General features: G+C 42.2%; 2 protein-coding genes across 2 annotated transcripts in view; both read right to left on the bottom strand.

Annotated features, from left to right (window-relative positions):
- The window catches only part of LOC138796491 (vomeronasal type-2 receptor 26-like), a 25000-nt gene extending 3728 nt beyond the window's left edge, over positions 1–21272 (bottom strand). Inside the window, exons 1-6 of the mRNA XM_069976097.1 lie at positions 21073–21272; positions 18596–18887; positions 9459–10337; positions 7880–8179; positions 7508–7762; positions 843–1064 (exon numbers count right to left, since the gene is read on the bottom strand). Coding sequence (XP_069832198.1) covers positions 843–1064; positions 7508–7762; positions 7880–8179; positions 9459–10337; positions 18596–18887; positions 21073–21272 — 2148 coding nt within the window. The remainder of the gene's footprint in view (positions 1–842; positions 1065–7507; positions 7763–7879; positions 8180–9458; positions 10338–18595; positions 18888–21072) is intronic.
- Positions 21273–25005: 3733 nt separating this feature from the next.
- LOC138796490 (vomeronasal type-2 receptor 26-like) lies at positions 25006–63290 on the bottom strand. Its single transcript, XM_069976096.1, has 6 exons — positions 63127–63290; positions 59413–59704; positions 54080–54877; positions 49051–49668; positions 31096–31219; positions 25006–25910 (listed from the first exon to the last, which is right to left on the bottom strand). Exons 1-6 carry the CDS (start codon positions 63288–63290, stop codon positions 25006–25008), a joined length of 2901 nt encoding a protein of 966 aa, XP_069832197.1.
- Between the last annotated feature and the right edge of the window lie 8799 nt (positions 63291–72089).

Here is a 72089-nt window from a genome sequence, read left to right as displayed (position 1 = left end):
GCAAAAAAATTCCTAAGTGCAAAATTGCGCATTTCTGGTCGCATGAAATCTAGAAAAATTGTAATAAAAACGATCAAAAAGTAACATATGAGCACTCAAAGAAAGAAAGAACACATCATGGAGCAAAAAATGACACATCACACAGCCCCATAGACTAAAGGATAAAAGCGTTATAGGCATGGGAATAGAGCAATGTTATACAAGTTACACATTGTTGTAATCGTACTAACTTGAGCAACATGTATAGCAACTCAGTTTTACCCTAGGGTGAACGGCGTACCCCTCACCCTAAAAAAAAATAAAAATAAAAAAAATAGCATTTTTTTCCCCCCAATTTCCCCACACACACAATTGTTTTCTGGTTTAACGCCAAGTCATTGCGCATATACACATGAGTGAATTTGCTATTACATTTTTTTTTCGCTTTGCACCTGATAATCTGTACACATGGGCACATTTTTCGATTTTTGGGATCCGAACTGAACATTGGGATGTTTTCTCATAACTATTCATCACTATACATTAGCACTAAAGTAGCATGCTCTACTTGCTCGAATATTGAGTACTTTCGAGAAGCCCAATACTCAGTCAGTCATCATAATTAACTGTTTTGCTTTGTTTTTCCCCCTTTAACTTCAATAAAGCAAATTGTTAAAATTTAAAAACAGGACACCAAGGTATAGTCTACCACTCTTTTGTGTATTTCCAGGGTCTTAAAGCCCACATATATATGTCATGTCGAAGCAAAGATAAAAAGTTTGGAAGATAAAAGACAACATATTTATGTCGGGAGCTTTCATGAATTATTGAATTATTTCTGATCTGCTTTGACCTTTTCTTACCTTGTTATTCTTCCAGAATATCCTGCTACTATTGATGAAAAGCTGCTTATCTGGTGGAGCCCAGGGTGTAAAGGAGCCCACAAATATATAATTGGCATATTTATTTTCTATTAATTTCCAGTTATAAATTTTAAATATTGAATTAAATTCTCCTCTTTCATCATAATATTTGATCATCTCGGACTGATCCATGTATTCTAATTCTTTTAAATATTTGTTTAGCTTTTGATAAAAATAAATACATAAATAAGAAACATGAGCTATTGTTTATATTATTATTGTAATTAATATTATTATTCAGTTTTTTTTTAGATGAGCAAATTTACAGTGTTTGTAAGGCAAAATGCTTCTCTACACTCTGCTCTGGGTGCCTGGCAAAGCTTGATGCCGTCCTGGGAGCAGTTTCCCAGGTCTGCATCCAGCTTTGCCAGGCACCAAAGCGGAGAAGAGATCAAAGGCAGCCGGCTGACAAGCCGATTGCCGAGTGTAGAGAAGCACTTTTCTGCATTAAGTCTATGTTCACTCTACGTATTGGACTGGTCGTTCCGTGACCCGGCCGGGTGACAGAACGACCGGTCTCTACAAAAGATCATCCGGATGATCTTTCCGGCCACAGTGTTCTGATGCGGGCGCATCAGCACGAGCCCGCATCAGAACTCTAACAGCAGACATTGAAGCAAGTGGTCGGAGCCGCTCGCTTCATTGTGTGAACTGACAGGTCTTTCTGCGGCCGCAGGAAACTGACGTCAGTTGTTTGCGGTGCCGCATGGGATCCTGGCCGGAGTGTATACGATGTGTATACGCTCCGGCCGGGATCCCATAGAGAAATAGGCAATGTTCCACTCCGCACAAAGTACAGCTGTACTTTTACGTAAACATAGCCTGAGGCTGTGTTCACACTACGTATATGTCCGGCCATAGTTTTTACGTGGCTGGACATGTGCGGCTGAAACTACGGCCGTGTGAAAATAGACATGTGGCCGAATTAGACATGCGGTCAAATCTTTAGAAAGTGAGGCAAACAGCTCTTGAATGCATCTGGGAAAGCAGAGAAACAGTATTACAGGAATCGGCATTATGGGGTTAGCGATCCTCTGCAGTAATGCCGATGCCTCTAATGGTTAATATATTAAATTAATAAAACACATTTTCGTTGTAATAAAGTCACTTTTGTTGTTCAATAATTTAATTCTAACGAACCCATCATTGTGCAATTAAATATACTGTTAAAATAAATATATATATATATATATATATATATATATATATATATATATATATATTTATATATATATATATATATGTATATTTCTATATATATTTATTTATTGACAGTATATTTAATTGAACAAGTATGGATTCGTTTAAATTAAATTATTGAACAACTAAATTAATTTTATTACAACAAAAATGTGTTTTATTAATTAAATATTAATTAGCACAGGAAGCTCCATTAAGCCGTTAATTCATATTCCCGGTAAATAGAGCATTCTGTACTAGTCAATACTTTAATTAAAACATCAAATGTTTCTTCTAATTATGCTATCATAATAGCATTATTAGAAGAAACATTTTGAATCATATGTGCGATCAGCTGATCGCACATATAAAAGAGCCGTTTGCAGCACAGTGACTTCATTGTGCCAGCGTACGGCAAAGAGACAAGATGGAAGAGAGAAGAGTGAAGAGTAAGACATCGGAGAGTGAGTATAAAGCTCTCCCCACCCCCGCCCCAGCACTGCACCCATCCCAGCAAGGAAGGGGGGTCACTTAACCCCTTCCTTGCTGGTATGGGTGCAGTCTGACATCAGTCTGGCCCCCAAGGGGTTAAGGAGGATGCAATACATCCTCCCTTAACCCCTTGGGGGCCAGACTGTAAGCAGCAATCTGTAAAGATGCTGCATACTGTAAGGTGCACAACACCGCTCACAATGATGGGTGTTGTGCTCCTGTTTGTGTGTTTTTTGTGTGTTTCTCCCTTTTTCATTTTTCAGATATCGGTATGCTGTGGATTACGTCGGATTCGATGGACTACGATGATGACCAGCAGTTTTTTTTTTTTTTATAAAATGGTCAATGAGGGGTGTGGGGGTGTTTTTTTTTGAATAAAATTTTTTTTTTTAACTTGTGTCTTGTCTTTATTTCTTTACTTTATAGACTTAGTAGTGGAAGCCGTCTAATAGACGGAATCCATTACTAAGTTGGGGCCTAGTGTTAGCCGGTATAAAATGGCTAACACTAACCCCCCATTATTACCCCAGTACCCAATGCCACCAGGGGTACTGGAAAGAGTCGGGTGTCAGTGGTCCCGGAGCGTCAAAATTGGCGCTCCTGGACTGAGGCGGCAGCAGGCTGGTAAGATTTAGGCTGGGGAGGGCCTAAATTAATGGCTCTTCCCACCCTGGTGTTACCAGGCTGCTGTTGCTTGGTTTTTAACCCGGCTGGTTACAAAATCAGGGGGGACTCTATGCATTTTTTTTTTATTATTATTATTATTTTTTTATTTAAAAAAAAACGCATAGGGTCCCCCCCTATTTTTATAACCAGCCAGGTTAAAAACCAAGCAACAGCAGCCTGGTAACACCAGGGTGGGAAGAGCCATTGGTTTAGGCCCTCCCCAGCCTAAATCTTACCAGCCTGCTGCTGCCCCAGTCCAGCAGCGCCAGGGACCACTGGCACCCGGCTCTTCCCAGTACCCCTGGTGGCATTGGGTACTGGGGTAATAATGAGGGGTTAGTGTTAGCCATTTTATACCGGCTAACACTAGGCCCCGACTGCAAGGAAGACGTTAAGTGACCCCCCCCCCCTTCCTTGCTGGGATGGGTGCAGTGCTGGGGAGGGGGTGGGGGAGAGCTTTATACTCACTCTCCAATGTCTTGCTCTTCTCTCTTCTCTCTTCCATCTTGTCTCTTCGCCGTCCGCCGGCACAATGAAGTCACTGTGCTGCGGACGGCTCTTTTATATGTGCGATCAGCTGATCAGCTGATCGCACATATGATTCAAAATGTTTCTTCTAATAATGCTATTGTGATAGCATAATTAGAAGAAACATTTGATGTTTTAATTAAAGTAAAGTGATGATTATTACAGTGAGCTCTTTTACCGGGAATATGAATTAACGGCTTAATGGAGCTTCATGTAATAATTAATATTTAATTAATAAAACACATTTTTGTTGTAATAAAATCAGTTTCATTGTTCAATAATTTAATTTAAACGAATCCATATTTTAACAGTATATTTAATTGCACAATGATGGATTCGTTAGAATTAAATTATTGAACAACGAAAGGGACTTTATTACAAAGAAAATGTGTTTTATTAATTTAATATATTAACTATTAGAGGCATCGGCATTCGGCATTATTGCCGGCTATTTTTTAAGTACTCCGTTCGGACCGCCTGTAAATCCACAGCCGTGAATTTGCACAGTTCCCGCCGCAAACAATGGTCTTGTTCATTTTTTACGGGTCCGTTTACGATCGGGCCGTAGGCTCATACGTAGTGTGCACTGTGCAGCCGTATATCGTATACTTTCCAGCGTACGCATCAACCTCAAAACTACGGGCGAATATTCACGGTTTGCACTATGGCCGTACATATACGTAGTGTGAACATAGCCTAACACTGTAAATTTGCTCTTCTGGAATTATTATTATTATTATTATTAGCACCATAATATTATTATTAGCACTATTTATTTTAAAATAGAGAATGTTCTCAATACTACTCTAATAAACATGATTTTGATGGAACTTCAGAACTATACAGTGATCTTTAAACCACTGTGCTTTTTCTCTTTCCATCTAACCTGCTGTAAGCATTGTAATGGCTAGAGTTGTGGATCCACTTTATCGCTGCTTGCGATGACAAGACGCATCCGGGAGCAAAGTTTATGGGGCCATTCGTGATCACCAGTGCCCACTGCAAGGTGGGATGGACTTGCTGCGGCAGAGGTCCCCCAGGTCGCTACCAATGACTTGGCTTGCTAGCGGTGGCCGTTGAGGTGCTGCTGGTGACACGTGGGCTGGAAATCAGGCAAGAACACAGCAGGATTTATGGCTTGTATCAGGATAGCAGTCATAGGCTGGAACTACAGGACGCAGGAACCAGGAACAGCAGACACAGGTCAGGAACCATGGGCAGGAACCACAGGCAGGAATCACAGACAGGAAAGCTGGGACCACAGACCTATGAGAAGCATGTAGAGGCTCCAAAAAAGGGGGTCAGGGAGGTGCAGGGATTTATAGCGGAGTGTTTGGGTGCAGCCTCCAATTAGGGACATACTCTCTGTTTAAATCTGTCGAGGTAGGGTTACTTGCCGGCCAGAAGGACACCATACGGGAGCATAGAGCAGTGAGGTACCCCAGGGGTCCGAAGAGGAATTGGCGCTTGGACAGGGCACGTGGGCTCCAACATCCGCTGGGGGGAGAGGAGCTGCGAGAGCGGGTGTGGCCGCAGTCCAGAGCATGGCAAGCCACTGGAGCCCTAACAATAACCCCCTTTGGCCTCCCCCTCTTTCTTGCCTGCAGGATTTTTTAATGAGATCCTGATCCAAGATGATGGCTTCAGGCTCCGTCTTCCAGACTAAACCCTTCCAGTCGATCATAAAGAACAACCTCCCTCAAACCGTCTTTTTGGCCAAGATGTCCTTAACAGTATAGATGTCAGTTGATACTGCTGGTGGAGGCTTCCTGTGAAAATGGTTAAGGACTAGTGATGATCACACAGTAAAATGTTCAAGTTCGAGTCGAACCTTGAACAGTAGTGGTGTTTGGTTCGAGATTCGACTTGAACCCCAATAAAGTCAATGGGAGATGTTCGGGTAAATATTTATACCAATACAGGTAAGGAGGAGCTTAGTGAAGAAAATTTGGCTCTAAGAATGACAGAAAAAAAATTAGAGTAAAACTCTTCATTCCTTTCAATGGATAACTGAGGTAGCAGAGTTGAGATAGTGACATAGCAGAGCTGAGGTAGTAAAGTAGTGATGTGGCAGAGTTGAGGTAGCAAAGTAGTAACATGACAGAGTTGAGGTAGTAAGGTAGTGACATAGCAGAGATGAGGCAGTAAGGAAGTGACGTAGCGGAGCTGAGGCGGCAGTAACATTGCATAGTTGTAGCAGTAAGGCAGCAACGTAGCAGAGTTGAGGTAGTAAGGTAAAGATGTAGCAGAGTTGAGGCGGCAGTGACATAGAGTTGAGACGGCAGTAATGCAGCAGAATTTAGGCGGCAGTGACGTAGCACAGTTGAGGTAGTAAGGTTGTAACATGGCAGAGTTGAGGTAGTAAGGTAGTAACATAGCAGAGTTGAGGTAGTAAGGTAGTGACATAGCAGAGTTAAGGCTTCAGTGACTTAGCAGAGTTGAGGCAGTAAGGTAGTGACGTAGCAGAGTTGAGGTAGTAACGTAGTGACGTAGCAGAGTTGAAGCGGTAGTGACGTAGCAGAGTTGAGGCGGCAATGATGTCAGTTGTAGATCACTCAGCTTTCCTTGCATCTTGTATTGGAGTCAGTATAATGGTGGTCACCCAGCCTTCCTAGCATGTTATATAGTAGTAAGTGTAATGGCGGTCACCCAGCTTTCCTAGCATCTTGTATAGTAGTCAGTATAATGGCAGTTACCCAGCTTTCCTAGCATCTTGTTTAGTAGTCAGTATAATGGAGGTCACCCAGCTTTCCTAGCATCTTATATAGTAGTCAGTATAAGGAAGGTCACCAGCATTCCTAGCTTCTTGTATAGTTGTCAGTTTAAGGAATGTCACCAACTTTCCTAGCGTCTTGTATGGTAGTCAGTATAATAGAAGTCAACCAGATTTCTCTTCATCTTGTACAATAGTCAGTATAATGTCATTCACCCAGCTATCCTAGCATCTTGTATAGAAGTCAGTATAATGGAGGTCACCAGCTTTACCAGCATCCTGTATAGTAGTCAGCATGATGGAGGTCACCCAGCTTTCCTAGCATCTTGTATAGTATTCAGTATAATTAAGATTACCCAGCTTTGATATTGGAAAGATTGAAAGCTATTAATGGAAAAAATGATTTTTGGGGGATACCCCTGTGAAAATTACACACAGTATATTTGAACTTTATTTCACCCACAAAATTGACAAAAATGAACTTTTCTCAAAAAGTTTGATCAACGCTATTAAGGACCACTGGTTTTAGGAGGGAGACTAGAAAAAAGTTTGGGATCCGCATGGTGAGGGTTAAACAGAACTTATAAGGACTGGATTGATGCGCTTCAGTACTGTGAATCGCTAAGGAACTGTGAGTCCATCTTGTAACTTGGGATTTTTAATCGTACATACTTGGCAGGCAACCACACCATGTCACCGGGGGAGAAGGTTATTGCGGGTCTCCTCTTCTTGTCAGTCTGGGTCTTCATTTGATCGGAGGCATGCACCAGGCATTGGTCCTCCAATTGTGGTCCTCCATCGCAGACAATATGTTGAGGCAGGCCATGCTGACAAATGACATGTTGGAGGAAAAGGCTGGCCAAACAAAGAGCGTAAGGTATATCGGGAAGAGGCACAAAATGGAACATCTTTGAAAACCGATCAGTGTCCACATAGATGACAGTGTTATGTGCAGAAGGAGGTGGTAAGGGCCACAATCAGTGCGACCAGGGAGGAGAAGTGGGGAATAAACTTGGTGTACACGGACCATATGGGTCTGAAAATCAGGGGAATAGATCAGGATCTCATCTAAGAACATCATAATAAGCATGTACAGCAGGTCATGGAAGATATTGTTGACAAACTCCTGGAAGACCACCAGGGCATTGCATAATTCAAAGGGCAGATATTTGAAGTGCCCATCTCTGGTGTTAAAAGCGGTCTTCCATTCTTCGCCATCACAAATCCTAATTAAGTTGTAAGCACCCCTTAGATCGAGCTTCACAAAGCTGATCAAACAGCTCTGAGATCAATGGCAATGGATACCAATTCTTGACAGTCAATTTATTGAGACCCCTTTATCCATGCATGGATGAAGGGGGATGTCCTTCTTTTGGACAAAGAAGAACCCAGTGCCTACTGGTGACTTGGACTTATGGATAAAGCCCTTCTGCAGGTTCTCTTTAATATAAGCAGAAATGGCTTCTATTTCTGAGACCGAAAGGGGATACACCTTACCCTGAGGAGGAGTAGCACCAGGAATAAGGTCTATAGGGCAGTTGTAGGGCTGATGAGGTGGTAGCATGTCATCCTCCTTTTCAGAAAAGACATCCGCCAAATCTTGATATTGAGCCGAAAGGCCAGGTAACGGCTTGGAGGAATCTTGCGGTGATGAGGAAAACTGAGTCTGAGGGGTCTTTAAACAACGATCAGGGCAATCCTGTCCCCAAAGCAAGATCTCCCCACAAACAAGAAAGACCCAACAAAACAGCCGAGCAGGAACGAGACAAGACGTAGAAGGCAATCTTCTCCATTTGTATTGCCCCCACCAGAAGGATTACTGGTTCAGACTGGAACCATACTAGTTTACTCAGGGACTTGCCGATGACTTAAGAGATAGACAACGGTTTGGCTAGCTAGACCATTGGGAGTTTCCACTTCTGGAGCAGGGATGCCGAGATTAAGTTGTCTGTGGAAACAAATTCCAGAAAGGCATCAAACTGGAAACATTGTCCAGAAGGAGTTGAGAATGTGACGGGCAAAGACAAACATGGAGGTGTCACATTTACATCTAAGGAGGCCTCTCCTACCCGACCTAGCTGCGAGAGTTTCCCGGCCGCTGTGGACCCTGAGGGCAGTTCAGGCGGAAGTGGTCAGGGCTGGCAAAATACAGAAAAGCATAGATTCTGCTCCTGAGGGCAAGTTCTCTCCCCAGGCATCAGGCGAACTCTTTCCACCAGCATGGGGTTCCTCAGACGGTGGTGGACTGGAGTGGCAAGCTTCTGGAATGCTGGCGTTTCTGAAAACCGATGCTGCACCGGTTCTTGTCGTATCTCCTCTCGGAGAACCAGTCGTCGATCCAAGTGGCCACATTTTAACCAGGATAGCAGTCACAGGATCAGGGCGACAGTTAGAGTCTGAGCGGTGTCAGTGATGAGAAATGGTCGGATTCTGGATATGTTTTTGAGTCTAGCATAACCCCCAGACATTGAGCTTGACGCACAGGAGTGATGCTAGTACCACAGACTGAGAGTGAAATGTCGGGTTTAGGTTTGTTAGAGGGAGAGAGTACAAGAAGTTCAGTTTTAGAAAGGTTGAGTTTGAGGAACCGAGAGGTAATAGTGTTAGAGATAGCATATAGCCAGTCACTTGTATTTTGAAGGAAGGCAGGGGAGATGTCACTGGAAGAATTGTATAACTGGGTATCATCAGCATAGAGATGGTATTGCAGGCCAAACCTGCTGATGGTCTGTCCGATGAGGGCTTTACAGAGGGAGAAGAGGAGGGGACCCAGGACTGATCCCTGGGGGAACCCCAACAGAGAGAGGTAAGGGAGAAGAAGTAGAGCTCAAGAAGGATACATTGAAAGAGTGGCCAGAGAGGTAGGAAGAGAACCAAGAGAGAACAGAGTCCTTAAGACTAAGAGAGCTGAGCATGGAGAGGAGGAGCTGGTGGTCCACAGTGTCAAACATGGCCTTCTACTGCAAATTGAGTTGTACCTTATGTCTATATGTAGACTTTTTCATATAATTGACAAACAATTCTTTTCCAAGAAATATATGCAAAGCATGAAGGGCATAAGCCATGGACATTAATGCATTGTAAGCAACAGTAGACCCATCAGGGATTAGAAGAAGAGGTATTTCTGTGACATTCTCTTTTCCTGAACAATTCTGCAATTTACCATGCATTAAAAACCGATAAAAGCCTTTGTTTTTATCCTTTGTTGGCAAGCACTTAAAATGTAAAATCCAAATATTTTCAAGCCATTTATCATCCGGATAATTAGAAGGATGGATGCTTAGTAGAAATTGCTTCATGTTGCCCCTATTGTATCCATCCTTCAAATGTTTTTTATTATTGTTATACACTCGATCATCATTCAAAAGAAACAGAAAACCCAAAGAACAGTTAAACGCTCTGAAAGAACGGTATAAAATGTCAGTGTTTGTGAACCAGTTAGGGGGCAAGAGGAAAGTCTTTGTGTTCAGAACATCATCAGGCAGCTGAAGAACTTGTATCATAAAGTAAGAAAATGTTCCACAAACTATAATGATTCTGGAGAAGGAGCAGGAAATAATTTTCTTGCTTTTTTCATTTAAAGTATTTATTTTGTGGACATGAGATTCAGATCCTGTAAAGACTTTCACTGTAAACTCTATACAGACACTTTGACTATTAAAAAACGAGGAGACAACTTGGCTTTCTTTGTCTCCACTGTCATCAGCACTAGTAATAATCCCAACCCAGTTCCATGAAAAATGCTTCAGTACTGATAACACAGCAGAAACGTAGACATGGTCACTACGTGCTGTACGGAACAGATATGGATACAAGACTCGGTCACTGAGCATCGGATCGGTAGCTCCATAACTGATCTACGGTGAAAGTTATATCTGTGTTTAAATTAAATAAAATTTTTAATCCATACACTTTAAAAAAAATCTTACTTACACTACCGTTCAAAAGTTTGGGGTGAGCCAAAAATTTTGTGTTTTCCATGAAAAGTCACACTTCTTCACCACCATACATTGTGAAATGAATAGAAAATAGAGTCAAGACATTGACAAGGTTAGAAATAATGATTTGTATTTGAAATAACATTGTTTTTACATCACACTTTGCTTTCGTCAAAGAATCCACCTTTTGCAGCAATGACAGCATTGCACTCCTTTGGCATTCTAGCTGTTAATCTGTTGAGGTAAGCTAGAGAAATTGCACCCCACAAGTTTCATTGGTTGGATGGGCACTTCTGGCGTACCATACGGTCAAGCTGCTCCCACAACAGCGCAATGGGGTTCAGATCTGGTGACTGCGCTGGCCACTCCATTACCTATAGAATACCAGCTGCCTGCTTCTGCTGTAAATAGTTCTTGCACAATTTGGAGGTGTTTAGGGTCATTGTCCTGTTGTCGGATGAAATTGGCTCCAATCAAGCGCTGTCCACTGGGTATGGCATGGCGTTGCAGAGTGATAGCCTTCCTTATTCGGAATCCCTTTTACCCTGTACAAATCTCCCACCTTACCAGCACCAAAGCAACCCCAGACCATCACATTACCTCCACCATGCTTAACAGATGGCGTCAGGCATTCTTCCAGCATCTTTTCATTTTTTCTGCATCTCACAAACGTTCTTCTTTGTGATCCAAACACCTCAAACTTGGATTCATCCGTCCACAACACTTTTTTCCAGTCTTCCTCTGTCCAATGTCTGTCTTATTTTGCCCATGTTAATCTTTTACTTTTATTGGCCAGTCTCAGATATGGCTTTTTCTTTGCCACTCTTCCCTGAAGCCCAAAATCCCGCAGCCACCTCTTCACTGTAGATGTTGACACTGGTGTTTTGCAGGTACTATTTACTGAAGATGCCAGTTGGGGACCTGTGAGGCGTCTGTTTCTCAAACTAGAGACTCTAATGTGTTTATCTTCTTGCTTAGTTGTGCAACTCGGCCTCCCACTTCTTTTTCTACTCTGGATAGAGCCTGTTTGTGCTGTCCTCTGAAGGGAGTAGTACACACCGTTGTAGGAAATCTTCAATTTCTTAGCAATTTCTCGCATGGAATAGCCTTCATTTCTAAGAACAAGAATAGACTGTCGAGTTTCAGATGAAAGTTCTCTTTTTCTGCCCATTTTAAGCGTTTAATTGACCCCACAAATGTGATGCTCCAGAAACACAATCTGCTCAAATGAAGGTCAGTTTTGTAGCTTCTGTAACGAGCTAGACTGTTTTCAGATGTGTGAACATGATTGCACAAGGGTTTTCTAATCATCAATTAGCCTTCTGAGCCAATGAGCAAACACATTGTACCATTAGAACACTGGAGTGATAGTTGCCGGGAATGGGCCTCTATACACCTATGTAGATATTGCACCAAAAACCAGACATTTGCAGCTAGAATAGTCATTTACCACATTAGCAATGTATAGAGTGTATTTTTTTAAAGTTAAGGCTAGTTTAAAGTTATCTTCATTGAAAAGTACAGTGCTTTTTCTTCAAAAATAAGGACATTTCAATGTGACCCCAAACCTTTGAACGGTAGTGTATATTATAAGCGTTCATGGCCATTTAAAACGTTTTCATTATCATGCCAATATATTCACATTCAAAGTATTTTAGTATTGAGAATAGAACGGAGTGCACTCACCAAAGTAGTCTTCATAACTTACGGTACGTAGAAGCGCGGTCACGCGCGAAACAGTCTGTCACCACCTTGTTTGTTTCCTACCGTCCACCATGTCCGTGTCTGCACTGTGTCCTATCTTTTTTGATATGAAGAAATAAAGTTATGAAGACTACTTTGGGGAGTGCACTCCATTCTATTCTCCTCCACATTCTATTTACAATTAACTGTTTGTTGCTTCTGAGGGAGTTTGCACCATCTGTTTGAGTCTACCCATGTAACAGACTGTGTATCCTGATTGCGCATTCTGCACACCGCTTTTGTGTATCTTTAGTGCCGCCCTCTTCTATTTTTTGTTGTATTTTAGTATTGAATTTACTAATCAATAATTCAAGGGAATATATAAACCTTTTTAATACAGTATATCTTATCAGACAAAATTACTTCCTTACTACTACTTAATAAATAAATAATAAACATATTTGGTATTGTGGCATTGGTTAATTGTCCAATGTATAAAACTATTCAGTGAACAGCGTAAATGAAAAGAGAAAACACACACACGCACACACTAGGATTGCAATTTATTTTTATCATCTATCAAAAGAAAAAATATTAAAAAGCCATAAAATATTCTCATGTACACCAATGTGGTGCCAATAAAAACTGTAGATCATGCAAAAAAAAAAAAAAAAAAAAACTCCCAACAAATTCTATAGGTGAAAAAATGGAATGAATATTATTTTGATGGCAACCAAGAACCAAGGATGTTATTAATACACTTTGGGGGAGATATACCAAACATGGTGTATAGTAGAATTGGCCCATTTGCCCCTAGCAACCAAGGAGATTCTACCTTTCATTTTCAAGAGAATCTGTTAGTAATAAAAAGTGGAATCTGATTGGTTGCTAGGGACAACTGAGCCAGATGTACTTTACACCAGCTTGATAAATCTTCCCCTATGTGCGTTGGGCGTCTGTCATCCCATTGACTTCAATACATTCCATGCAATAATAATTTGGTAATGACAGACTTTTTTTGTTTGTTTATTTAAGAACCTTTTCTATTAGCCCCCACTATTCTATTTAGGAACTAGGCCCCTTATTGCTAGTTATCCCCCTGTGTAATAAGCTACTTTTTAGTACTTAGGTTCCTCTTTAGTAGTTTGACCCATTTTTCCACTCAGCCCCCACTTCCATATTATAGGTAGGGCCCTATTTATTAGTTAGGTTCCCTTATAGTAGTTAGCTCCCCAAAGAAAAAACATACCTCTCTCCACTCGCAGCTCTTACGACCACAAATAATGATCATGATAGCTAGAAAACTGTGCGAAACTAGTGGTCTCCGGTCAAGGAAACCACCTTCTAATAAGCTACAGTCAAACATGACATGACCTGGGAAATACCCCAAGGTATCCATCCACATTGACTATGGATTGTTGAAAAGTGGCTTCCTTGACTGGAGAACTCCCTTAGCTTGGTGGTTCCTTCCTGGGAGAAGGTCTGGCTAGTTGAATGATGTTGAGAAACACATGATGGTGTCTCCACAGTTTTATTTTTGCATATTTGTCTTCCCAGGGGGCAATGTTCCTAAATACACTGATGTTGAAAAACACCTGATGGTGCCTTCAATGTGTTTGGTTGATCTCCCATCATTCCTTTGAATGCACTTATTAGACTTTGTTCTTACTAGTCAGAATGCTACTAAACACTGATGAGGGGCAAATACCCTGAAACAGCTGTCTGTGGATGGATACCTTGCCATGATATTTACCAGGTCATGCAATGTTTGACTGTGGTTTGTTGGTTCCTTGACTGGGGACCCCCTTGGCTTGGTTGTTCCTTCCCGCAAGAAGGTCTGGTTGTTCATTGATGTTGAAAAATGTGATGGCAGGGTTTTTTTTTGTATTTTTGTCTTCCCAGGGGGGCAATGTTGGTACATTCACAGATGTTGAGAAACAAATAAAGGTGTCTATGTGGTGTTTTGGTTGATCTCCCTGAGATCAACAATCATTCCAGCTGGCAAACTTTAGACTGAGGGGCAAGCTTACAGCACTGACCCAACTGTTTAACAACGGTAAGACAATCATTCTTACCTGATACCTCTAGATATATTTCATACAGAAAGCCAATATTATCACCATACCTATTACTCCTGTATTGTTACTGAACAAATCCTGTATACCATGACCACCAATACCAATAATACCAGTAGACAATGGAAATATAGTACTTCCACACCCTTACTACTACCATTACTGACACATATTGAAAAATACCACTAGACTGGTACTGAACAAAATCTACTATACAGTACAAATTCCAATCTACAGTACACAGGCTTTGTAGACTGTATAAGTGGTTACATACAGTCGCGTCTTCTTTGATTAGAGTTGTTAATATTTACTTTTTGTCTCCTTCTGGCCCAAACCCTGATTAAGACTTTTACCTGCCAAGACTCATCTCCACAAAATCTGCTAGACAAACACTTTAGGCTCTTTGCTACAGCTCCATCTTCACCTCTAGGCAAACTCTTCATCTGTATTGCTTCAAGTAAAAGTGTACAGTTTGTGCCCACATAGATTAGTTAGGCTCCACCATACAGTAGTTAAACCTGCCTCAGTATCCTTTCATGGACACATCTATGTCATTAAATAATATTGGAGCCCTCCCTATGTCCTCATTAAAAATTAGGCCCGACCTCCATGAAGTATTAGGCCCAATTTGTGCCCACATTTATAATCAGGCCCCTTGATGTGTTCCCCTATTGTACTTCAGCCCATTTCTATGCCTTCAATATATTATTAGTAGGGATGGAGCGAACTTTTGAAAAGTTCGGTTCGATCCAGCGAACTTTCGTGAAGTTTGGATTCGTACGAACCGAACCTCAAACGAACCTTGAAGACAAAAAGGGGTAAAGCAAAACCAAACAGATAGAAAACATACAAGCAGCGAGGGGACATGTGGATGTACTTTATAAGATCATTTATTGCACATGCTAATAGCTGTATACAAAGTTAGAGATATACAAACAGCCTCCACTAGATGGCACACTAATTGGTGTGAATAGCAATCACTAATATACATATATATATATATATATCTACATGTATATATACCCAGGCAGAAACCCTGAGAAATGGAGGAGATGCTAAATAAGAATCTCCAATGTGAAAAAAACACCAAACACCTTTATATATTTGTAAACAATGGAGGATGTCTGTATTCCATGAGGTCCCACTCACCTACTCACCCTACGCGCGTTTCGCGTGGCTTTATCAAGGGATGTGATAAAGCCACGCGAAACACGCGTAGGGTGAGTAGGTGAGTGGGACCTCATGGAATACAGACATCCTCCATTGTTTACAAATATATAAAGGTGTTTGGTGTTTTTTTCACATTGGAGATTCTTATTTAGCATCTCCTCCATTTCTCAGGGTTTCTGCCCGGGTATATATACATATAGATATATATATATATATATATGTATATTAGTGATTGCTATTCACACCAATTAGTGTGCCATCTAGTGGAGGCTGTTTGTATTTCTCTAACTTTGTATACAGCTATTAGCATGTGCAATATATGATCTTATAAAGTACATCCACATGTCCCCTCGCTGCTTGTATGTTTTCTATCTGTTTGGTTTTGCTTTACCCCTTTTTGTCTTCATTTTTTATGAATTTTATTAAATATAAATCAATTAAATAAAAGCTTTTGATATATTTATCTGAGATTGTCCTGCATTTTTTGATCCTTCATTGGATCTTTCCTTTGGTGTTTAGAGTCGTTGGTGCGTTTAGGACTAGTTACTTTGGGCATTTTTTTGCTTTGACTCAAACGAACCTTGCTATAACGGCTGAATAATTGCAGCTACAATAGTGGGAGTCTGATAGGGTATAGTTTCGTTTAGTTGTAGTTGCTATTACAATGAACAAAGTGGAAAAAAATCAAAGTGCAAAAATAGTGAAAAAAAAATTAGCCAAGGTGTAAGTGACATAGGACACAAGTTCCTTGAACCCAGTAGAGTGGGAAACAGAAATTTGACAGTGGAACCAAGAGCAGTAATATTACTGTATTGGACCCAGTGTGGCTGAGAACAGACAATTGATGGAGGAGGAGGTAGTAGCACATTATTGCACCCAGCCCAGTATGGTTAAAAAGAGACTATTGGAGGAGGTGGCACCACTTGATTGCACTCAGCACAGTATGATTGAGAACAGACTATTTGAGGAGAAGGAGGAGGAGGAAGAGGAGGCAGTACCTGATTGCACCCAAGCCAGTATGGTTGAGAACATACAATTCACGGAGGAGGAGGATGTTCAGCCTTGGAGTGGTGGCCTGGGAATCCTCGCTGATGATGTTGTTCACCACACTTTCAAGAACACGGACAAGTGGGATGATGTTGTTGATCCCATAGTCATGCCTGCTCACACACAGAGTTGCATCCTCAAAAGGGATCGACAATTGGCAGGACATGTTCGAAGAAACCTGTGCACTATGAGGGTTATCACATGTGCCATACAAGGTGTATGACTCCCTGCTGCACTGCAGAGACAATGCTCCTCCCTTTGTGGGCTACAACACTTCTCACCGTTAGTTGACCTGGGTTCAGCCATTAATATATCTCCTCCTTCCTGATGGTCTGGAGGAGCTCCTGCCCACTGTGGCTCCATTCACCCAGGCTCAAAAAATGGAGGAAAGCCTGAGAGAGTCGGGCCTGACATCGTTGGTAAGACACCGGGGCAGGTTGGACTGCAGTCAAAGCGGTGGATGGTTTCAAGCTGGTGGAGGCAGAACTTGTGCAGAACTGGCCCCCTAAAGCACCGAGGAGGTGACAGTGGCAAGAATGGGCTAACTTTCTGGTGGTCTTCTGGGGGAATGTTGACCCAATGAGCAGTAACAGTAACATGTACTGCCCTTGCCCATAATTAAAGGACTAGACATCAGCACTGGGGCGCACGGTCTGGGATACCAAGAATCCCAATAAGACGCCAACAATTTTCTTCAAAAATGTGCAGTGATGGGACAGCTGATATTTTTTTTTCTGGGATAGTGATAGGACTTTTTTTGGACAGTTTAAAAAAAAAAACAAAAAAAAAAACAAAAACGTTTTTTTGTTGTGGCTTAACGGGGTTCTCCTATTTTTTGAACATTTATTGTAAAGATATGAACTGAGATTTTCCCTTAATAAATTCGATAAGCTTGAACACTGAAGTTGCTTTTATGTGTCTTGGTTGATACTCACAGACAGCTGTCACATTACATTTTTGATTAGGCAGCACCCAGGTATATCTGAAGAGACTAATTTAAGGTCTCACCCTAACAGGGGTGACATCACACATCTTGATATTCACAGAAAACCAGGATACAAGGAATTATAGGAGTAATAATCCCTTGTATCCTGGTCTATTCTGTGATTTTATTTGTTATTGATATTTTAACCAGATTCGTTACAAACTTTTTGCAAAGTTCGTAATGAATTTGGTTTGTTACGGTTCGGTTCACTCATCCCTAATTATTAGCCCGATTTATATCGCCACATAGTAACAAAGACCCTCTGTGCCCCCAATTAATATAAGGCACTCTCTATTTCCCCCATATAGTAATTAGGCCTATTTCTGGCCCCCAAATGGTATAAGATCCTCTCTGTGCCCCCCATTAAAACTAGCTACTCCTGGCTCTCCGATCCTCTGTTTGACACCTTCTCCACTCTGAGGTTCTAATGCAGGCAGCAAGCAGTCTGTGAAGAATCTTACTGCATTATATTTGTTGAAATTGCCCCACATGCTGTTGTCCAGCAGCAGTCTGCTGATGGTGGAGTCAGCTGTTGAGGTTTACAAAGGCTAGAAAGGGCTTACCAAGCTAGGGGACATGTTCAAAGGGAATGAGATGTGCAGTAGATGTGTTAGCACTGAATTGTCTAAATCTGAATTGTTTTAATTGAAAATTCCTCCTACTGATGTTGCATCATTGCTGTGTGTTTAGCAGTGGCTTTATAGAAGGACCCATGACTCCTGACTGCAGCCTTGCCCAGTTGCTAGACAGCAAGGGCCCTCTACCTATCCTACTGTACTTCAGCTGGTTTGTGCTGCTGTTTTTGACACACAGTAGTGTTGGGTTTCTGGTAACTCCTCCACCACATCAGGCCTTGAATCATATTGATATGTTTTGCCTATTGTTTGAGGTTTATCCTTACTTCTGTGTGATACTATTGTCTATAGTGGTGATTATTATCCCAATCTTTGTTCCTTACCTCTTTTCTATTTTATTATTTTACTCATCTGCTCCATAAAGTATATTTTACTCCTGGCTATGACCATTGTTATCCTCATTTTAGGTTATAACTTCTGTCTCTCTCCCTGATTATGCAATTTCTGCATTAGCATACCTCCTTAGGAAATTTGCATTGAACCTTGACAGATTGACACTGCTTTCGCAGCACAGGGGGGATTAGTCAATATTTCAGGCTGGTAGGTTTGCCTTATTGATGTACATACATACATGTTAGCTACCTGTGTATATCTGTACACGTTCAGCAGTTGTGCTATGGGCACACTGGTAACCGATAGAAGATCTCCAATAAATCCAGCAATGTTATCTTCTCCTGTGCAGTAGTAGTTGGGTACAGTAGCCCCAGGGCCTGATAATATCTGTATTGTACTTTTCACAGCTTTATTAACATTGGAACAAGAATCATAGACGTGATAGCCCAAAGTCACATTGGGTAATATGTAAGGATTTCGATTCACTTCTTCAATAGCAAATAGAAAGTTCAAAAAGTATTTGTAATTCAATGTGATTAGTCTGCGAATAATACAAATGTCAAACAGATTAAAGTGTATTGAAGAGACACGAGATGTCCATGGCTGTATGTAGATCAGGAATAGTAAAGAAAGGAACTTTGTGTTTACTGTTTGGTGCCAACATCATCAGCTCTGCAAAAATACTGCAGAGACACCATCACTTGTTTCTCAATGTCAATGAGCTCACCAGACCAAGTCAAGAAAGGTCTCCAGGCAAGGAAATGACCCAATCAAGGTATCTATCTGCAGACAGCTGTTTCAGGGTATTTACCCCTCATCAGTGTGGAGTAGCCAGAAAACTCTTTTGAGAAGGGTAATATTTTTAAGGTTGATTTTTATTTTATTTTCACATTCCCTTTGTAATATATCTTTATTAAAAAATAGAATTCTACATTTCTAATGTTACCATTAGAATAGACATTAGCCTTGGAGAAGCTGTACGTGTAACTAGCAAGGAAGGTGGTGCAGCTTGTAGACACACAAACACAAAAAATGCAACAGATCACTGCTAATGGCAAGACACAGACCCAATGCAGCTATGAAAATCTCTAAAAGCAGCCCCCCCCAAAAAAAACAAAAAACAAAACACAAACTGTAAAAGAAAATCAACATAAAAATAATGAGGCTCTTGGTTACCATTTGCAAATAGTGTGTATCATCCTACCACCGTAAGGTGACCTCACGCCCAGGTTCGACCCTAAATGGACTCTGGCCTCTCCATGGCGTATAATAATTCATATTTTTATGGAGATTTCTTTAGCAGTTTGAGGGACTGCTTTTAGTGATTTTCATATCTGTATTGGGTCTGTATCTTGCCATTGGCAGTGAGCTGTTGTATTTTTTTCTGTTTTTGTGCATTTGCATTTTCAGCCATAACAATGTGTGTGCCTTGTGTGAATGGTGTTGCAAGAGAGCTGGCCAAATTTGCTTTTTGTGTTGTGTTTCAGATGGGGGAGTGGCTGCTTCTACTTGGTAGTGCACTCCACCCATCCCACCTGGGTTTCTTTTTTTTGCCAGTATTATTTGGATCCTGCATGCCCGGAGCATGGGCTTTTTATATGCCATGGAGAGGCCAGAGTACAGTGTAGGGTCACCTTATCCTGGTGGGATGGTAAATGCTATTTGCAAATGGTAGCAGTTGGGGGGCTGCTTTTAATGATTTTCATATCTGCATTGGGTCTGTTTCTTGTTATTAGCAGTGAGCTGTTGCATTTTTTGTGTTTTTGTGTGTTTGCAATTTCAGCCATAGCAACGTGCACCTGCCTAGTGTGAACAGTGTTGTAAGATAGCTGAGCAAATTTTTGTCTGTGATGCAGCCAATAAAAGATAATATTCTTTGTAGATTTTGGTCTTGTATTTTTTTTTATGAATTCTATATACACAAAGACCCTATATATTAGAGCCTGATATAGGTGTGGTGCAGCCTGTAGCAGAGCAAGCAGTGATTGACACAATGAAGGTCTGTTCTTATAAAAAGCCGTTATTTTCTGCTAAATTTTGATGGTGTGTGAACACAGCCATAATGGGTAAAAAAAATTACAACTGAAGCTATGTTCACACAATGTAAAATAAAATCATATTTTCGACATAAGGCTAAGTTCACACACTTTTTTTTTAAGTAAAAAGGGGCCTTCTTTAATAATAACGGCCACATAAAAAAGAGCAGGATCATTATTTACGGCTCTCCTTATTAAATGCATTTTATTCACTTTAGAAAACAATATGCGAACATAGCCTAATAATACACTCCATTAAAGTTTGTACATTTAGTGCACTCTAACTCTGTCCAGTTTACAGTATGTTTACTAAAGTCTTTTTTTTTTTTTCATTTGCCCCATTGTTTCTCTTATTGTGTGCTGAACATAATTTAATTTTATGTTTAAGATATAATATCCTGAGGCTGTTGTGACTTGAGCTCTCTGACGGGAAAACATTTTACTTTTATGGGTCCCATGGAAGTGTCATGGTAACTGGACATATAACGCCAACCAACCAATACAGGATTTCATACCAAGTAATACATAGTGCAAACAAAAAAGTACGGATGGACTGTATAAGGGAAGAAATTGGGAAAAAAATTGTCTTGTGTGCCTTTTTTTTTATATTAGTATTTTATGGTACAAATTTTTCTCATACCCTCAATACCAGTTGGTGTTGGCTCCTATATAATATGTCTGATAACTTACCCAGCACACCTCATTACTTTCTCATGCGTCTCAGTATTTAGTTCATCCATGTGATAATATACAGAAAAAATCCCTCCTATGATGATGTCCCCATGCTTATAATACTCATAGTCTTCAAATGAAGGCTTGAGTTTCAGCTTACACACAGGTGACAATGCCAAAGTCGTAGACAGTGTAAGGAATGAGATAATCAGACCCATCATTGCTGGATAAATGGTTATTCCAAATATCAGCATTTATTTATATAACCAGAGAAGTAGCTGTTAAAATAGAAACATAAAGCTCTGTGTATATAAGTTATACGGCCTCCCTGACACATCAAAACCATTTTCCAGCAGTGCTTGTATATGTAGAATCTCAGCCAGTATATATACACTGGTAGAATGATATCTGGAGAATACACTCTCTAATCCTATTCTTACCTTATGCATCCCAAGTCATAAATACAAAGTTATAAGAAGTTTACTATTTTATTTTACTTTTTTTTTTTTTTTTCATCTTTTCATCAGTCTTTTTTTTTTACTGTTGTAATTTCTTCTACTTAAAAAAAATCTTCAAACATCAATGGTTCCCAAAGAACAGCAAAAAAAAAAATCCAAAAAAGTTACACTATAAGGCATGGACACTTGCATTTCTGCATTCTGCTGCAATTTCTCAAAAATCGCTGTAAAAGCATGGCAAAAATGCAGCATTTATTCCCATTAAGTGGTGAAATACAGTAGTGTGCATGTGATCCACAATCTGTAGGGTGAGGTGGTGCATGGATGAGGCCACCACAACTACAGAGTTGGACACCAGTCATATTACAATCATTCTTTTTTATTTACTTTCTGGTCTGGATATTTTAATATAGACCATGGTGACTTCAGCCAAAACAGAAGCTACCAAGATAGAGGAGATGATGTCAAAAACTATTTGTCATAATCTGCAGGTTCTATCGATAGGATGGCCAATAAATAAGAAGTAAACAGCGAAATGAAGGGTTTTTTTTTGTTGTTGTTGCCTTTACAATGGGGGAATCTTTATGAAACACAAAAATCACCAATATCAGAACAGATATTGTCCAGAACAGAACAGCAATGGAGGATAGAGCTATGGAGAGTCCATCAGAAAAGGAGAGGAAGTCTTCAAGTTTGGGAAAACATTTATCCCTTTTACTGCTTGACCATTCAGTATCCAAACACTTTATACAGTTTTCACCTTTTTATATGGAAAAACACAATTATGTTAGGTCTTGGGTGTTTTGTAGAATTACATTTAATTGCATAGCACTCACTTTCTATACTGGACCAGTGGGCTTCAGTGTTGTTCAATGGTGAAAGTCGATTCATGCTGGGAAGAAATAAGGGCCGCCAACAATGTTGGAGACAAGAAAAAAAGTGCTATGCATCAGCCAATGTTGCCTTTGGTGGTGTGTCTAAAGTGTGGGCAGCATGTCTAATCTATACAGAACTTCCCTACATTTTATGAATGGTCGGTGCGAACCCCATACTACATGAATAACACCAGTAATCCAGTCATTGTGCCAGTGCATGATAACACATGAACAATGTCATCTTCATGGATGAAAATACTCCAGCTCATCGAGGTCTCATCATTAGGGAACGGCTGTTGCAGACTAGGAAATATCACATGGGTGGCTAGCACTTTCTCCAGACCTGAATTCTATAGAAAACCAATGGGATCAGCTGTGTCGCAATGTAGAAACCCGTAACTCAGAACCTTAGTGACCAGTCAAGAAGACTGGGATGCCATGCCTTAGAAGACAATAAGGCAACTTGTGATGTCATTGTCAAACTGTAATTAATGTCCAAGGACACTTGACAAGTTGTTGATTGAGACATTGACATTTTCTATTGTGGTATATCCACCACTGGTGTTATTTTTTTATTTCAATAAACTGTATGAGATAAGGAAAGGGCCATTATGTTTTTACTTAAATGTCCCATGATTTTTTTTTTTCATGAAATGGGATTGTACTGGCATCAGCACAGGGCTTACCCGGGCAAGTTCCATGGCCCACAGTGCCTCTAGGGGCCGAGAGAGGGAGAGCAGTCCGGTGTTGTAATGTTCTGCCTGCTCACTGTAGTGTAGGGTGAGCGCTGAACATCAGAAGACACAGGAGAAAGGAGCAGGACCTGCAGAGAGAAAGGGGTGAAGGACCTGATCTCATGATTCTCAACCTTACAGTGGGGAGAGCACCCCAACAGAGAGGAAGAGGGAGAAGACTGAGCTGAACGTGCTGTATGTCAATGTCAGTCAGTCAGTTACTGGGTCAATAATGTGTGTTTGTGTATGTTAGTAGTGTCTCAAGTGATTATGCATAGTGTGTGGATAATGGGCGCAAAGTGGATGGATGAGGGGCCCACTGAGGCTCTGTTGCCCGTGGGCCTGCAAAAACATGGAGCCAGCCTTGAAATGGAGGCATGTTTCACGAAAAGAAATTCTATAAATATCAGCTAAAATTAACCACTATCCTAAAAGACAATATTTTTGGAGAATTCTGTCAAAGAATGACTGAAATAAGTACATTAGAGAGCTAAAACCGCATAAAGGGAGACAGGCCAGATTTAAAAAATGGGCTCTGATCCTTGATTTCTACACTAGTCCTCAAGGAGTGGATACATAGTTATTGTAGTCACTGAGTAGTCACTGAGTGTTTTATTGCCTTTTGCTATTGAACAGCCTAACTTCTTATTTTTTGTATTTTTAAAAAAAATTTCTGTCAGTTAGTAAATGATAGAAATTTGAGGGAATTTAGTTCAGCCTGTGTTTCATACTGTAGATCAGGGGTCTCAAACTCGCAGTACTTCAGCTGTTGCAAAACTACAATTCCCATCATGCCTGGACAGCCTGGACAGCTGGAGGGCCGCGAGTTTGAGACCCCTGCTGTAGATGAATCTCCAATATCGGCATGTGCACATTTTAATCTTTATACAACCTTATACTATGGTTGTATTTCTAATAGTTGTTTTTTTTTCCTAATTTGCTCGTGAGATGATAAAGGTGTAAGAGTAGAAAGCACCATCTGCTTTGTCTACCCACTGTATCCATACAACATTGATGAAAGACGATCAGTCGGTTATTATAGGTGGCGGTGATATTCTTTATTGTGTTGTGTAATTGGTTTGAACTGAAATCTTGGCAGAAAATTATAGTATAATGAAACCATTGAAACAACCTCCGATTGTGAAACGGAATTGCCTACGGTAGGCATTATCCATGTTAGGAATAAACACATAGCCCCATCTGTTCTCACATCTCAGCACCTGGGCCATGCCAATGCTACTCAAACAAATAACAAGGCATGTATAGTCCAGGTCAGAGACTTATCATTCTGATAGCCAGGAGTGGCAAGGACATCGCAGAGATGGACCTAAAACTTGGATTTTATAAACTAGCTAAAAAAAACATAACTGGTCCAGCCAAAAGACAAAGATACAAAGACACCACAAAGATACAAATACACCACACAAAAAAACATCAACAACACAATATTCCAACACATAAGTCTGTGTTCACAACGGCTCAAAGGGAATCGAATAAAGTAAGATGGAGGCTGTAGGTGGGTCTTGTGCATTACGGAAGGTCCTTGCGCTGACCCTGTTATGAGCAATAACACCTGATCTATCCCTCGATGAGCCGAGGAGGATGTAAACATGTTGGGATTTTTGTTTGCTAGATGTGATAAGTATATTGGGTCACTTCTAATAATTTCTTTATCATCTGTGTTCACAATTGGATGGTATAAGGGTTAGGGGCTGAGGTTTTGTCATTTGTTTATTGGAACTGATTTTGGGTCCAACTTTATCCCAATTAATATTTAGGCTCCTATATAGTAGGTAGTAATCTGCAGATAGAGCTTTATATTTTTTGCATCTGCCTAAACAGGACAGGGGAAGGACATCAAAGGCATTAACTTCATATAATGAGTCACTTAATGTATCTATGTAACAAGTGTCCAGAACTCTTCTCTTCCGGCTCCATCAGGATATTGTAACATTTTGGTAAAAACATACAGCTCAATATTCCTCCCCCTGAGGCCAATATGGCGAATATCTCTACAGTGACCATGTGTTTCCCTGTACTGCTCAGATAGGCCGGGATGGCACAGATCCAGACACTGCAGAACACCAGCATGCTGAAGGTGATGTACTTGGCTTCATTGTAGATATCAGGTAATGTCCTCACCAGGAAAGCTAGAACAAAGCTCACCGCTGCCAGAAACCCCATATAACCCAACATGAGGTAAAAGGCCAAGACTGACCCTTCATTACACTGAATGATGATCTTCCCAGGATAATCCAGGTTATACTCCTGATATGGAGGAGACAGTGACAACCAGATAACTGCATTCAGGATCTGAATAGATGAACAGACCAACACTACAGTATAAGGAAGCTTAACCCCCACACACTTTCTCCAGGGACTGTCAGGTCTGGTGGCCTTGAATGCTATGCAGACTATGATGGTCTTGGCCAGGACAGAAGACACGGCTACTGTGAAGAAGATCCCATAGAAGATTTGTCTCAGCATGCAGGTTATATCCACTGGGCGACCGATGAAGAGAAACACACAGAGTAAGCTGAACATGAGAGAGATCAGGAGAATGAAGCTGAGGTTCCGGTTATTGGCTCTGACAATGGGAATGTTCCGGAATAAAGTGAATATTCCAATTATACATAAAGTTATGAGAGAGAGTAATATGGAGATGATGGAAAAGACTAAAGCAACAACATCAGTCTCATAGGACAGAAACTCATAATGTCTCATAACACATTTGGTTTTTCCCTCATTCGGCCATTCATGGTCAGGACATCTCTGGCAATTCCCACTGTCTGGTAAAGAATAATACTAAATTGTTACACAAGTGTTTTTTTTTCTCTGTAAAACATCTTACAATATTGTACACAGAGATATTCAGATTTTTTATTTTTTTTCGCTCATTTGAATTTTTTTGTGAAACCTGGACCCAGAGATGTTCGTGCTGCAATTTTATTCCCTTGGCTCTTCTATAATAACTGACTGAGAGTTGTTTGAGAGCCAGTAGCGAAATTTGATGGGGGGCAGGGGGGGCGGCCGCCCCCGGGCCCACTCTGGCAGGGGCCCACTCAGATCGCTATTGAATTTTCTCTCCCTAAGTCTATTCCTGAAGATACAGACTGCCTGTGCAGTCTGTATCTTATGCTTTTACCTAATCCAGTATAGCGGAGAAGTACGGCCGGGGGCGGCCATCTTGATGACGTCACAGTGGTGCGTTCCAACGCTGGAACGCAAGGGACGTAATCAAGATGGCGCCCGGCTTTACTGCACCGCTACAGAGGACTGGGTAAAGTATAAGATACAGACTGCAAAGGCAGTCTGTATCTTCATGAAGTTCATTTCTGAAGATACAGACTGCCTGTGCAGTCTGTATCTTATACTTTACCCAGTCCTCTGTAGCGGTGCAGTAAAGCCGGGCGCCATCTTGATGACGTCCCTTGCGTTCCAGCGCTGGAACGCACCACTGACGTCATCAAGATGGCCGCCCCCGGCCTTACTGCTCCGCTCCGCTCCGCTCCGCTACACAGCTATAGGTAAAAGCATAAGATACAGACTGCACAGGCAGTCTGTATCTTTAGGAATAGACTAGAGCTGGACATGTGGATGCAGGGGGAGCTGGACATGTGGACGCAGGGGGAGCTGGACATGTGGACGCAGGGGGAGCTGGACATGTGGACGCAGGGGGAGCTGGACATGTGGACGCAGGGGGAGCTGTACATGTGGACGCAGGGGGAGCTGGACATGTGGACGCAGGGGGAGCTGGACATGTGGACGCAGGGGGAGCTGGACATGTGGACGCAGGGGGAGCTGGACATGTGGAAACAGGGGGAGCTGGACATGTGGACATAGGGGGAGCTGGACATGTGGACACAGGGGGAGCTGGACATGTGGAAACAGGGGGAGCTGGACATGTGGACATAGGGGGAGCTGGACATGTGGACACAGGGGGAGCTGGACATGTAGAAACAGGGGGAGCTGGACATGTGGAAACAGGGGGAGCTGGTAAAGAGGTGGAGCTGGACATGTAGAAACAGGGGGAGCTGGACATGTGGACGCAGGGGGAGCTGGACATGTGGAAACAGGGGGAGCTGGACATGTGGACATAGGGGGAGCTGGACATGTGGACACAGGGGGAGCTGGACATGTAGAAACAGGGGGAGCTGGACATGTGGAAACAGGGGGAGCTGGTAAAGAGGTGGAGCTGGACATGTAGAAACAGGGGGAGCTGGACATGTGGACGCAGGGGGAGCTGGACATGTGGACACAGGGGGAGCTGGTAAAGAGGGGGAGCTGGACATGTAGAAACGGGGAGCTGGACATGTAGAAACAGGGGGAGCTGGACATGTGGACACAGGGGGAGCTGGACATGTGGAAACAGGGGGAGCTGGACATGTGGACGCAGGGGGAGCTGGACATGTGGACGCAGGGGGAGCTGGACATGTGGACACAGGGGGAGCTGGACATGTGGAAACAGGGGGAGCTGGACATGTGGAAACAGGGGGAGCTGGACATGTGGAAACAGGGGGAGCTGGACATGTGAAAACAGGGGGAGCTGGACATGTGGACATAGGGGGAGCTGGACATGTGGACACAGGGGGAGCTGGTAAAGAGGGGGAGCTGGACATGTAGAAACGGGGAGCTGGACATGTAGAAACAGGGGGAGCTGGACATGTGGACACAGGGGGAGCTGGTAAACAGGGGGAGCTGGACATGTGGACACAGGGGGAGCTGGACATGTGGACACAGGGGGAGCTGGACATGTGGAAACAGGGGGAGCTGGACATGTGGAAACAGGGGGAGCTGGACATGTGGAAGCAGGGGGAGCTGGACATGTGGAAACAGGGGGAGCTGGACATGTGGACGCAGGGGGAGCTGGACATGTGGACGCAGGGGGAGCTGGACATGTGGACGCAGGGGGAGCTGGACATGTGGACGCAGGGGGAGCTGGACATGTGGACGCAGGGGGAGCTGGACATGTGGAAACAGGGGGAGCTGGACATGTGGAAACAGGGGGAGCTGGACATGTAGAAACAGGGGGAGCTGGACATGTAGAAACAGGGGGAGCTGGACATGTGGAAACAGGGGGAGCTGGAAATGTGGAAACAGAGGGAGCTGGTAAACAGGGGGAGCTGGACATGTGGAAACCAGGGGGAGCTGGACATGTGGAAACCATGGGGAGCTGGACATGTGGAAACAGGGGGAGCTGGACATGTGGAAACAGAGGGAGCTGGTAAACAGGGGGAGCTGGACATGTGGAAACCAGGGGGAGCTGGACATGTGGAAACCAGGGGGAGCTGGACATGTGGAAACCAGGGGGAGCTGGACATGTGGAAAACAGTGGTTTTCTGATTTAACCCTATTTGGCCCAGTTCTCTCTGGCAGCTTCATAGAGGAGCTGGGGGCTGATCTGGAGATCCTGGGGGAATGGGGGCAGAGGTCCGACCCCTCCACCCCAGTCTCTTACAGGATAAGGGACAAGTATGTTTAAATCAGAAAGCTGTGATTCGGATCACAGAGAGCAGGGTGCAGCAGCCTGTAGTGGCTGCCCGAGTTAGCTAGTGATTGAGCCTGCGGTACCTCCCTGTGAGTGATGCACCTGTCTTAGGCAGAATGCAAATTATCTACCTCTATGGTATATGGGTCAGTCAGTGTATAGGGAAAATAATAGTCTTTGCATAATGGATTTAACTTTTTTTTACAGTTTTAACTACAGATCTCAGGTGAACCTGTTATACTGCCCATACATCCATGACATTGGGATAGTGAGCGACTCCGATGAGAAGACACCCCTTGTAAGTCACTGTTTCATTTTATGTGTCTATATATGTAAATGTAGAAGCCTCTAACACTGCTCTTAATTCACTATGAGTAATGGAGCAGAATATACCCTTTATTATTTAGAAAGCATTGTTGTCAAGCGAGGTTCCCTTTGGGTAACATAATCGGTTGGGGGCCCACTCAGACTTGCTCGCCCCCCCTAGGCTGAACCCCTAGCTACGCCCCTGTTGAGAGCTTATTTGTTGTGAAACTAGTTTTGATTTATAATTACACCCTTCACTTTACCACAGAATCTTTTTTTTTTCAACCTTAAAAAATTTCTTGTGAATTTAAAAATGAATTGCAAATGAGATGGTACAACTGACACATCCCCTTCATTTCATGGGTTAGTTTGATTTAAAAAATACCAATTTTACATGTTCTTTTGTTTTGTTTTTAACCTTTTAAATAATAATATTAAAAAAAAAAGAAATAAAATTAAAATTTTCAGTCTATGGAGCGTTGTCAGATCCAATTTTCTCATGTTCAGATTGGTAGTTTTTAATGTTACCTACTGTATCAGGACTGAGGGATGCTATGATAGGGAAGAGATCGAAGAGACACACACAGCGAACCTTACACCTGTTCCCACCCATTGTCCCTGCCTACTTGCTTCAGTCAGCTTTATGTGGCTTTGGACAACCCCGAAAACATTCCCTGACTTATTTATGTGACACACAAAACACGGACAAGACATACAAAGGTAACAAAGGTTCACAATGGCGGGCTGCAAAGTACAAAATCGGAATGCAAAAGCAAATTCACAAAGTAAGCCAAGAGGTCAAGGCTGGCAGAAAACAAAAATAGTAAGGTAACAGGCAAAGTCAGAGAGGTAAAGCCGTATCCAAGGCATAGAAGCAGGTAAAGACTAGCTCAATAACTTGCAATAGGTGAGTTTCTATGCATGACTGGACCAGACCTCTGATCAGTATAACAAACACTTGGGGCCAGAACAAGCTGACTTGCAGGGAGATCTGCCAGTCAGAGTAATTCACCAGCAGCACAGCTGCTGACTACCCAGCTCTTCCTTGAGTGAGGTGGCACAGCAGCATCCCTGGTAACCAGGGACGCCATCGGATAAATGTGACGTCACTCAGCAGGTGGGGAGAAGTCCAGGACATGGGGAACATTCAGCAGAAGAATGATGCCAAGCTTACCCTTGAGAGTCCCGGGCGGTACTTTAGGCACCGAGAAGGACAGCGCTGGAACTTGGTCAAGTAACCATTTACCATGGGATTAGTGATGAGCGAATAGTGAAATATTCGAATATTCAATATTCGTTCGAATATCTCCCTGATATTCGACTATTCGATCGAATATTCGATCCCATTAAAGTCTATGGGAACAAGTATTCGTTTATTGAAAAACATCTATTCGACTACTTGGAGGTCACCAAGCCCACAATGACACCTCAGGAAATGATGCCAACACCACTGGAATGCAACTGGGACAAAATCGCTGGTAATAAAGTCACAAGGTGAATTACCTGGTTATTAAAGGGTGTATGAATATATGAATTTATAGGTAAAGCTGGACGGTTGTATTATGTAGCACATAGCACTTGGTGAACAGAGTGCCTTATAGTAGCACAGAAGCCTGCTTTCGTATTTATGTATGATGTAGCAGCACGTAGCACTGGATGAACACAAGTACTACTCTTTTTTTTAGATCTAGCAGTCTAGCACGTATCAGCAGCAAAAAACACTTGGTCAGCAGAGTGCTTGCACTACCCTTTGTATTTATGTATGACGTAGCAGCACGTAGCACTGGATGAACACACGTATATATGTTATTGGGTCATGTGACTATGCCATCCAATCATTGTTATTCTCGTTTCTCGCGATGCTACGTACACCAAGGGGCTGTGGAAGCCTCCCTGCATGTTGATTGGCTAAGAAAACAGGGAAGAGGGGTGATTTGAACTCTCATTGAATATTTATCGAATTTTCCGTCGAACTATTCAATAATATTCGATACGATCAAATACCTTACTATTCGATCGAACATCTATTCGATCAAACAGTATTCACTCATCACTACATGGGATATAGATATATAGACATGGGATGTACAGTTATATGGATTTAATCAAACAAAATTACAGTATGCAGATCTCAGCTCATGAGCCCACGCCATATTTCCCCATCTGATACATTTATTTACCTGTACTGTTCGTGAATTCTCCTTCTGCACATGGGGCGCAGTCATAGCAGCAGCTGTGATATCCTTCCCTGAGAGCCTTTCTGCTTCCCGGCAGACAGGGGTCACTACATCGACCTTTTGGCATCTAAATTTTGAAAATATTTACTTAAATGGAATGTCATAAGATTTTTTTTTTTATTTGAAACATTTTTTAAATTGTTCCCCATTTTTTTAGAATTTTAAAAAGTAAAATAAAGAGAAGGAAATCAAACAAATGGGTAAAAAAAAAATATTAGACTCTGTTAGAGATGAGCAAAGCAGCCGGAAATTCGTTTTGTGAGCTTCGCTAATTTTTGGTCAAACTTGCTAAGATTTGCGAATCAAATCTTAATAAATTTCTTTAAAACAGCCAAAACTATAGTAGCTACAATAGTGGGACTATTACAGAGGGGCAAATTTGTTAATGCATATTCTTTGGAAAATGACAATAAAAAAATGTCAATCAGCCAGTCAGTCATCCAATTTCTGCCATTCCTCTCCTCTCTGTCCCTAAATCTCTCCCTGCTCTGCTCTAACTGCCTGCTGCCATCCTGTTCTCTCCTCCACATACAGCAAACTAGCCACCTCCATTAACGAACTGCCTTATATAGAGGGGGTGATGTTGACATCCCTAAATCACTCTGTTAGGGTATATTCACACTATGGAATCCCGGCTGTTCACCCGCCGTAGATTCCATGGCTTACCCCCGCTCGTGGCCACATGCATCATTCCTGGTCCCGTAGGCTTCATTCTATGTTTTGGCAGATTTCGCCATCCACCCGAAGAATCGAGCCCGCCACTGGAACCGGGGAGGTGAGTGGACGTTGGTCCCCTCAGCCATCACCTCTCCGGCCCAATCCGAAAATAGCCCCCCCGCTGGATTACCCCTTCAACTCCTGAAGTTAGTGACACATTCACAATAAATAATGTTAAATCCGCAGCTGAGTATGATATAAGGGCCTGCTCACCAGTTAAGAGTACAGAAGTATGAGCAGCACAAAACGGGGCACTAAACGGGCTGCCGGAGCTGTGAAATTAGAGTCAAACAAACGGGCATTAACTATACATTTGTTTTTTAACCATGCTCCTGGCCTTATTTTTATCCCTGGTGCATTAGGATTTCCCAACACAACTCATTGCTGTGTCAGGTTTACACACTCAAGATACAGTAACTATCGCTACACCTGTAGCTGTGAAATAAAAAGTAATGGGAATCAGGTTGGGAATGGGTTAAGGGTAACTAATAGCAGGTTAGAAGAATCTAACCAGCTTTTAGATCTTCATAGAGCAGGGTATGATAAGTAGGAAGGCAGTTCTCTTATTGTTACTTTTCTTGCAATCCCTCTATTATTTTGTCAGATAGGCAGTTTGGTGCACTTGAAGCAGTACTACAGCCATTGGCGTAGCAATTCACCCGCCTGCCCGCCCCTCTTTGTGTATGGTCATTCGGTGCTCTGCAGTAATGAGCGACCAAACTAATGTCACAGCAGAGTGATACCTCTATATTTATGGAAAGGGGCCAGCAGATTGGTGCACTAAAGGCTGTAGTTCAAGTGCACCAAACTGCTTAAATAACATAATAATTAGAGATGAGCGAGTAGTGAAATATTCGACTTTCGGGAATTCAAATTGAATAAACACCGAGATTCGACTATTCGAACAAATATTCGATCCCATTATAGTCTATGGGGAAAAATTCCTCCCTAGACAATGACAACACCTCTGAAATGACACTGGGACATTAGGGGGAGCATACCTGGGTGCACCCAAAACCACAAAATCGCAGTATAATGCCACTCTGCAGTTGCGAAGGAAAAATATTTTGGAACGCTTTACGAACGCTTACGGCGATGTTCACACATTTCGTTCGTATTTCTTGTGCAGCATTACATACATGATTCCAATGTGTGTAAGTAGACCGTCATGTTATTTGCGTGTATCACGCGTCATGCTCTATGTATGTATTATGTATGTATCGCAAACCCTTACTGGGCTACTGGAACAGTATTATCACGTGCCTTTACTGGGCTACTGGAACAGTATGTATCACTTGCCCTTAGTGGGCTACTGGAACAGTATGTATTTTATGCCTTTACTGGGCTACTGGAACAGTATATAACAGGTGCCCTTAGTGGGCTACTGGAACAGTATGTATAACGTGCCCTTAGTGGGTTACTGAAACAGTATACAGGCTACACCAGGGACTCTATGAATCACTTGTACACACAGGGTACTGGAATAAATACACCTGCTGCTGACTTTTTCACTGGATATTAGCCCTGGAAAGGACTTTTGGGTTCTGTAGTAAGCCTGCCTGACCAAAACGCTACTAAAATCTCTCCCTGCTCCAAGATCTTTCCCTGGCTAGGTTGAAAGCTCATCTGTGGTCGAGAAGTAGAAGTCAAATATTAAAGATTCGAGGTCATGTGGATCAGCCATCCAATGAGCGTATACGCCATTTTTGGGCTGCGTGCGTACTCCCAGGGTCCCTCACAGCCTCCCTGCATGGTGATTGGATTAAAAAAAAAGCACCAACTGCGATGGTAGGGCTTTCAAATGTTTCCCGCGTATTCGCCACACTATTCAATTCTTTCGAATACCGCAATATTCGATCGAATACCATCTCAATCGAATCGTATTCGCTCATTAAACATTGCTGGAAAACAGGAAGAAAGGTAAGAAGACAATGTTCTTTCTAAGTGTCTCCTGCCCTATGGAAACATAACAGCAGATTAGAGTTTTTTACCAGCTATTAGTTTCCCTTTAATCTCTTCCGAACCTGAAATATTTTTTATATTATTAGGCAACTTCGGGTGACCTGATCAAACACTTTTTTTTTTTACAGATTCTTGATACGCCTTCCTGGCCCCTGTGATATATATACACTTTTTTTATTATTTTTATTGAAAATTTGGTTATTAGTCAGATGGGTGTGAATTTCATTTTAATATTGGGCGTTATTATCAGTACAAAGGGCAGGGTCATACAGTAGGGGGCGTAAATGCCTAATATACAACCTGACTGTATAATTACACTCATCTCTCGACATTTAGTCCCATTAACAAAATTAAGTTCATGTCCATCCATATAACAAACTAATTGCCAAACAAACACTAAATCCATATATCTCTGGAACAGAAGGCTGTATCAAGAAACTATAAAAAGGTGCATCAGGGCACGCTAAGTGATTTAATAGTAGTAATTAACCACTAGCTGACCTAGGACGTACCGGTAAGCCACGGCCGCCTGTCACCAGATGACCCTGGGTGTAACGGATGTCCTCAGCTATGTAGAGAGCTCTGGAGCTGAGCTCACTTCATAGCGAGCGAGGACCAGCGGCTATCAGTGGTAATGACAGGCTGCAGCGATGGTGCTGCAGCCTGTCATTAACCCCTAAACGCCGTTATTGGGGTGCGATCTCAGCATGTAAGGGACAAGGGCAGCTTCTGTCACTTATTGAGTGGAACCCCAGAAGTGTGAATGCAGGGGTCCCCTTCACTCTCTCAGAACACAGGTAGAGACTATGTTTAGAATGCCGATAACTTTGATCAGTGCTGTGCTATGACATAGTAGTGATCAGTGTATATGTGTATGAAATAAAAAGTTAAAAAAAAAATAAAATACAGCAAAGCCCCTCCCCCAATAAAATACTGTAGAGTGCGTATTTGCCCGATCTATTGAAATATAACAATAGTGATCCCGTACAGCAAATGGCGTAAATGGAAAGACGCCAAGATTGCTGATTTTTTTGTTACATTATACATATATATTTATAAATAATAAAAAGTGATCAAAACATCGGATTTACACAAATATGGTAGTAAAAAAGTAGGTGAAAAAATAAAACCGTTATAAGAGTCACAATAGGGCCATTTTAATTATTATTATTAATAATAATATTATTATTTCCAAAAAAGGGCATTCATTATAAAAAGAAAAATTGGAAAATCTGTGTAAACTTGCATATTGTTGTGTTCGGACTGACCTATAGAATAACAGCATCATGTCACTTTTACCGTAAAGTGCATTAAGTAGACACAGGAACCCCCGAAAAGTTAGAATATTGCATTTTTTTCCAATTTCACTGATTCTTATTTTCATAAATAATATTTTAGGGGTTCTGTCATACATGTTATGGTAGATTAAAAGGCGCCATTACAAAGAACATTTGTTTCTGGGAAAAAAAAAAAGCCCTGACATGGCCCTGTAGATAGGAAAATGAACGTGCTATAGCTAGAGGTTTTTTGTAATGTACCGTGTTCTGTCTCCATGTTATCGTTGTTGATGTGACATTGAGGTGATCTGGATGTGATGCATCAAATATTGCGACAGGTATCCTGGATATAATCATATTGGATCCAGATTGTCTAATCACCCAATTGAAAATACACAGCAGTGTAAACCATTCTCCAGTCTCACTGAAGGACAAATCCATACCTAGAATGTTTCGGTAATTGACTCTTCTTATAGACTCTATTAACTTCCAATAGAAAAACAATGATTGACGTATGATGCCATGAAAGTATTTAGTACAGACATATAATCCTAGTCGTCCATGCCAAAAATACCAAAAACTAGGCACAAACTTGGCCTGCATAAAACACAATTTGGAGGCCTCTTCACCCACAAAGCAAAATTTAAAGGGGTTGTTCTGTTTATTTTTTTTCTTTTAAATTTACTGGTGCCAGAAAGTGCCAGAGATTTGTACTTTACTTCTATTAACAAATCTCAAGTCTGTATGTCCTGTAGGCAGGGGTGTATTCTCTCCAGTCTGACACATTGCTCTCTGCTGCCACCTCTGTCTATATCAGGAACTGTCCAGAACAATAGCAAGTGCAGGAAATGGTGTATATTTTCCAGTCTGAAGAGCAGGAGAGGTTTTGTATCGGGATTTTCTACTGCTCTGGACAGTCCCTGACATGGACAGATGTGGCAGCAGAGAGTAGAACCCCTTATAGAATGATAGAAATTTTTGGCACTGAATGTTAGGGTGATTGTTACAGACCAAAAATTGGACTGAACTGACTAGCTACAATGGAGGCAGACCATGCAACTGCTACAACGCCTGTGCGGCACGCTCCCCCCCCCCCCCCCAGCGAAAAGTGGTCTTTCTCCATGATATCTATGGCTCATGGAACACGCTGGCAGGGCTCCTTCTCCTGTGGCCAAAGGCAGCATTGCATCTCCAGCGACAAGAGGGCCCCTACCCCCGATGCACTTACTGACATGACCCAGGACAGTCACTCACTCAGTGTTTCATTCTCCAAGCTCCCTTGCCGGCCAGTGATGCCATTCATATGCTGGGGATCTGGGAGAGCAGAATGCTGTGGGAGTGTGCAGGGTCATATGAGTATGGGGGAGAAGGCACTTTTAGGATTTATAGGGCCCTGTGCAGTTTTGTTGCTATGGGGCCCCATGCATCCTAGCTATGCCCCTGGTTCAGAGATATAATTTATAACAGATTCAGTCATTTGTGCTTGCGCTATTGGGCTATGTTCAAACACAGTATTATTGCTCAGCATTTTGGTCAGTATTTTGCAACCAAAACCAGGAGTGGTTTGAAAACCCAGAAAGGCTATGTTCACACACTGTTAAAATTGAGTGGATGACCGTCATTTATTAGCAAATAATTGCATTGCCGTTATTTTAAAATAGCGGCTGTTGTTTTCAAATAACAGCGGTTATTTGCCAAGAAATCTCTTTTTTGTTGAAAAATACTAATCAAAATACTGATCAAAAACACTGTGTTAACAAAGCCTTAAACTAAGCAATTTTTAACTAATAAAAATTAACGATAAACAATTGCAAACGAGATTGTTTATTCCCTCACATCCCACAGCGGCACAATAATGGGGTATTCTTGCCCCTGTGAGCTAGGCAGGACAAAAGAATATTTACTAGTACAACAAATAAAGTTTTATTAATTCAAATAATGCCCCTCCTCCCTCCCCCGTGTATGTGTATTTTTTTCTTCTTACTTATTCTACTGAGGTCTGCTGCGGCAGTGGTGCGGGTTGCCAGGCTTTCCTCTCACTCTCCGTATCTGCAGACCTCGGACCGGCATTTGGAACGCAGTTTGCGTTCCACTTACCGGATGTGACATCATTGACGTCACTTCCGCTCCTCCGTCCGCTCCGAAATCGGAAGTAGTGCGGCGTGTGTCTGCAATCCGGCAAGGAGCATCTAGATGAGCCTCCTTCAGCTTCCTGCACCTTATTTCTCAGGTTTGTCTCCTAGTCCTATGTGAGTAACCTGATCAGTCTCCGCCTGGGATGGGCGGGGCTTTATTTAGGCGCCAAACGGGATTTTTAAACCCGGTGTTACCACCGCTGTCTCTTGCTAGGGCCAGCTTACAGCATTGGTGTGTGGTTGGTTTTTGTGCACTGTGCAGATTCTGTTATAGTAATTTATATTGCAACTGCAGACCTATATCTCTGTTTGTATATACTTTTTGTATATTCCTTACAGTCATGTCCAGAGACTCCGCTTCTCGCAAATCCTCTAACAAACGGCATCATCTGGTGTGCAGACAATGTGAGGTACCCTTACCTGATGACAGTGAGTTTACCACCTGTGCTGCCTGTCGTCCAAGAATTCAGGTAGGACCAGGAATCCTATTTATATATGTCAAGCTGCACCTCCAGTACCAGGTACATCATTTATATGTTCCTTAGGGGAAAGATGAACCTACCATTCAAGACGTGGTTATATGGGTAAGTGACCTGGTACACAATTCCATGAATAGTTTAAAGGAATCATTATCCCAACCCAGGTATTATAGATCTTACAGCAATTTTATAGGACTTATGGGACCCCAGTTAAAATTAAGTACTCTTTATTTAGGAAAAAACTTAGAGGAGAAGAGGAGTCCCCTTCAGTATCCCTGGAAGGTTACAAGGTCCTAGACGAGATCTATTCTGATTTTGATGAAGAAGAAGATAAAGAGAAAGAGCGCTTCCTCTTCAATTCTGAAAACATTGCTAAACTTGTTAGACTTGTGCGTGCCACCGATATGCCTGACCAGGAGGAGCCTTCATCCTCTAGGACAAGATCCTTCAGGATGGAGGATTTTATCTCTGACCTTATTTTTTCTGAATGGAAGAAGCTGGACAAAGCTCCTTCTATCAGTAAGAAATTCTGGGCTTTGTTTCCTATTGAGGAGGATCAGTTTGATTCCTGGATTGATCCCCCCAAGGTAGATATGACCATTGTTAAACTATCCAAGAAAATGGTTGTGCCTTCAGATGATGGGTCAAGCCTTAGAGATCCCATGGATCGTAGGGTTGAGACATCCTTAAAGAGGGTCTATTCTTCTGAAGTTGCTCAAACATCTATAGCGGTTTCAGACCATAAGGTCTCTAAAGCCATGAAAATGTGGTTAGATAAGATTCAGGAATATATTGATGCTGGGGTAGATAGAGATGCGATTCTTTCCTCTTTTAGGAAAGTTAATTTAGCTATGGAGTACTTATCTGATTCTGCATCTCAACAAGCCATACTTGCTGCCAGATCCATGGCTTTATCATCTTCAGCTAGAAGGGCATTATGGCTACGTACTTGGCCAGGAGATAATCCGTCCAAGTTTAACATGTGTAATTTGGAGTTTTCGCCTGGTAGGCTCTTTGGGTCAGAGCTTGATAGCCTTATGTTAGAACTTTCTGACAAGAAGGGCAAATCTCTCCCTCCTGTCAAGAAGCCCTTTCGATATAGAAGGGAAAGGTCACCTCAAAGAGGCAGACAAGGTCGCTTTCAAAGAGGTAGAGGTAGAGGGTATGGAGGTTACAAAAGAGGAGGAACCTCCAAGAGAGGAAAATCCTCCCCAAAAAGCAAGGATTTCTTTTTTTTTTTTTAATTTAATATTTCTTTATTTCTTTTACCAAAAAAATAACAACCATCTTCTCAACAGAGGAATAAATACATAATTACATAATTACAAAAACATAATCCTTATCATCAAATCATGATTTGAGCAATTTTAGCCCCCCCCCCTGTCCACACTGCGACAACCAAAAAAAAAAAAAAAAAAAAGCACCCTTTACCAGCCACTCCAGAATCTCTTGTGCACTTGTTCTCTAGGAGTCTGCCCTTTCGCCCTTACCCATTCCAGAGATTTAATAATATTAACCTGGTTAACCCATTCATCCACTGATATCAACCTATCGCTCATCCAATTTCTCAGTATAGTTAGACTCGCATAAAATATACATTTTCCCAGAAGGTTCTGTCTCTTTTTTTCCTTAGGTGATACACCCAAAACCGCCATTTCTAGGGAAAAAGTCTCAGTCATTAAACCCTTACTCCGTAACATACCTTCAATTCCATCCCAGAACAATCTACTCCGAGGACAGAGCCAGAATAAGTGAACCAAATCAGCCTCTTCTTGATTACAATAATTACAGGAGGAACTATTTCTTGCCCCAATTATATACAAGAACTGTGGTGTTGTCACGACCCGTCACACCAAACACACAGAGACAGTGAGCCCTAAGCTCAGCCCCGCCCACTGACTCTACCTACTTGCCCCCCTAGGCTAAACCCTAGGGCAGCAACTGGGCGACGGTCCCTGCACTGGCTTGGTGGGACAAAAAGACAAGACAGACAGACAAAACACAATAAAGAATGGTCAGCAATCCGAGTCACAACAGTCTGGCAGCAAAGGTACAAAATCAGGATCCAAAAGAGTAGTCAGAAAACAGGCAATAAGGTCAGGGGCAGGCGGCAAACAAGGGAGGTCAAAAATACTAAGCAGGAGTCAGGAGAAACCAGAAAACAGAACACACAAGCAGGCAGGGACTAAGTCAATAACCGGCAAGGCACAGGCAGAAGCTGAAATCTTAAATAGGACACCAGGAACCAAGTCCAGAAGATGATAGGAGGGACCAGCTGTCAATCACTGAGGCAAAGGCAGGTTAACCGTTACATGACCAGGGAAGCTTAGAAGCAGAGACACGGGTGGGGCCGGGAAAACAATTAGCAGACCAGAAGGAATAAGACACAGTTCAGACAGGGAAAAAACAAGGCAAACTAAACACAGAATAAATGGAAGATTATGGCCAAAATCGCAGTCTTTGGCGCAGAGGTCTAATCTTCGCAGCAGAGGCACTGATGCCTTTTCAGGCGTGATCATGACAGGTGTATAGTGTATAATTCTATGCAAAATTTTAAACTGTACTAACCTATGCTCCATATTAAAAGATACTTTCCTAATGTTTCTTCCTATTTCTTCCCAGCTATCCTCCAAAGTGAGACCACAATCAGTTTCCCATTTATTTCTGTATCCCGGAAGGATTATACCATATCTTTCCATCATTAACCTCTTATAAATTTTTGACGGCAAACCTTTAACCCTGTGTATATTCATAATTTTATCAAGTGCCCCGTTGCTGTGAAACAAAAAACCTACTTTTATCTCCAGTGTTCCTAACTGCATTAGTGAGCTGTAGATACCTGAACTTAGAAACCCAAGCTATATCACTATGTCCCAGTATATCCCTGGGATCCTTCAGAATCCCCTCAACAAAAAAATCACTCACTTTACAAAGTGCTTGTTTCTTCCAGAATCTCTGGGCAGATAACCCAGCAAATTCAGGAAAATACAGATTATCCCATATTTCTGTGCAATTTAAACTCCCCTGAATCAAAAATATTTTTTAAATCTCCACCCAAACCTTGTTAGAGAGTATCCCATACCAATCCCTATACTTTTCACAAGTATACCACCAGATTCTAATCTAATATAGATATCTTTAGCTCCCCCCAAGAATTTATCTGTCTTTAACCACCCAGAGTCCCTGTGAGCCAATATAAAAGCCAACTGAAAAGACTAAAAAATATAAACGAAAATTGGGCAATCCAAATCCCCCCCTCTCTAATCTAGGGCAGAAATAGTCATACCGTATCCTGACCCTTTTCCTCCCCCAGATCAATTCTTTCAGCAATACCTCGATTCTTCTGAAATATTTATCAGGAATCCAAACAGGCGATGCAGCTAGAAAAAAATTAATCTGTGGTAGGAGAACCATTTTTATAAGACCTATCCGGGCGGCCATGCCAAGTGGCAGTTTCGTCCACACATCCACCTTTTTACAAATTTTTGCTAAAAGGGGTTTGATATTACTTTTTATATATTGATTGGGGGCCCCAGTTATTACTACTCTTAGATAGTCAACACCCTCCTCTGGACTGCCCACCTTCAGCTCTGTCCCACCCTTATACGCCTGCATATCCAGTGGCATTATAAATTATTTTGTCCAGTTTATCGACAGCCCCATGGGACTAACCAACCTCTTAAAATCCTGTATAACCAAAGGCAACGTACTCTCAGGGCTGTCGACAAACAGAAGAAGATCATCAGCATACATCAACATCTTTTCCTCTTTACCCCTCACTCCAAAACCTTTATAATTATCCATTTTCCTCATCCATTCAGCCAGAGGTTCTAAATATAATGCAAATAAAATGGGTGATAAAGGGCATCCTTGCTGTGTACCTCTAAGGATATTAAATTTTGAAGTAGTTCTCCCATTTATCACCAACCTCCCCTTAGGTTGCCTATATAGAATTTGAATCCACTTAATTATGTTATTGCCAAACTGAAAGTTCTCCAAGGCCTTCCAAAGGTAGGGCCATTCCACTTGATCAAATGCTTCACAGGCATCAAGAGCCACCAGGGCCCTATCTACCCCTCCTTTTATCTGCAAATTAATAAATGTCCGTTTTATATTATTAACCCCTTAAGGACAGAGCCTGAAATGGCCTTAATGACAGAGACAAATTTTATGAATATGACCAGTGTCACTTTAGTCATTAATAACTTCGGGATGCTTTTACCTATCCGGCTGATTCTGAGATTGTTTTCTCGTGACATATTGTACTTTACATTTCTGGTAAATTGGAGTCGATACTCATAACAAATCTTTATGAAAAAAACCCAAATAAGGTGAAAAAATGTGAAAAAATGCATTTTTTCCAACTTTGAAACTTCTTTGCGTATACAGAAAGTGGTTATACCACATAAATTATATATTAAATAGCATTAGCAACATGTCTACTTTATGTTGGCGGCATTTATTAAACTATCTTTCATTTTTTTTAGACGATAGGAAGCTTAAAACATTAGCAGCAAATTTCCAAATTTTCAGTAAAATTTCAAAATCAGATATTTTTAGGGACCTGTTCAGGTTTAAAGTGTATTTGAGGGGCCTGTATGTTAGAAAGCCCCACAAAGCACCCCATTTCAGAAACTGCACCCCCCAAACTCTGCAAAAGCACATCCAGAAAGTGTTTAAACCCTTTAGGGGAGTCACAGAAATAAAAGCCAAGTGTGTAAGGAATTTGAAAATTTTAATTTTCTGTGCAGAGATTTTATTGTAATCCAATATTTTTCATAATTATAAACCTATTACCAGAGAAATGCACCCCAATAATTATTGCCCCGTTTCTGCAGTTTATAGAAATACCCCATATGTGACCCTATTGCGCTATTTGACGCAACCACAAGCCTCAGATATAAGGGAGCGCCTAGTGAATTTCAACGCCTCCGTTATATTTGGTCATTTTTGACTGTACCACTTCAGGTTGGCAGAGGCTCTGGGGTGTCAAAACCTAAAAAACACCCCTAAAGGGACACCATTTAGAAAACTACACCCCTCAAGGAATGTAACAAGGGGTGCGGTGAGCATCTGGACCCCACAGGTGCTTCACAGATTTTCCGAACAATATGGCGTGAAAAAAGAAAAATTTATTTTTTACACTAAAACGTTGTTCTAGCCTTCAATTTTTCATTTTCTTAAAGGGATAAGAGGCAAAAAAAGACAAAAAATGTGTAGCGCAGTTTCTCCCGAGTACGGAAATACCCCACATGTGGCGATAGAGTGCCAAGGGGGCGCAGGACGAGCCTCCAAAGGGAAGGAGCGCCAATTGGCTTTTGGAAGCTGAATTTCACTGAAAAGGATTTCAAGGGCCATGTCGCATTTACAGAGCCCTCGTGCTGCCAAAACACTGGAAACCCCCCACAAGTGATTCCATTCTGGAAACTACACCCCTCAAGGAATCTAACAAGGGGTGCAGTGAGCATATGGACCCCACTGGTGACGGGCACAAATGTGGAACAATGTGACGTGAAAGGGAAAAATTTCATTTTTTCACTTTCATGGCACAAATGTGCCCGTCATCAAGGGGTCCATATCCTCACTGCACCCCTTGTTAGATTCCTTGAGGGGTGCAGTTTCCAGAATGGGGTCACTTGGGGGTTTCCAGTGTTTTGGCAGCAGGAGGGCTCTGTAAATGTGACATGGCGTTCATCATCCATTCTAGCCAAATCCAACCTCCAAAATCCAAATGGCGCTCCTTCCCTTCGGAGGCTTGCCCTGCGCCCACATGGCGCTTTATGTCCACATGTGGGGTATTTACGGACTCGGGGGAAATTGCTCTACACATATTGTGTGTTTTTTTCTCTTTTAACCCCTTGTGAAAATGATAAATTCAAGGCTAAACCAACATTATAGTGTAAAAAATGTAATATTTCATTTTCACGCCACATTGTTCCACATTTGTGCCCGTCACCAGTGGGGTCAATATGCTCACTACACCCCTTGTTACATTCCCTGAGGGGTGTAGTTTCCATAATGGGGTCACTTGTGGGGGGTTTCAACTGTCTTGGCAACACAGAGGCCTTTTGAATGCAACATGGCCCCTCAAAATCCATTCCATCCAAATCCAGCCTTCAAAAACGAAATGGTGCTCGTTCCCTTCGGAGGCTTGCCCTGCACCCGCATGGCGCTTTATGTCCACATGTGGGGTATTTACGGACTCGGGGGAAATTGCGCTACACATTTAGTTTTTTTTCTCCTCTTTTAACCCCTTGTGAAAATGATATATTCAAGGCTAAACCAACATTATAGTGTAAAAAATGTAATACTTCATTTTCACGCCACATTGTTCCACATTTGTGTCCGTCACCCGTGGGGTCCATATGCTCACTACACCCCTTGTTACATTCCTTGAGGGGTGCAGTTTCCATAATGGGGTCACTTGTGGGGGGTTTCAACTGTCTTGGCAACACAGGGGCCTTTTGAATGCAACATGGCCCCTCGAAATCCATTCCATCCAAATCCAGCCTTCAAAAACCAAATGGCGCTTCTTCCCTTCGGAGGCTTACCCTGCACCTGCATGGCGCTTTATGTCCACATGTGGGGTATTTCCAAACTCAGGGGAAATTGCTCTACACATTAAATGTTTTTTTTATCTTTTAACCCCTTGTGAAAATGAAAAAACATGACAAGATTAATGATTTAGAGTAAAAATTTTACAAAAATTACACTAAATGTTGGTCTAGCCTTGATTTTTTTTCCATTTCCACAAGGGGTTAAAAAAGAAAATGAACACAAAACGTGTAGGGTAATTTCCCCTGAGTACGAAAATACCCCACATGTGGACATAATGTGCCATATGGGCACAGGGCAAGTCACCAAAGGGACAGAGCGCCATTTAGAGGCTGGAATGGAGGATGGAGGCCATGTCGCAATTACAAAGCTCCTGTGCTGCCAGGACAGTAGAAACCCCCGACAAGTGACCCCATTCTGGAAACTACACCCCATAAGGAATCCAACAAGGGGTGCAGTGAGCATATGGACCCCACTGGTGACGGGCACTTACGTAGAACATGTGCCGAGAAAATAAAAAATACAATTTTTTTCATTTTCACGTCCCAAATGTGGCCGTCACCAGGGGGCCATATCCCCGCTGCCCCCCTTCTTAGATTCCTTATGGGGTGTAGTTTCCAGAATGGGGTCACTTGTGGGGGGTTTCTACTGTCCTGGCCGCACAGAGGCTTTGTAATTGCATCATGGCATCCTCTAATGGGAATGGCGGCCATACCTACTTAGCTGGGGAAAAGGGACAATTCTAATTTATTTGGGGGTATTAGGGCAATTATTAGTTTATAAGGTTGAAAATGACAGGTGTCCATCAAATTCAACCTGTGTTGATCCAGAGGAAGGCAAAAAAAAAACCCTCGTAAGGCAGACGACAGTAGCCTCATCACAGGGGAAAATTCCTTCCTGACTCCATATTGGCGATCAGAATAATCCCTGGATCAACGTGACCCCTGAAATAGGAATAAGGGACAGAATTTAGATAATGTAGAACCCCAATGACGTGTGGTGCACCTTGAAGCGATCCAGTATGCAGAGGCCGGGGTGATCAAGACAGGCGTCACACTGGAAAATGTTGTCCTTCCTGATCCCCCTGTTACCCCACACTCTGCACTTCTTCTGCGGTCTCCTGTTCTCCAGTGTGGGGGACGTCACCTGGAAAATGTTGTTCTGGTGCGATACGGGGTCCTTCATATCCAGAAGCGCTGGGTCCGCTCCATGGCTGCTAAATATTAGGGCGCTATTACTACTTCTGATATGTTCGGATCGTGCCGCAAGCTACAGGGCAGCGAGAGACCAGAGGAGGGGGGTGCTGGTATAAAAGTTATCCCCGTACAGATGGTGACCTTTATCCAGCAGTGGGAAGATCAGTTCCCGGACGATCTTCCCACTAACTCCGAGGATGGGGGGGCATCTGGGGGCTGGATTCGGGTGTCCCTTCCTACATACACTCTAAGGGTACGTGCACACTGCGGAATCGCGACAGATAACCCTTCGTGCATTCCACAGCTGGCACCCACCGGCGGACTGATGCAGGCGCGCGTCTCCACACGTGTCATAGACTCCATTCTATGCACGGGCGGATTCCGCTCTCCGTCCAACGTGTTCATTCTTTGGATGGACGATGGAATCCGCCCGTGCATAGAATGGATTCTATGACACGTGTGGAGACGCGCGCCTGCATCAGTCCGCCGGTGGGTGCCAGCTGTGGAATGCACGAAGGGTTATCCTTCGCCATTCCGCAGTGTGCACGTACCCGAAATCTGTAAGTGTACCCTAAGGCACGCTCACAGAGTTTGTAGAATTTCACACCATACCGTCATCTCTTATTGGGACGGTACTGGCGGAAAAGATGTGTCTGGGGGGCAGCGTACGCTACACTACCCCCAGACACGTCACTGGAGGATGAGGATGATGAGGATGAATGGAGGAACGAAGGACCCCCCATTCATCCTCACTGGCTGTTTCGGTGTCGGAGGTAATAATAACGTATCCCTCTGACGCCGAAAACACCCAGGGGGTCATCTTTATACGGGGATTAGTATATGGGGTATGTAGTGGTGTAGTGTCAAACTTTATTCAATGTAGTGTGGTGTAATGTAGTGTTTTTTACGTGTTTTTTTACAGTAAGTATAAAAAAAAAACCTACGCCAACAAAGGAGTTGCTGATAAATGCCGCACTTATGTGCGGCACTTATAAGCAGACCGTGGCAGTAGAATATAGAAAAAAAACACCCTACGCCAAAAAGGAGGAGTTGCTGATTAGCAGCGCACTTTCGTGCGATGCTGATCAACACTCAGCGGCGATAGGGTGCGGAAAATAGAAAAAAAAAAATTTGAAAAAAAAAAATAAAAAATTCTGAACATCCCTGTAGCTGCTGATAAGTGTATTACACATATCAGCCGCTAGAGGGCAGCAGAGCGCAAAATACGGAAAGAGCCGACGCTGGAGCCGAAAATAGCCGAGAGAAGCCGAACGTGACGTCACGGAAGAAGCCGAAGACCCGAACGAAGACGAGGATGCCGCGAACCCGGAAGACGCCGATCAGGAGCCCGGGACAGGTGAGTAATGTACAAATACCTGCTCTGGACCCCTCGGCTGCCTAGCTGAGGGGTCCAGGGCAGGTATTTACTATATTGTGGGACTCTGATCGCCGTGCCACCGGCCCGATCGCCGTGAATGGCCGGCCGGTACCGGCCGGCCGTTCACGGCGATCGGGCCGGTGGCACGGCGATCACCATTACTTTTTACAGTAATGGCGGTCGGTGCCGTCCTCGGACAGCACCGACCGCCATTTTTTTCCGGGTCATCGGGTCGCCGATGACCCGGAAAGGTTCCGATCGCCGCTATTGGCTGATCTGAATTGATCAGCCTATAGCGGCGATCGTAAGCACGGGGGGTGTTAACCACCCCCCGTGCCGTGAAGCTAAGATGGCCTGCTATGATTTATAGCAGGCCATCTTCCCCGACCGCTGTGTGTGAACACGCAGCGATCGGGGAAACATCGGGCGTAAATTTACGCCCTGATGCGCCAAGTACCAGGGCGCGAGGGCGTAAGTTTACGCCCGATGTCGTTAAGGGGTTAAACACGGAATGGCCAGGGATGAAGCCATTCTGATCATCTGCCACCAAATCCCCTATTATCTTATTAATGCGTCTAGCAATAAGCTTGGAGAACAGTTTTACATCACTATTTAAAAGGGAGATAGGACGGAAGTTACTCATCTCCAAATGGTCTTCTCCCTTCTTTTTAAGGAGCACAATATTGGCTTCTTCCATGGAGTGGGGCAATATGCCTTCCTCACAGGCTATAGTGAGTACTTCCAGAAGAGAAGAATAGGCAAGATACATCTGGCATGCCTCCTATAGAAAGCATAAGGGAGACCATCTGGGCCCGGAGCGGAATTACCAGTAGTGGTGGCTAAAGTCTCCTCAAGTTCTGGCAGTATCAATGGTGCCTCCAACTCCTCCCTTTGTAAACTAGATAAACTCGGGAGATTGATCTTGTTAAATAATAAATCATCTATTTCTGATAAGTCTGGAGTACTTGATGTGTATAATGTAGAATAATACCTAACAAATTCCTCCTGTATTGCTTCCTGTACTTTAACTATACCACCGGCGTCTCCCCTAATGGCAGTAATCTCATTAGACTCAGCCTGAGCTTTAATAATATTAGCTAGCAAAGAGCCGGGTTTATTTCCCTCAAAAACCTCTTCTGATCCAAGAACAGTATTTTATTTTCTGCCTTAACTTTAAAAAACTTAGCTAGCTCTTCCTGAGATGACTTCAACTTTTCGAGATCATTAGAGTCCCCACTGAGCGAATATTTCAAGTTGTTATTCTCCACTTCCTCTACCAATTGCTTTTCCTCCTTCCTAAAACTCTTTTTTTTCCCAGCAATTTCTTTCACATATAACCCCCTTAGATATGCTTTCAATGCATCCCAGACTGTTTGTATCCTAGCCGAATTCCGATTGATTGACATAAAGGTTTCAATCTCCTTATTAATAAGATCAATGTCATCCAATATGTTCAACCAATGGGGATTCAGCCTGAAGGTTTTTCTCGGTCTCATACATCCACTACTGAAGCCCACATCCCCAAGGGGAGAGTGATCAGAAAGACTTTTAGGACCATAAAATATATTTTTTACTGATTCCATCCCTGCGACATTACACAACATCAAGTCAATCCTAGAGGCTGATGCATGAGAGGAACTAAAACAAGAAAAAATATTTAACACAGGATTCATACTCCTCCATTCATCTACCTAACCCATTTCTTGACAAAAAAAAAAAAAAAAATCTCGCAATCTGGACCCCCCCCCCCCCCAAACCTTAATGATCTCTCTCATCAGAAAAAGACCCCTACAAAAATTGGCCTACATCCCGCTCCCACTCCAGGCAACATAAATCAATCAACAGTCATAAAACCTCCATAGAGCGAAAGAGAAAACTTAAACGTTAGAACCATTATATCTCCTCAGAGTCCATCCATTTTGAGATTTCCCCAGCATTCATGAAGAAGTGAACCAAATTCTTGTAGACAATTCTCATTTTTGCTGGGAATAAAACTGAATAGGAAATCCCGTCTGAGACCAAATGTTTTTTAACTTCCCGGTAGGAGGCTCTCTTAACTTGAGTATCTCTGGAGAAGTCAGGATAAAGTGAGATCTTGTTTCCATTATACTGGAGATGCTCCTTTAATCTGGCTTTTCTTAAAAGGATATCACTGGAACATAACATTTTAACCAAAATCGTTCTGGGATGACTCCCTACAGGTGGTTTTTTCATAGGGATACGAAGAGCTCGTTCAATTCCAAATAAAGGAGTAAAACTGTCTGAGCCAAAGGCCTCAAAGACCCATTCTTTACAAAAGTCTACTGGTGATTCACCCTCTGCGCCTTCTGGGAAGCCTACCATCCGGACATTACACCTCCTAGATCTATCTTCTAAATCGGCTAGTTTGTTTTTGACCAACTCATTATCTCTCTTCAACCTACCAATTTCCTCAGCAAACCCATCTATCTTCTTCTCCATAGGAGCTAGTTGTTTTCCCATGCCATCCATTTTATCTCTTAAATTATATAAATCCTGTCTTACTAGGGAATTGTCCGTGGATACTCCCCCAATCTGAGTTGTTAAATTTAAAATAGATTGATTACATTTTGAAATTTCAGCAAAAATTTCAGCTAATCCCAAAGTTCCAGTCTGGCCTGAGTCATCCTGGCCACTGACCCCCAACTCTGCATCAACACAGGATGACTCCAAGCCAGCCTCTTCTGCCTCTAGCTCCAACCGAACCTCCCCCTTTTTGTTCCCAGCAGGAGACTTTAAATATTTATCCAACTTCTGAGCTGTCCCCTGAGTCCCCACACCCCCAGTGTTCTTACGATTCTGCGATTTCCCAGACATTCTGATAAATCACGCTGACATATAGACAAAGAAGAGGACAGAAAGAAAGGATGATAATATAGACAACACTTTTCCTTCAGTTCGCTCAGATTCCCTAACCCTAGGGAAAAAAAAGTCAGTTACACGGACAATTTTTCTGAGCCAGATAAAGACAGTAAATAGGCGATTAATTTTATCACGCTGGAGTCTCAACGGATCAGCTACCAGAGTTTCTCATGTATTCATTGTCCATAATTTGCTTTCACTTATCTGTCCCATGCCTTTGACCAAACATATGTCACACGCCAGTCAGTTCTTCAAGGAAATGTCCACTTGAGTACGATATAATCACCTTGACACTGGAAGCAAAAAAGAGCAATAAGGCATCTCCCCTGGACTATTCAAATCCAGCTGATTAATGGCTAATTAGTGCCAGACGCATTACACTGCCGTAGGGATCAGTTTGGACACTTTCACTTTCAGTCCCTCCAACACAATACAGCGCTCCGGGAGCCGCCGAGCAACCACCCCGGCAGGTTCCCCCAGACCCGGTCTCTCTCCCCGGGAGGTAGCAGTACGAGGCCATCCTGGAGCTCGGGAGCGGGCTCTGTGTGCGGCTAACACGTCATGCCGCTGGCCACTCCCCAAAAGCAAGGATTTCTGATGCCAACCTTCCTATTGGGGGGCGCCTCTCACCTTTCTTACCCTAATGGGAAAAAATAATAAACGATGTGTGCGTGTTTAACATTATCAGACAAGGCTATGTTCTTTCCTTAGATCCGCTGCCACCGAGAAAGTTTCTTGTTTCCTCTAGTCACTGTCCAGAGAAACAAAGGTTGCTGGAGCAATCCATTCAAGAACTAATCCGATTGTCAGCCCTAGAACCAGTTCCTCTCAACGAGAAGGGTCAGGGAGTTTATTCACCTGTTTTTCTAGTACCCAAACCTTCGGGGAAAGACAGGTTAATAATAGATCTCAGATACCTGAACAGATTCATGACCAAGAACAAATTTTGTATGGAAACAATAAAGTCTGTAAGGACGATCCTAAACAGAGGAGACTTTATGGCGTCTCTCGGTCTCAAAGACGCATATTTCCATATACCTATTTTCAAAGAACACAGAAGATTTCTTTGGATCGCAGTTCACATGGGGAAGCAGATTCTTCATCTCCAATTCAAGGTCCTTCCTTTCGGCATAACATCAGCCCCATTTGTATTTACAAAGGTGGTGTCTTCCGTGGTGGCAGTTCTAATGGTACAGATTGTAAATATATTACCTTACCTGGACGATTGGCTCATCATAGCAAGATCTCAAGAGCTCCTAGACCAACAGGTATCCCTCACCTTGAACCTTCTCACCTCCCTAGGTTGGCTGGTCAATTGGGAAAAATCAGACCTTATACCCTCCACAGTCAAAAGATATCTGGGATTTGTGATAAACTCCCAAGATATGAGACTGTATCTCACTCCAGAGAGGAAGTTGAGAATTATGGAAGGATACAAGTTCCTAAGAGTCCACCGACAGGTTTCTTTCAGAACTCTGATGAGTTATCTAGGTCTTCTCTCCTCTGCTGCAGAATCAGTACCCTGGGTTCTTTGGCATCTGAGACCCCTACAGGCGGAAGTATTACAGAAGTGGGACAAGAGGACTTCATCCTTGGACAAGAAGATCAGGCTCTCTAACAGTAAGAAAATCCCTACGATAGTGGGCTCAAGTAAAGGATGGAGCCAGTATACAAGAACCAGTCTGGACATTTCTTACAACAGATGCCTCGGGCTCAGGGTGGGGAACTCACCTAGAAGAAAGAGAGATCCAAGGAAGATGGACTGGATCAGAAAGAACCCTCTCTTCAAACCAGCTGGAGCTCAGAGCCATTTTCAAAGCCCGCACGCTTTTTTCTCCTCAGATTCAGAATCGAGCAATCAAGGTAAGATCAGACAACATCGCTGCCGTGTACTACCTAAACAACAGGGAGATACCAGATCCAAGGTCCTCCTAGAAGAGGTAGGAAAGATTGTAAATTGGGCAGAATCGAATTTAACCACACTAGCAGCAGTGCATATAAGGGGGACTCTGAATGTAGTGGCCGACAAACTCAGTCGAAATTTATCAGTCCCAGGGGAATGGTCTCTGAACCCTGCGATATTCAGTCAGATTATCTCCAGGTGGGGCGTGCCGGAGATAGACTTGACGGCAACACGCTTCAATGCGAAAGTCCCGAAATTCTGCTCACTTTACCAGGAGGACAACTCGGTAGCTGTGGACGCAATGACGAGAACGTGGGATTTCAGACTGGCGTACATATTCCCTCCAACGGCCATGATATCCAGGGTGTTACTGAAGATCAAGCAAGACCAAGCCACCGTAATAGCGATAATTCCCTTTTGGCCGAAGAGGTCCTGGTTTTTCCAACTTCTAACGATGAGCAGGGGGACTTACTTGAAATTGCCACTACAGCAGAACCTGGTGTCTCAGGGCACGCAGCTCTGCCAGAATCTGGGGTCTCTTCATCTGACTGCCTGGAGACTAGTCAGTCCTTATTAAGGGCTAAAGGGTTTTCTAGCAGAGTGGTAGACACACTTTCGCATTCTAGAAGTGATGCTACCAACAAGTCATACGCTAGAGTCAGGAGAATCTTCCAATCTTGGTGTTCTTCCAGACAAATAGACCCCAGTAACCCTTCAGTCCCAGAGATCTTGGAATTTTTGCAGGATGGCTTTAATAAGGGATTGTCCCCAAGCACCTTGAAGGTACAGTTAGCAGCCCTCTCAGTTCACCTTCAGAACAAGCTCATGCAAATTCAAGAGGTAAAGGGATTTATAAGAGCCATCACCAGACTTCGTCCCAGGGTCTGTAGACCCGTGAATCCGTGGGACTTATCTCTTGTTTTAAAGACCTTGAGTAAAGAACCTTTTGAGCCATTGGATACAGCATCAGTTAAAATGCTCACTCTGAAGACCGTCTTCCTCTTGGCCATAACATCCGCCAAGAGAGTAGGAGAATTGCAAGCCTTAGCTGCTAGAGAACCCTACACTATTTTTTTACAGGATAAAGTACTTTTGAATTTTTTGCCAAATTTTTCACCTAAATATCCTTCTTTCATCAATTTAAATCAGATGATTTCCATATCCAGACTACCATCGGATCTTACTGCCGGAGAACCAGAGTTGGCAAACCTAGATGTTGTCAGATGCCTTCAAACCTACCTTAGGAGGACTGAAGAGATTAGAAGAACTGAAAACCTATTTGTATCCTTCATGGGAAAGAACAAAGGCAAGAAGGCATCCAAGCCTTCCATCTCTAGATGGATTTCAGAATGCATTAATATCTGCTACACTTTGAATGACCAGGATCCTCCAGAGTTTACGAAAGCCCATTCCACCAGGGCAATGGCAACCTCATGGGCAGAAAGAGCCCTGATACCTCTGGAACTAATTTGTCTTGCAGCAGCTTGGTCTACGCCTAGAACGTTTTTTAGGCACTACAGAAAAGGAAACTCTATTCCAAACTTTTCCACTTCGGTGGTTAACTCAGCTTTTCAACAATCCCACCCTTAGGGGGTTTAAGAGTACGTGTCAAATCCCCATTATTGTGCCACTGTGGGACGTAAGAGAAGGGTACATTTGATGGATAATGTGTTTTCCCTTAGTCCCATCAGCGGCACAACTTACCGCCCTTAATTCTTTGTGTTGTTTGATTATACTTTTCTACTTTAAAATTACTCACTGGTTGTGGGGATCCGCCTCCTTTTATCCTAGAGGGAGGAGGGGCCATTATTTGAATTAATAAACTTTATTTGTTGTACTAGTAAATATTCTTTTGTCCTGCCTATCTCACAGGGGCAAGAATACCCCATTATTGTGCCGCTGATGGGACTAAGGGAAAACACATTATCCATCAAATGTACCCTTGTTAGGGCCCATTTACACAGAAAGATTATCTGACAGATTTTCTGTCAAAGATTTGAAGCCAATGCCAGGGCTGGATTTGAAAAGAGGAGAAATCTCAGGCTTTCCTTTATGACCTGATCTCTGCTTATAGTCTTTTCCTGGTTTTGGCTTCAAATCTTTGGCAGATCATCTGTCAGATAATCTGACCCTTGACCTGAAATCGCTCACCATATTACACAGAACGATAGTCGCTAGTTAAGATCGTTAGTACGATTGTTTACTCCATCTGGTCCCAGCAAAAGAAGGAACGAATGTGGAATTACACTGAATGATTAGTGAACAAATGTGGAATTACAGCAAACAATTATTAACAATTAAATATTAACAATGATTTTAGGGTCAGAACTAAATGAACGATCAACGACATATGTACGATTTTTGTTTAAATTCGGATGACATAACGATTTTCCGCACGATAATCGCCCCGTGTAATAGGGCCCTTAGGCTGTATTTTACACTCACCTTGTATTTATATTCATATGTTTTTACATTTTTTAGTTTTTCATTTCTATCAAGAATAAGGTTTATATTATGCAATGCATGTGCCATTATTAAGACTGCAATGTACACTTGGTAAGGAGTTGAATCTTCCGTAAAATAGAAATGCTCTTTGAATTGCTCTTCTCCTGAACAATGGCCTAAATGTTGCTGATTCATCTGTGAAATAAGGTAGTTCTTTAATTTATTTTTTGATAGACAATTGAACGTCAGCATCCAAATCTCCTCCAGCAACATGTCATAAGGTCGATCAGATAATTGGACCTTATTAAAATATTCATACATTTCGGTTATGTAGTGTCTGGGGACTGCAAACACTAAGCTGCAGTTGGCCGGAGCTTCCATAAAAATTAGTTCTCTTGCAAGTGACCATGAGCTTGGAAGTATAAGAGTCTTGTTTTTTAGAACATGAGCGACATTGTACAAGAACTTCATGTACGCCAGGTTATAGGATCCACAGATAAGTATAACATCAGTAGAACACGTCTGCAACTCCAAAGGAACAATATTAACATTTCCTATGGACATCTTAACCCTGAATTCCACACAGATCTGATGAGATGTGAATAGTTTCTTTAGTTCTTGTAGCTCTCGCTGTCCACTGTCATCATCTGATGTGATGATCCCGACCCAGCTCCACTGGAAGCTTTCCAGTAACTTCACCAATCCTTTATAGTATATTGTGTCATCGGGGACTGTTTGAAAGAAGTTTGGGTAAAGGGTTTTGTCTTTTAGAAGAGGATCTGTGGCTCCGTAACTGATCTAGGGTAGACAAAATAGGTGTTGATCCAGGAAAGGAAAAATATGTGGACAAAGGAAGGATATCAGTGATTACAGACAAGACTTTTTTTTTCTACACAAAGCAAAGATTTTTTTTGTTTTGTTTTTGTTTTTTCTTCCTATATCACTCTCATTCACCATCAGTAGTCATACGTCACCATCTATTTTATTCCAGTTGAACTGCATCCATTCAGGGCCGTATTTGCCATTAGGCAGAAGTGGTTTGAGGCCTCAGGCAGCAGTCTGTGCAGGGCCAATTCTAGCTTTCCTGCTGCTTGGGCAAGAACTAAGATCAACATTATATAAACATTAAATAATACCTCAACAAGGACCACAGATCACCTTCCCCCCGCCCCCCCCCCCCCCATATTGACTAAATATTACCATTACACAAGGGGAAACTAATACTGCCACATCTTGAACACAGTACAACTGCTTAATGATTTTACAATACCAGTACTGCTACTAAATAAAAACCATTGAAGAGAGTCCAGCATTACCCCAACATAGTAATAGTACAGTGATCAGTATGCAATTACATTCAGTGGCTTACAGGTGATGTCTTCTCTCATTAGTCACCCACTTTCTCTTCTCTCCTCCATTTGGTCCAGGCCATCATGAAGGCTTCTATTAGCGAAAACTTGACCTTGCATCATCTATTGGGCAAACATTTTAGACTCCATACTTTTCCAGCACCCTCCTCCCCCCTATACCATACCCCATCCGTTGTGCCTAAACACGAATAGCTCCCCCTATTTGTCATCCACACAGCAACTAGCCCCTTCACGCCGTAAATACCTCCCTTTTGCCCTGACACTTAATCAGATCCCCTCTGCACCTCCACAGTGTTATAATCCCCCTCTTGTAGTCACAATCTCCCCTCTTGTGTCCATATGCACTCATAACCCCCTTTATGTGGCTCCATCTAGTCATAATCCCCATCCAGTGTCCCCATGTAGTCATAATCCCCCATTCTGTGTCCCAATGTAGTCCCCCTCGTATATCCCCCTGTAGTCCTCCTGAGTCCCCTTGTAGTGCCCTTCATATAGTCCCCCTCCTGTAGTATCTTCTCCTGTGTCCCTCTGTAGTTCCCCTCCTGTGTCCCCCTGTAGTCCTCCATATGTGTCCCTCCTATGTGTCCCCCTATAGTCCTCCACATGTGTCCCCCCTTTGTGTTCCCCTGTAGCCCCCCTGCTTTGTCCCCCATCTCCTGAATACATTTCTTTAAAGATAATGTACCATCAGGTACATCATTTTAAGTTTTTTTTCTATGAATAAACTGGCACCACCACTGGGATGCATGTTCAGGAACCGGGCTGGGGTTCAAAAAAAGGGCTGTGGCACCGGCATCCCCGCACTGGCGCCGGTCAGGCTGCTTACTAATCTCATGGAGCAGCATGACCAGAAAGACATTACTAGCTGCACCAGATAACTTCTTGATTGCAGGCCTGACACAGCCTGTTATCTGGAAGTGAATGGCACAGAGCAGAGAGTTGATTGCTCCCTCTCTGAGCCTCCTGTCAGCTGTGTGTGCTTATAAGGGCACACACACAGCTGATAGTGGAGACACTCGCACAGTCTTGGAGCAGGGACTCTGGTGTCAGACAGGAGTCTCTGTTTCTGTACGCATCTTCAGTCCAGCGGTACGCTATTAGTGTATTGATCGTGCCTCGTAATATGTTTACGGGAGCAGAGACGTCCAAGTTTTATTTAAGAACCATTAGTCGATGGGTGAATATTTTTTAGAAGCTGCCTGTTGAGTATTCACTCAAAATTCTTCTTATATGGGTTTGTGCCCCAATTTATTATTTGTGAAATTTAAAAAAGATACACGAACAGGTGCAGGCCAACATCTGGTCAGTACCAGACTTTTTTGCAAGTATTTTAATACAGTTTTTTCCCCACAAATTAAAAAAATATTTTGTTAAATTAGTCCTATTTGGCTGGGTAAAAAACAGACAAATGCTCCATAGAAAAGTTGCACATTTTAGACTCAATAGTAAATGTCTTCCATTGTCTCTCCCCACTTAACCCCCTGTGGGATTGACAGTAAGCAATCTGTACACCTCTCAAAATGATGGATGTTTTTCTCCTCAGTGGACAGAGAGCACTTACCCCTCCCCTCTCTTGACAATCACTAGCACAGCAGGAAAAAGCGCCCTTAATTTACTCATTTTTTGTTTTTCAGATACCAGTATCCTGAGAACTATGTTGGATTCCAAGGACTATGTTGATGACTGGCAGATTTTTTTTCTATTAATTTGGTCAAATGGTTAATAAGGGGTGTGGGGGTTTTTTATATTTCAATAAAAACATCTCTTTGATGTATTTAGCTTTTTTATGCACTTTAAAATGTTGGTAGTGGAAGCTTTCTGATAGATAACATCCATTTCTAAGCTAGGGCTTCGTGTTATTATTAGGATGGCATGGACTAGAAAAAAAGGTCCTTTCCACCGGTGCTGCAGCATGTGTCAAGCTGTGGCGGCGTGCAGTGGGACATGTGAAGGACGTGGGGGTCATGGACCAGTATGCCTGTGGCGCTGGCTGTGAAGGTCCATAAGGGGATTAAGTGACTCCCGGGTGGTGGTGGGTGGCAACGGCCAGCCTTACTTTCAAAGGACACCCTAGTTTAGAGAAGGGGTGCCTTATTTTGGTGGGATGACTTACATTAGGCTTGTTGGAAGGGTAGTTGGGGTGTCTTTTTTTAGGAGGGCGCCTTATTTTTGTGGAAACACGGTGTGTATATATATATATATATATATATATATATATATATATACATATATATATATATATATATATATATATATATAAGTCACTGATTGATAGAAAACATTAAAATCTTTAATCTTTATTAATTTATCTTCTTAAAATAATAAACTTGTAAACACACGTGATATACTCTGCTAACTCATTACAAACCGGCCACCATCCTAATCTAACTAATTGTCCCGGCCTTTGTGTAAACAACGCACCATGTAAACTTAATTCATAAATTGCAACAGTCTCTTGGTCTTGTAGCCGCTTTTTTGTATATATGCACTATCCCCGTAGTCTTTGCATGTGCTCCATAGTGCAAAACAAGCTGGTAAACAATAGACCTCTTTATAAACTTTCAAATATATCTGTGCAGATTTTTACTTTCCTTTTGTTGATACAGTTGTTCGAATGACCCAACGCCGTTTCCTTTGCCACTTTTCATCAGGGGTCTTGTTCAGCAATGTATTTGTAGACAGCTTGGTACATGTGCGTGCGGCTCTGATGGCTCTGAAGTAGCCACATTTTGTTTTGATTACTGCTTTGCACACTCTTGGCATTCTTGATGAGCCTCAAGAGGTAGTCACCGGAAATGGTCTTTCAACAGTCTTGAAGGAGTTCCCAGAGAAGCTTAGCATTTGATGGCCCTTTTGGCTTCAATCTGCAGTCATCTGGCTTAGCAACTCATCACTCTCCTTCTTGGTCAAATAGCCCTTACAAAGCCCGAAGGTGTGTTTGAGGTCATTGTTCTGTTGAAAAATCCGCAACTAAATGCAAACTGGATGGAATAGCATGCCTCTACAATCTACAATTTTCATAGTCATGACAATACAGAAAACTCTTTGAATGAAAAGGCGTGTCCAAACTTTGGGTCTGTACTGTGTTTGTGCTGCAGATAAGACTTAGGTCTAGCTACACATACACTTCTTTCTTCATAGTAAAAGCTTCCTTTAGTTACTTAGTGCCTCTATAGTTGTTCCTGACACAAGCTTCCCAACCACCATGGGTTGCTAGATTAGACTCCTAGGGAAACTGGAGACAAGGGAATCTTCACCCTTCCCTATGCCGGAGACAGACTAGCTAAAATTGGACAGTCAACAGCCTTAGAAAAGGGACAGACAAACTCAATACTTGACCTGTAGTAGAGCACAGTGCAAGTTCAGCTGTTCTCTAATGACAAGACGCTCATCTCTAAAAGAAGGACACTACAAGCCAGCTCTACCTTGAGCAGAGACCTGGGACTTGTACTACTCCAAAAGGATTGGAAACCAAACACTGTGGGACAGAAGACGGTTAGGTGAGATAACTAAGACTCATCCATACACGAGTATAAGGATTTCTTCAAACACCTAGTACAGTAGGCAAGGGCCCTCCTATCCAGTCCGTATAACCTGTAACTGTTTTCTTCTATCAACTTATCTATCTACCTGTATTGACTATTTTTTTTGCACTAAGTGCACCGTTTGTAACCTTTTACACTAAGATACTTTTTTCAAGTAAAGTTTAGAAGTTGTTTAAAGTGGGACTCTGTTATCTCTGTTGCCGTACTTGCACCTACATTCTTCAACTTCAACACCTGTCCAAACCAAGGTCTGGTTGCCGTGAGTTCGGAGGTGTGTGTTACCACTCCTGCTCACCGTGACAAGTAGTATCCAAAACACCAGAAACCACCAGCATGTCCAAAACCATGTATACTGTACATATAGACAACAAAGAATTTTTCCTTGTAAAGTTGTCGGGGATATAATACAGTAACTCACCTGTGCATAGCCATAGAAGCTTAACAGCTGGGCCATAGGGAGAGTAGTAACAGAGAGTAAATCTCCAATAAACCCGACCACCGCATCCTTCTCCATACAGGAATAGTTTGGAGCTGTCACTGTGTGTCCAGACATTATCTGCAGAACATCTTTTATTACTTTATTTTCATTTCCACAGGAGTCATATATGTGATATCCCAGAGTGATATTTGGCAGGATATCTGTACGATTGTTAATAGATTCAATTGCAAACTGAAAAGCCAATAGATGTGTATATTCTCTGTTTTGAATGCTGTGGAAAATATTTAAAAATTAAGTTGTCACAGGTATTTTTCATAATGTATTAATAAGAACCCCCAAGCATTAGAGATGCACTGTCACAAAAAAAAAACAATAAAAACATTTGATATGCCACAGAGATATGAAACAAAAAACTAAAAGTGCAACAGCAACCTTCAGGTGCAGGGGTCAACCGTACATACTACCCCCTGACATACACACAATAAAAACCTGTTCTATAGATATTATTGTCCTAGTAAATCATTTGATCAAACAGAATGTACCATGTCACCATGTTAAGGTGTCCTCAGAGACATGGTCCTACTCTAGCATTCCCACACCAGCAATGGCCTCTCCTGGGCTGAACAAGCCTACAACTGAGCAGATAGGATCCAACTAATCTCTTTTTTAAGCACCCACTGGACATGGATGGAGTGCAAGCCAACATGAAATAGCCACACACCCCACAGAAAAAAAATGGCAGCACTTCTATGTCTCTGTTCACACTGTAGGTTGCACACAGCATGTGGCTAAAGTACAGACAAAAAAAACAAAAAGTGCAACAGCAACCCTCCGGTGCAAGTGCTTACCATACATACTCCCCCAGCATACACACCATATAAACCTGTTCTATAGATAGGACCATGTCTCTGAGGACACCGTAACGTGGTGACATGGTACACTCTGTTTGATCAAATGGTTTTCTAAGATCCTAATTTTTTTATATCTATAGAGCAGGTTTTTATTGTGTGTATACTAGGGGGAGTATGTACGGTAAGAACTTGCACCTGTAGGTTGCTGTTGCACTATTTGTTTTTTGACTGAACATTAGCCACATGCAGCAAGCAACCTACAGTGTAAACAGAGGTATTGGAGTGCAGTCAATTTCCTTTTTTTTATGCCACAGAAGTATGTCAAAAGTTTTGATTGGTCACAGTCTAAGTGTTCAGTCCATGATTGTTCTGGAGAGTAAGCCTGGAGAAGTTGTGTTTAGCACATTTCTCTCCCAGCTCTGTGTTAAGAAACCGCCGTATAATGAAAGTCTATTTGACATGTCCAGGGCCAGCTCCAGGTTTTTGCAGGCCCTTGGGCGACAGAGCCTCAGCAGGCCCATCATCCGTACATCCACTATGCACTCATCATCCACACACTATGCACAATCACTTGAGACACCACTAACATTCACAAACACACATTACTGACATACACATTGGTGTTTCAAGTGATTGTGCATAGTGGATGGATGAGGGGTCCACTGAGGCTTTGTCGCCCAAGGGCCCGCAGAAGCTTGAAGCTGACCATGACTGACTGACACACACTTACTGACTGACACACACATTTTTTTTAGTTAATTTATTTTATTTTTCCAAAAAACACACTGACAAATACATTAACACATTTAAAAAAAAAGAAATCAGTGGTAGTAACAAATACTTCCATCCCACACCTTCACTAACTGACGTTACCTCCTTTCAGTATATTAATTTGATATCCTAAGCAAGGTTATCCAACTATTTCCATTCAACAGTTCCCAAAAGACAGGCCTGGTTTCACCCGTCTTACACACCCTTTAATACAATACTGTAGTCTATATCCACTTCAATTCTGACACCCTACTCCCTGCCATATCCTACTTTAACTCCTAACGCATGCCCCTTTTTATCTACCAGAGCACAAAGAGAAAGGAAACAAAATTAACAAGACAGGGTCATCACCATCCATTCTTCAGATTCACTTCTCCACATTCCGTTATATTTATTTTTTCTATATCACTTTTAGCCTCTCATTTATATCTCACCTTCTTGACACAGGCCAAAGTCTCAGGCCTCCCACCTGGACCCCCCTTGAACTATTCACGGGCAGTCCTCATGAGGACCCCAACTCTCCCCAGTCCACATCCATAAGGGCCCCACTGTTCTCCGCTTAAATTGCGGCCTGCGTAGGGTACCTAACTGGATTTTCCACTCGAGTCTACAGTTCCATATATAATGGAGCCCTATGAGCCGAGCGGATCCGCAGTCCATACATTCTGAGGCTTCCCTGTCCTTGTGTTTAAGTTATTATATTATTGCGCACCAGCTGTTAATCACCATCGGGTACCACTATCCACTAGTGGTCTGGGAACAAAAGGAAAATAATCAAACAAAGTAATATATGTGTCAGGTATAGTCAGGACAGCACTCTGAATGTCCTATGTTGATAGGTGGGTGCCAGCAGCACACACAGGAGAACTACCTGTACGTCTACGTCCCGTCTCCGGTCTCCACACTTTCTTTGCTCCAAAACTTCCACCACAAATTTAGACATTCTGAGTAACTCCCCATTTCTTTCTGCTTTCTCCTTTTCCAAAGTTCTGCTCTTAGGCTGCATTCACACTACGTATATTTCATTTAGTATATTTATATTTCAGTCAGTATATTTCAGTCAGTATTGCAACCAAAACCAGGAGTGGATTAAAAACACAGAAAGGATCTGTTCACATAATGTTGAAATTGAGTGGATGGCCGCCATTTAATGGCAAATATGTGCTGGTATTTTAGAACAACGGCCGTTATATTGAAATAATGGCAGTTATTTACTGTTATATGGCGGCCATCCACTCAATTTCAACATTGTGTGAACAGATCCTTTCTGTGTTTTTAATCCACTCCTGGTTTTGGTTGCAATACTGACTGAAATATACTGAATGAAATATACGTAGTGTGAACGCAGCTTAGTATGTTATTGCCCACATTTCTCCATTCGTCACTATGAGGAGCACTAGTAGCTATACAATTTCTTGCTATTACCAGCCTTACCGCAAAAAATAATATATATATTATCCTCAAAACCATATAACCCTGTTTTGTTTTTACCCCCACCCCCAGTAGGGCACATAAGTACCTGTCTTTTATCTCCATCTCAAATACGTTAAACATAACCTCAAAAACCTCTCCCCAAAGCTTTACATTTTCCAGCACCCCCACCAGCGATGGTCTAAATCCGATTTCTCTATTAAACATCTTTTGTAATGTTCACTTCCTTTAGTGCCTCATTTAACAAAATCCTTTCCTGTGTAATACAGTCTGTGCATGACAAAAAATTGAGTTATTTTTTGCCTTCTATCTGTATGACCCAAACATCCCCATTTGTAGACTTCTTCTCAAAAATTTTTATCACAATTCCCTATAATCACTTCCCCTTTCTTTTGAAATTTAACCACCACAGTGTCCCCTTTTTACCCCATTATCATCTTACTAAAATTGGACATGTTTCCCTTAGTATTCTCTCTCACATTCATAATCCGTGAAACGGCATCCGAGTGCTCCACCACTAACTCCTGGCTTCCTTTGGAGGCTTCTAGTGCTTTCCTCAGCTGTCTGTATCCTAACTACATGATCTTTTTTTCCTGCTATTTCACTTATTTCTTCCAGTTTTATTATACTTCAGCCTCACAAATTTGAGAAATTTTGATCAATCTCATACTTCTTCAATATTTCAACTCCTCTATCTTCTGGACTTCTGGCAAGTTGGCATTCTGTATTAATGGTGTACATTCTAGAGCCCCAGTTATTCCCGTTATTTTCACTATCCGCCTCCAGACTCTTACTAAACTCCATCGCAACAAATCCCTTGGGATATTATCCACCTTTCTTACCTCCATTAACTCAAAAAAGTCCTTTATTCCCCCTTCCTGCATTTCCACCACATACTTCAAATAATCTGACAAACACACTTACTGACTGACATACATTGCTGACTGACACAAACTTGCCGACAGACACACATTACTGACTGATATACACATTACTGACTGATATACTGTACACCTTACTGACTGACACACATTACTGACTGACACACACCTACTTTTTTACTAACTAACAAACACACACACACATACACACAGAATTTACTGTCTTCTCCTTATTCCTGTCTGCCCCGGCCAATCTCCACATTGTAGTATTGAGGACCTGTGGCTCATGTGATCAGGTCCTCCATCCCTCTCTCTCTGCAGGACGCTCAAAGGTCCTGCTTTTTCTCTGTCTTTCGATGTTCAGCGCTCACCATACACTAGAGTTAGCAGGCTGAACATCATCACAACGGGCCCCCTAGCTCTTTTTGCCCCTGGAGGCACTGTGTCCTCCGACACTTGCCCTAGTAAGCCCTGTGCTAATGCCGGCCCTGGATATGTCTCTTTTCACTGACACAGGGCGCAAATTGCCTTAAAGTAGTTGGGAACTTCTCCAAATGGTTGCAGATGGGCCTATTTTCAGCTTGAGGGGCTGTAAGTATTGACACTGCTGACTTTTTTTTTTAGACTATGTTTTTTCACTTGCCCGGCTAATGGCTAGATGTTGTACACTAGTCATGAGTTTGCCCACTATGTCCTTGTCAATCAATTAAACGCCTTAATGTATAGTAGACCTGCTACAAATGATGACCCACAGGCATGAATAATGCTAACATTGATAAACTTTGTCATCCCACCTACTAGGTTTGACACTTTATCCACCACAATGTGAGACAATGCTTACTGTGCCTTCCCCTACCAATATCTTGTCTTAATATTGCCCGAGGGGGTAGTCTGAGCCATTGTTGGCCTATCTGTAAACCCTTAACCTTACTTCACTAGTCATTATTTCCTTTATTTTGGGACAGAGCCTTTTATATCTCTAACCAGTCTATCCACCACATTGAGTGTTCTTGCTTGTATTTATTTTCACTGTGGCTGACTGTGAAGTCCCTCCCTGCTCTCTTCTAGCTGATTAGCCATTGTTTTTTTTTTTTATGTAGCATTTAACAATTATGGTATTCTATCTGCAGAGAGACTAGTACTCTCCTTATCCTTAGCTAACACCTTCCCCTAAAGCTAAACTCCTAGAGGTTATATTGAGTGTGTGTTAAGACTGTACCTGTTGGAACATTGGAGCTGTCCTTGGTCCGTAAGATAAAACTAAGGGCCCTATTCCACCGGACGATTATCGTTCAGATTGTCGTTAAATCGTTTGAATCTAAACAGTAATCGTTCGGTTGAAATGCAGTTAACGATTAACGACCGAAATCGTTGATCGCTTTATAACATCTGAACCAATTTTTATCTTTGCTCGTTCGCAAAACGTTCACAAATCATTCGCATTGAACAAGACATCGTTCGGTCGTTCGCAGTAGATACGAACGCAATAGCGAAGAAATAGCAAAGTAAAAACGATCGCAAATACGATCATAAGTAACGATTATCGTTTTATGGAAATGAGTTAACGTTTTCAGGTCTTTCGCAATAGCGGTTGTTTGAGATTGTTAATCGTTAACGATTATGCGAATGATAATCGTTCAGTGGAATAGGGCCCTTAGACTGCGCTTTTGGCCTTGAATATGTGTTTATTCTATGATATCTGCATTCTGAGCTCTGTCTGAACATCGTCTTACTCCTTCTATTCTGCTAATAGTTTCCTCTGCCCCACCCATCTTTCCTCTGCTTATGTCTTTCTGGCCACTTCAAGGTTAATTTTGTTTTGCTTTAGCAATTGACATTTGGCTTCTTCATTCACCTTTTCTGTTTTTGTTTCTGTGTGTTGTCCAATCGCATTCTGGACTGGGTCTTTGAGTTCCTACAAAGTGTATCAGTGCCCTAAATTCCATGCTGGCTATTAGACTACGTTCCAGTGTTCTGGTATTCCCTGTGTTCATCTCTGTGTTATCCCTAGGTTTCATCTGACCCTGGCGTTCTGTACCTGGCTGTCCTGGTTATCTTGCTTTCCTGACCTTTTGGCTTTTGTAGACCTAACCACTCTCTGGATTACATTTCTGTACTTCTGCTTTTTGTTGTGACCTCGGCTTCCTGACCATCCTTTTCTGTTTTTTTTGTCTTGTCTGTTTTCTAACTTTTTAAGTTAGGGACAGTTGCCTAGTTGCCCGCAGTTGCTTAAGACTGTGTGAGGCAGGGACAGTGGGTCGGGACCAATTCAGGGTACACTTACCGTGTCTCCCCATCAGTTCCCTTACCTTGCACCAGTGGGTTCCTGACAGTGTGCCTGACCCTGATCCCCCAAATATTGTTCCTTAGGCCTCAATTGGTTGTTATGGTGTCAAGATGATATGCCATGTGAGAAATTATTCTAGTCCTTATATGGGGCTACTCAAGGCTCTTGAATCTTTATTCAATGCGCCAACAGAAGGTATAACATCAAGGGGTTTGATTAAATATGTCTCAAAGATAGCATCGGGGTCATGAATCCACAGTATCTGTATTCTATCTGCCTGTGGTCATAAGTAGAATTGATCAAACCTCGGAAAATCCTAGGTTCGATCGAACTCGAACATTCCCGAATCTTCCGCATTAGACTGCTGATGTCTTCACGGTCTGTGCAAAAGGAGGGGCGTATCCCGGAATTCCAGGTGGTCCCTGGGCATTCTCGGCCTTCCCCACAGACCGGTAAGGTATCAGCAATCTAATACGGAAGGTTCAGGATTGTTCGAGTTCAATCGAACCTAGGATTTTCCGAAGTTCGATCAACTCTAGTCATAGGTGATGATGCACCAATTGGTGAGGCAAAAGTGGTCCTTTGGCATGTCCAAAATAGCATTTTTTGACATTGAGTTATGCCTAGGGATTAGGTACTTATATTAAAGGCACCTCCTATCCTCATGCGCCCAACTTACCCTCCCCTCCTCTTTCTCTTTTTTTTCTTCTTTCTCCGTTCACTCTCCTTGTCCTCTTTACATCCCTTTACTTCCCTTCTCTTCTGTATAAAAATGGTGAAATTAAGATGTTTTCCCTTAATGTAAGCAGTCTAAATGCCCCTCAAAAAGGTCCCAGGTCTTGTATCACATGCATAAAGAACAGGCAAGTGTTCTATTCTTACAGTATATACATTTAAAAACATCATATTCCTCAATTTTTTAAATGCAACTACTTTAAAAGTGGTTTCATACATCCAATGCCTCCTCTAAAGCAAAAGGAGTCAATATTTGACTCTAAAACGCACTGCAATTTACTCATGTAGACATACAGTCTGACATTGAGGGTAGATATATATATTCTTAAAGCTTTCTACATTCTAAAGTAGTCAACTCAAAACATGGAGAAAATTCTTACATCTTTTGGAATTTCTTTGCGGAAGCTCTGGTCGTGGTTGCTGGGGATTTTAACTTTAACTTGTTAAAGGTTCTTGACTCGTCATTGGATTCGCCAATCCTGGGTCTTAGTTACATGTCCTTTGATACACTCTTAACTCTATGCAACTACTGGACCTCTTGAGAACACTGCACCATGGGGACAAAGATTATGCCAATTTTTCTTTTCTCCACAACAGTTATAGCAGAATCGACATGGCCAGTGATTCGCTGAGCGGGCTGTCAATCTCCAGACAAGTGTAAAAGTCTGGTTAGCCAATCACTGACTGCCGCACTTTCTCTTTTAAATCAGTCAGTTACTGGCTTAACGGGCGGTCCTTTTCAGCTCTAGAGTAACAGTCAGCTCAGCCAATCAGTAACTGACTGTGACAGGAGAGTGCCACAGCCAGTGATTGGCTGAGCGGGCCATCCCTCTTGCTCGAAGAATGACAGGCAGTGCAACCAATCACTGGCTGTGGCGCTGTACTGTCTCAGTCAGTAATTGGCTTAGCGGTCTGGGGACAAGGAGACAAGGAAGAGGACACCGGGGAAGCATAAACAAGTAAATTGTGCACCACAACTGCAATAAAACAGTTAAAAAAAATTCCTAAATTTGATACCCAAAAATTGCCAACCTTTCAAATTGATATTTTTTTTTATCATAGTTATCATTATAAATACCACTAGATACCACTACTTCATTTTTCATATATGTAAAATGCTGTTTATTGGTCTTCTTTTACATCATTGTTAATAATAATTTGTTCCACATAGCTGCTTTATAATCTTTTTTTTTTTTTGTTGGAAAGAATTATAATAGACAAATCATGGAAACTGAAAAACAGGGATGAAGAAATTGTGAACTCTATCACTGAGTCATAAGGTGTGGGACCCTTGGTTGTGTGATCTTATAGCTGAGATCCTGATCCTCTTGTCAGGTTGACTGGCGATTTACAGTTACCACATACAAACAGTAGGTCCTTAAAGTAGTACACAATATAGATTAAGTACAATAATATAATACATTTTTAATACCATATGTTAGTGATTAAAAAATCAGATAGTTGTACACTAATAGTGATTTAAAGGTCAGATAGTTGTACACTAAAAGTGATTAAAAGTCAGATAGTTGTACACCAATAGTTTTAGAAATTTATAACTTGAACAATAAGGCCATGTTCCCACGTAGTAAGACACCGGCCGTTCCGTGACCCGGCCGGGTCATGGAACGGCCGGTGTCAGAGAAGATCATCCTGGCTGGTACTGCAGTACTGGCCGAATAATCTTTACTGCCGCTAAATTCGGATGCAGGCACATCAGTGTGCGCCAGCAATAAAATTCCCCGATGCACACAACGGAGCGTGCGGCCAGAGTCGCACGCTAGATTGTGTGCACTGACAGGTTCCGCAGCGGATGCAGTTTTTGTGGCGCCGCTAGGGATCGCGGCCGGAGTGTATATATGTGTATACACTCCAGCGGGGATTCCATAGAGGGCGGCACAATGTACGGTTTATTTTAATCACGCCCATTGTTTCAAATCTGCAACAACGGCAGTGATTTATATGAACCTTACTTACCTATTGTTTGTATATGTATATTTATTAGTTTACTCTCCTAAAAACCTAAATAAACATATCTACTAACAATCTGAACAGGATGTCTCGCACCAGTAGTCATCTTGGGGGTATTAACTTCAATATGAGAAATGTAGTATCCTGCGACCCACATGATCCTACTAGTGATGAGCGAATACTGTTCGATCGAATAGATATTCAAATGATTACTGAGATATTCGAATATTCGATATTCGTACGAATATCCCGCGAATATTCGATAAATATTCGATAAGCGTTCAAATCCCCCAGCTTCCGCTTTCACCCTCCAAATGGTCAAATAGATGTTTTTCACTAATCGAATACTTGTTCCCATAGACTTTAATGGGATCGAATATTTGATCGAACATTCAAATATTTGCAGGATATTCATATGAATATCGAATATTCGAATATCTCACTATTCGCTCATCACTAGATCCTACTACTGTACAGGGGCAATACACCGGGATTTCATCAGTGTCCATTTCACCCAGAGTGTGACGTACCTACATCCGTGTATGACCCATCACTTCCGTGAGGAACCCAGCATCACCTACCGGGAGAAGCGTGTCAGAAAAATGGGTCAAAGAAGAGCCCATACACCTTTGGGCAGACTATAACCACTAATGATCCCAGTTTCTTGGGCATCTTAGATTATTCTTTGTGAACTATACAAGTCTATACAAGACAGGATTCATACTATTTCCATCCAGGATCTATATAATTTTTTCCTAAACTGGTCCAAAGTATTTATATACCCTAACGCTTTATAATTAATCCTAACCGATCATCAGACACTAATATATAGGGTAAGCTCCCGCCTTGGCGAGGGGACCAGAAGGTCCATTGTACAGTAGCTGTAGGTAGGGATACATTAGGGCATATACACCAATAAGTCTTATGATGTACACTATTGATTGATTTAAGCATACTGACCATGCATACCACTGTCCATTCTCTTTATGAGTCTTTTTATGTAAACCAATAAAGCTAAGTTTTACTCTAAACTTTTGGTCAACCACGATGCCACCAAATTATTGTTTTTCTACTCTGGCTAGTCCAAGAGACTGTGATGACACCTACCTGATCGGTATAGAGTACATTGACCAATCCTGTTCACCGTATGCTATTTTATACATATCTTGGGTAAACACAACACAATGCCGATACATAAAGCAGTAAAATTCGCACATTCTTCTCAGAACACTATTTACATCCATCTATTATCCATCTACAAGAACAACTTTCTTACCTTACTATAACAAATGTGGGTCTCACTTTATAGCTAACAGCAAATCTGTTTAATTAGTATATAACAGCCCCTGTATTTATTCTACTGATATGATACTTAAAGGGAATGTGTCGCAAAGTAAAAAAAAAAAAAAAAAGAAAGTGTTAAAACTGAATTTGTTATATTTTTTGTTAATTTATATATGTTTTTAAATTTTTTTTTTACATTTAAAGAAATACACACTACCGTTCAAAAGCTTGGGGTCACCCAAACAATTTTGTGTTTTCCATGAAAAGTCACACTTATTCACCACCATACGTTGTAAAATGAATAGAAAATAGAGTCAAGACATTGACAAGGTTAGAAATAATGATTTGTATGTGAAATAACATTGTTCTTACATCACACTTTGCTTTCGTCAAAGAATCCACCTTTTGCAGCAATTCCAGCATTGCACACCTTTGGCATTCTAGCTATTAATCTGTTGAGGTAAGCTGGAGAAATTGCACCCCACGCTTCTAGAAGCAGCTCCCACAAGTTGGATTTGTTGGATGGGCACTTCTGGCGTACCATACGGTCAAGCTGCTCCCACAACAGCTCAATGGGGTTCAGATCTGGTGACTGCGCTGGCCACTCCATTACCGATAGAATACCAGCTGCTGCTTCTGCTGTAAATAGTTCTTGCACAATTTGGAGGTGTGTTTAGGGTCACTGTCCTGTTGTAGGATGAAATTGGCTCCAATCAAGCGCTGTCCACTGGGTATGGCATGGCGTTGCAGAGTGATAGCCTTCCTTATTCGGAATCCCTATTACCCTGTACAAATCTCCCACCTTACCAGCACCAAAGCAACCCCAGACCATCACATTACCTCCACCATGCTTAACAGATGGTGTCAGGCATTCTTCCAGCATCTTTTCATTTGTTCTGCGTCTCACAAACGTTCTTCTTTGTGATCCAAACACCTCAAACTTGGATTCATCCGTCCACAACACTTTTTTCTAGTCTTCCTCTGTCCAATGTCTGTGTTCTTTTGCCCATCTTAATTTTTTTCTTTTATTGGCCAGTCTCAGATATGGCTTTTTCTTTGCCACTCTGCCCTGAAGCTCAAAATCCCGCAGCCGCCTCTTTACTGTAGATGTTGACACTGGTGTTTTGCGGGTACTATTTAATGAAGATGCCAGTTGGGGACCTGTGAGACGTCTGTTTCTCAAACTAGAGACTCTAATGTGCTTATCTTCTTGCTTAGTTGTGCAACGCGGCCTCCCACTTCTTTTTCTACTCTGGTTAGAGCCTGTTTGTGCTGTCCTCTGAAGGGAGTAGTACACACCGTTGTAGGAAATCTTCAATTTCTTAGCAATTTCTCGCATGGATTAGCCTTCATTTCTATGAACAAGAATAGACTGTCGAGTTTCAGATGAAAGTTCTCTTTTTCTGGCCATTTTGAGCGTTTAATTGACCCCACAAATGTGATGCTCCAGAAACTACATCTGCTCAAAGGAAGGTCAGTTTTGTAGCTTCTGTAACGAGCTAGACTGTTTACAGATGTGTGAACATGATTGCACAAGGGTTTTCTAATCATCAATTAGCCTTCTGAGCCAATGAGCAAACACATTGTACCATTAGAACACTGGAGTGATAGTTGCTGGAAATGGGCCTCTATACACCTATGTAGATATTGCTCCAAAAACCAGACATTTGCAGCTAGAATAGTCATATACCACATTAGCAATGTATAGAGTGTATTTGTTTAGAGTTAGGACTAGTTTAAAGTTATCTTCATTGAAAAGTACAGTGCTTTTCCTTCAAAAATAAGGACATTTCAATGTGACCCCAAACTTTTGAACGGTAGTGTAAAAAAATTAACAATCTAATTTTTCATATTTTCAGCGCCGTGTACAGTATACTATTAGTATATACCTATTCATATTTCCCAGTGATGGCCACCAGGGGGAGCTCCAGCAGGAAAATGCTGGTAAAAGCAGCCTGAAATAGAGCTGCTGAAAAAAAGAGTCTGTCCCTGCTCAACTGCTGTGACATCATTACCTCCCTCCTCTTTTCACGGGGGAAAAGAGGGGAAAGGTGCTATTATGTGTACTTTAGGGCAGCACCATTTTGTTGTTGTCTGCACAGCAGTACAGATACAACAAGCACGTCTCTAGCCTTTCATAATACACATCAGCTGCTGCAGAACCTCCTAATACACCTCAACCTGCTGCAGAACCACATACAGCTTGCCTGCCCACACTCACCTCGCGCACTTCTCATCGCCCATCCCCCGCATGCACATTAGTATTGTTGTTACACTCATACAGACAGCTCATTCCTGTACACGTGGGATGAGCAAATGTACAGAAGTAGGGAAATGCTTTGCTATGCTTGGCCGTCAGCCGGCTGCATTTGAGCTCCGCTACGGGTGTTTGGAAAAGCAAAATACAATCCTGGGAGAAGTTCCCCAGAGCTGTACCCAGATTTTCCA

The sequence above is a fragment of the Dendropsophus ebraccatus genome, chromosome 7 (genome assembly GCF_027789765.1).
Source record: "Dendropsophus ebraccatus isolate aDenEbr1 chromosome 7, aDenEbr1.pat, whole genome shotgun sequence".
Lineage (NCBI taxonomy): Eukaryota > Metazoa > Chordata > Amphibia > Anura > Hylidae > Dendropsophus > Dendropsophus ebraccatus.
The sequence above is the reverse complement of the archived record's forward strand: the minus strand, read 5'-3'. Positions and strand labels throughout refer to the sequence as shown.

Bases quoted from the DNA above. Each gene is read 5' to 3' on its own strand.
- LOC138796490 (XM_069976096.1), bottom strand. From the start codon at position 63,290: ATGGAGTTTAGTAAGAGTCTGGAGGCGGATAGTGAAAATAACGGGAAT. The intron at 49,669-54,079 runs GTGAGTGTAAAA...GGGAAATCGCAG, and splicing joins CATATGAATATAAATACAAG to AATCGTAAGAACACTGGGGG. The intron at 31,220-49,050 runs GTAGGGAGTCAT...TTCAAAATTTAG, and splicing joins TCCCTATGAAAAAACCACCT to ATGCCAAAAGGTCGATGTAG.